Raw genomic sequence first — 72,089 nt, forward strand, 5'->3', positions numbered from 1 at the left:
TTTTAATAAATTTATTTGGCATTTTTGTTGTTGCATGACATACTTCTGTGTGTGTCTTTCTTTGTGTGTCCAGTTTTCATTTCAACTTCCTGTTGAGTGTTATGAGGGTCTGGTGTTTGAAACGGGAAGACCAATGTAACAAACATACATCTTGCTTTAGTTTTGTTTTTTTCTCTTTTGGATTTATTTTTCGTATAAATTGACTCTGACTGTGTAACAACCAACATGTTTTTAACTCTGTGTTGGTTGGCTTTTTGGTTTATGTAAAATATTTTGCTTCTTCTTGTTGTTGTCCTTGTTCTGTTGTTCTTTTAATACAATTTTGTGTTCTGTGTTCGTTTTTTTAAGACTATTACTGACATTTTCCCCCTTGTTTGCAAATAATTTATTATTTTCATGCTGACCCTGTTGGGGTAGGTTGTATAAGAGTTGTTACCTTAATCCATGTAGGGAGAGGGACAAGTTAGTTTTAACACAATTAATACATAAACATTATAAATTACATAAGTAAGTTGTTATACAAATCCAAATAATATTTCCTTAAAATAAAAAACATACCAATGTTGTTATACAAACATTTATTTTTAAAATTTCCTTTTATTAAATATAGTTTCATTTAATTTTCCTTATTTAAAGGATTAAGGTTATCATGTTGTTGTTGTTGCTTGGTATTTTGCTATGCTACTGACATTTGTTTTTTGTTTGTTTTGTAACTCTAAAACCTGTTAGAAGTTATATTCATTTTGTGCATGTTTTTCATTTATACTCTATTATTTTTTTAAAGTTTTTGTTACTATTTTTGTCCGCATTGTATTTCAAAATGTATTATTCTTACATTTGTATATTAGTGTGTACTGCAAGTGTTCTGAATTATACTAGAGAATTCTTAGAGTTTCGAAAAGCGACTGTAACAAATATATAGAAGTTCAACCTACTGAGAATCTGTGGGAAGTGGCAGCAGTTCATTAAATAAAACATTAGAAATTCGTTAAATACATTTTAGAAGTGGGTGACGTAGGCGGTTTAACAACCAAACTTATTTACTTCTCAGGCTCTTCCATTTGAACTAAGCACAGAACTCCTTCGGGAGCTGAATTTAATACCCGTAAGACACTTGGGTTGGGCGAGTAACCCACCCCCTACTAAAAAGAACGTACTATGGAAAAACAAACCCCTCTAATTTTGAGAGCCCCTGCAAACGTTTTTAGGGCTGCAATGTCCGGGCTCTTCATAGAGAAGGTGCAGTTTGCACATATGTGGATGCACTTGGTAAAGTGCGATGGAATCGGACAGACGTAAAGATCTCAAACGATTACGCACTGTATAATATGTAGCTGGCATGAACAATGAGCTCAGCGTTGGATTTATGGTAAATTGAAGTCTTAAGCTTAAAACCCTGGTCTCCAGATTCCCTTCGGTTTAGAAGAGCATTACCACAATCCGTATAAAAGCAAAGTTCTTTAACATCAATCTCATCTGCGCCTTTACTGGGAGCGCCTAGCGAGAACATATGACTACAGCCCTTGCCATGACACTGAGATTGTTCTAGAAGATTTTAATGTTAAAATTAATTTCGACAACGGATTGGATCTGATTGATCTAGCAGCGACAAAAAAAAACAGCTCCCAACCAGATCGTTAGACGGAGAGCACTCTTCCAGTGTGTTAGATGTCCGATCGATTCGAGTTGGGAACATTTATTCGGTATATTTCCTTGAAGGTACACGCTTGTCTTATTGTTGCGGCAAAAGTACAAATACAACAGAGGACATACACCTTCTACGCTGATCTTACCTACATGCTGGAAGACGGCACTCCTTGTCCCGATAATGTGGATTCGCAGTGGCAAAGAATAGTTCAGTCTTTACAAACTGCCGTAAAACACCACTTAATGGTGTAATGTAATGTAAGGCTACTGAAGAGAAGAACGCGGCATGCAAGACAACCCTGCAGTCAATAACGACAGTAAGCACCAAGGAAATATATCAGAAGAAAGAAGATAAAACAGGAAAAAGTGAACTTGAAAAATATTCTGGAGTCAGAATGTAGTTCGAAAATTTTAACATATATTCTCCTGCGAAGATGGTGAAGAGAACATGGAACTGATACAGACAGCTTAGTGGGATCTGGAGGGAGCATTTTAGCAAGTGCTGGATATCGAAAATGGACGAAGGTAAAGATATCCCAGAACCAATCGCAAACGGGGGCACTGATAGGCTGCCTGCCGAACTGTTTACGGCCGGTGACGACATACTTATAAGGAGTACACATCAGTTGATTAGTAAATTTATCTTAAGGAATGCATATTCAACAATTGGAACATCAGTCTGTTATGTCCTGTGCATAAGGATGTATTGTGTGAACGGCTAAAATCGATGTTTAATGGAATAATCGGGTCATAACGATGGGGTTTTAGGAATGCGAAATCTACAATAGACCAAATCTTGACGTTACGCCAAATCCTAGAAAAAAACCAATGACAGATTTTTTTCCAAAATTGTTACATCGTAATATTCATCGATAATATTCGGAGAGTGCAATATCAGTCAGTCCACACCTTTGGATACCTTCCCTCAAAGCTCAACACTTTACATCCTAAATCCATTTTTAGACCCTCTTTATATTCTAAACGTTTAGGCTAACCCGGATATAATACACGTTGAAAGGACAAAAAATGTATATCATCGAAATAATGGTTTTAGACCTCAAATATGTTTTGGCGAAATCTGTTTTAGACACTTTGGAGTCGATTTAGTCAAGTCCGTTCGACTGTCTGGCTGGCTGGAGCGCGCAATAACTCTCGAACGATGCAACCGATTGTGGACAAAATTTGACATTCGTAATATATTCTCCAAACTTAGTTTAAGTTCGAAGATGGAGTAGACCGATATCCACTCCATCGGATACCGATTTTGTCCATACTTTACCCATCGTAATATTTCAACTACATATAGATCAAGTTCGAATATGGACTATATAGGATACTTCCGACACAAAATTTCAGTTCAGTGCAGTTTAATGGCTCCTCTCGAATCGTTTTAATTTTTGTTGTAGTAATTTGTACTCACTGCCCCATTACGACGGTACAAGTTTTTGCAGGGGCAACTCCATACTTCCTGAGAAAATAGCCCGAAAGCTGTAAAGCTGGCTGGAGCGCATGATAACTCTCGAACGAATCTGCCGATTCGGTTTAAAATTTAGCCATCGTAGTTAAAGTTCGAAGATGGATCACATCGGTCCAATCCTTCAGGTACCTCCCCCACAAAGTTCAAAACTTTTCGCTGAAATGGTTGCACAATAACTCTCGAAGGCAGTAACCAATTTGGTTCATTCTAAGCACATCGTAATATTTGTACGAGACGTAGATCCAGTTGGAATATGGACTATATCGGTCCACTTCTTAGGGTACCTCCCTAATTTAATTTCAACATTTGTCCATTTAAGGACATTTTGCAATTTTTTTTTCTTTTTGGCAACTCCACGCTTCCTGATGGGCCAATAACTCTAAATTATACGGTAATAAACTGAAATGACCCTTGGTCGTGATATCTATCGAAAGGAATGACTCCCAAAATAATATTCACCTCCAAAATGGACAATGTTGGTCCATTATTTCAAATACCGCAACAGCTTTCTTTGAGCTGTACTCCAAATCCATATTTTTGTCGATAAGATCAAATGTTCAAAAATTCTGAAAATCCCCCAAGTAAATAATCTTTAGGGAAAAGAATTGAGGTTGTGTAAACGGTATTCGATCTGTCCATAGATGAAAGTTTCAATTCACTTAGGCTGAGGGTCGACTGTCGACAATACATACGACTGATACTTTCTTAGTTGTTCTTTGGATAGTCCACCACTGACCTTACTAAAATATCACGGAGAAGACGCAACGACGCATTTCATATTTCTTGACAATAAGGTTCCTTTCGATATACTATTACATCGAAGGTTTTCCCTCTCCAGGATTAACAACCTTAATGCAATACGGGGGCTCAAAGCCACAATTTCCTTTATTCAATATTCTGAAAAATGTTGAGTGGAAGAAAGTGTGGTCGACCAAAGCTTATCCAAGTAGTGATTTCCTACGAATTAGAGAACATTTAAGGCCGGGGTGTCAGGTCTGCACCTCAACGTAGTTAAGACTTGGTTGTCAAGCTTTTGAATGGTAAGGGAGGGCTATGCCCTTAAATCACAGCACATTATGCATTTGGAAAAATGTTTAAAAACAAAGACAAGTTCCAACAAACCCATTGATGGCAACACTCCAGCTATGCCAACTGAAAATGATATGACCACGACCGTAGAGGTCCCGTCTACAGCCGAAGGAAAAGTAGACCAAAGTACGGCGAACAGGGGATATTTAACCTATATTTGGTGAAGTAACGTAACGGAACGGAAAGAAGAAATCCCAAGTCTGGGTCAGAGTAGTGGTTTTGCTAAGCACCAAGCAATTTGATCTGAGGACGAACTTGAACTACACACTAGAGGTATCGCAGCGTATGTAGTTGGCGATAAATTGACCTCGGTCGCAGTATAAGGAAAAGAAGGACTTTCCATCCAAGATGTCGTTGAGTACGGAACCTCAACAAAGAAATTGGTAGAGGATATTCCCACCGTCCCATCTGGAGTCTCAATCGAACAGCTAAAAAGTTGGTTTACCGTAAGTCGATGTACTTATGAAGCTATTCTGCAGGAAAACATCGTCTATCACCGTGGGAGAATACAAATTGATATAAACTATTGTCAAGGGGAGCATGTTAAAAAAAACAGATATCGATAAACTTTCTCATTCCGATGTCCACAGAGGACATATTGAGTTCAACAAGCTTTGTGCGTGTGACCAAACCTTCTCCGCAAAAACAAAACGCAATGCCAAAGAGACCCACCCAGAGTCAGGGCCGCAAACCATCTACATCCTCCACTTGCTATCAAAGAACTGAGATCTGAAAAGAAACCACTGTCAAGGTAGCCTCACAAAATAATCAAATTTACACATTATCCTTCAGATCTCATACTGGTAGCAAAGCCGAAAAGAAGAAACATGCTCTCGAGCCACTACATATGGTGACATAGGGTTTTTTACACTTTTCGGGCTGTTTTCTCAAGAACTATCGATTTGCCACTGACAAAACTTTTACCGTCATAATGGAGGCAGCGAATGAAAGTTGCTTCACAAGAAAATCGAAGTGATTGATCATGTTGTGATAGATGGAAGACATTCATCGAGCGTGTTGGATGTACGATCGTTCCGAGGCGCAAACATTGATTCGGACCACTACCTTGTTGCAGCAAAGGTACGCGCCCGCTTAAACGTAGCAAACAAAGTACGAACAAACACAACACGAAAGTTAGACATCGGTAAGCTGCAATCACAACAGATAGCCACAGCATATTCCACTCAACTAGCCCAATTGCTTAATCAAACACTCCACATCCCGATAACATATCAGCGAATGGCAAAATCCATACTTGAATACCAGAAACCTCCACTAAGGAATCCATGATGTGATCAGGAGTGTCGTGCTGCCACCGAAGAGAAAAATGCGGCATATAGGGCTACTTTACAATCCGTAGCAACGTAGCGCACGAGAATGATACAGGGAGAAAAGGAGAGAGGAGAAACGTCTTTTCCACAGGAAAAGCGGGAGTGTGAAAAAATCGAGATGTACAGGAGCCAGAATGAAGTCTGAAAATTCCACCAAAGGCATCAAACTGATGGCTTTGGTACAGGCACCTCCTACTGTAGAGACCACCAAGGTAATTTGGTAACTTATACAGATAGTGTGCTCAGGATATGGAAAGAGCATTTTTCAAACCTGTTGGTATCCAGCGAAGACGGCGAAGATACCACAGATCCAATCCCAGAAAATGATATTGAATGTATACCGCCCAGCCAAGATGAGGTAAAGCCAGCAATAAACCGGCTGAAGAATAATAAGGCAGCAGGAGCCGATGACTTACCAGCCAAAAGAAGTTTCAGGCAATGAGACAGCCTCTCGTGTGATCTCTTCAACATCCTGCTGGAAAATGTTATTCGAGAGGCAAACGTCAAAAGAAGTGGCACAATCTACACCAATAGCCACCTGTTACTTGCTTATGCTTATGATGTAGACATCATGGGACGATCAGTAAAAGAAGTAACAGATACCTTTATGAAGGTCGAAGGAAAATCTGCTAAAGTGGGTCTGGCGGTAAACGGCGGGAAGACTAAGTTGATGGTGTCGACGCGCAATGCATCCATAGAGATCGGGCCAACTGTTGACGTTGGTTCCTATAATTTTGAGGTTGTAAAAGACTTCGTCTACCTCGGCACCGCCGTAAACACAACTAACGACATCAGTTGTGAAATAAAAAGAAGAATTGTATTGACTAACAGGTGCTACTTTGGTTTAAGTAAGCACTTTAAAAACAAAGCCATAACTCGTCAAACAAAAATAACGCTTTACAAAACACTGATACTACCCGTGCTGATGTATGGTTCCGAAGCCTGGGTACTTGCGCAAGCAGCTAAGGCAGTGCTTGGTGTGTTTGAGAGAAAAATTCTTCGGAAGATCTACGGACCAATCTGCGTTGACGGTGAATATCGACGTCGTTTGGGTAAAATATTACGAAAGCACGAACTTTCCCGAACTATTGGCTACGCACACAAAATCGTGTTTTCCGGAAGGCCATAGGCCAAGATTTGAAATTTCAACCCTAGATAGAACCAAAAACAGGGATTTTAGATTTCAACTCTTGGACAGATACAAAAACTCTCTGCGCATTTACAATATTCTTTGCCTTAGCACATATACAAAGAATCAGATACGCATAAAATTTTTCTCGAACTATTTTGGGTGTTATATCTACGATTTTGTAGAAAATTATGTTCGTTAGAACTAGCATTGGCTAGATCGGGAGAATAAATGCCTCCTCTAAAAAGCGGATGAATCTAAGGTAGCCAAAACATCGATGGAAAGGTCAAGTGAAAGAAGAGATGAAAAAGGGGGGAATTAAATTCTATACTCAGTTCGGTTTATGGGACAAATGTTCTGTTCGTAAGCAGAGCCATCTTATTTATATAAATGGATCTGTTTACAAGCACAACATTTGTCTTCTTCAAAAAACCAACAGTACACCCTAATATAACCAAACTAAAATTCTTCCTCTTTTTCTAAATACCTATCGGAATGTTTCATGTTGTTTTTGGTTGTTGTTGTTGTTGTTGTTCTTACTTATTTGTTGTTCTTTGTTGCTGTTGTAAAGCTTAACCTAAAATTTTCTTCATATAACTTACGGTTTCCGGTTTGGTTAGAGAGCGTCGGCGATTTGGTTTAAATGGCATTTCTGTGGTAACTTTTAAGAAATTTCGTGTAGTTTCGGTTGGCGATGATGTCGTTGTGGTGGGTGTTGGAGGAGATGAGGTTGATGTTGTGATGGTGGTGGTGGTAGTGGTAGAAAATGTTTCTGTGGTATCGGTGGAAGAAGGCAATGAAGATGAAAGTACTGGCGATGATGTTGTGCTACTGCTTGAAGTTTCAACTGGTGTTGTTGTTGTCGTTGTTGTTTGTGTTGTGCTTATTGTTGTTGGAGTATTATTGTTATTGTTACTGTTGCTGGTGTTAGTTTCATTCGTTTCAGTGGTGGGGTTTTGGGTTGTTGTTATTGCCGACTCCTTTCCTTCCGTTGCCTCCGTCACGATGGTGGTATCTTTGTGTTGCTCGTGTTGGTCCTTTGCTGCAATTAAACCGGATGTTGTTTGAATATCCGTTGTAAGGATTTTCTTTGTATCATCAGATTCTGATCCTGTTGCAGTTCCAACTGTAGTTGTTTGACTAACTTGTTCCGCATTGCTTGTTAGAGTTTTTTGTGTGCTGTCTTCATCACCTTTTTGCTTATTCAAATTCGTTGTTGTCGATGATTCTTGGAGATTGCTGCTGGTAGCCAAATGTGTTGTTGTAGGTGTTGGTTTTGCCACTTCTTGTTTTGCCAGCATGTCATCTCTGGCTACTGCTGCTGCCGGGGGGTTGGTTTTTGTGATTGGTGTTGCAGTTTCAGATGGCAAATCATGTTTTTCCTCTGGAGTTGATGTTGTTGTTGTAGTCGTTTTCATTGTTGTTGTTGTTGCGGCTACTGCTGCTGTTGTCTCCTCAACTAGTTTTGCGGTTTGTTCTGTCTCAGTGGTTTCTTCATCCATGTCTGTTTGGGTTTGTATTTCTTTCATTACAATTGCTTTTGTCACAGTGTCGGCAGCATCAGTAACATCAGCAATTTGTGTTTCCCTATGAACATCAGCTGGCATTTCGGTTTTATCTGCAATGTCATCACTGGTATTTGGAGTTTCGGTTTGTTCGACCAGTTTCATTGTGGTTGTCTGTAAAGTTTTATCTTCGTGGAGATTTAGGGTTGAGATGGTCTCAGCAGTAGCTTTGCTTTCCAATGGAGCAGCAGTGGTGGTTAGAGGTGTGAGTGTGGGTTCCTCTTTTGCATGATTCGTTGTTGCCACAACTTCCTCCTCCAATTTCATATTTTGGTTATGTTCACCGATTTGTTGCTCAGTTTCCGTTTCCTCTTCCTTTGTTAGCTGGGTCTGAGTAATTGGTATCATGTTGCCATTTTCTGTTGTTTCTTCTACCCGTTCCGGTATTTTCGTCTCTATCTGTCCATTTGAGTTGGTGGTAATTTTCTTTTCCACTTCCCCTTGCTCCTGTGTGACCTCCTCATGATTCTGATGATAGTGTTCGGTTGTTCTTTCAATGTCCTTGGATTTCAGTGTTGTGGTTGAGGACTCAAAATCTATCATTTTAGCCGTTGTCATCACCATGTCAGAGTGGCTCTTTGTTGTCGGCATTGCGAGATCTTCATTGTAGTGGGTGTTGCCATCCATGTGCTGGCCCGGAGCATGAGGTGCATGTGCTGGATGTTCATTGTGGCCATGTTTGTTGGCCTGGGGTACATAATGAGATTTCACCATCAACATGGGTGGTATGAAATGAGAGTTGTCGGCTGACTCCTTAACATGGCCATGTTGGGTTTCTTCGGTTATGACAGAGCTGCGTGGCTGCTGGGGGTGCATGGGATGGCCTATGGTGGCTGGTGGCGTTGTAGAAAAGGCCGATGCGGAGGCATGGCCCAATGTTGAAGATTCCACATCCCCGGTAGTAGAGGTTTCTTGATAATTATGATGTGTGCTACCACTTTCTGCATCTTTAGTGGTCGTAATGGTGGTCACTGGGTTGGAGGTCGTTGAGGGACTGACAAAAGCCTCAGAGCTGGTGCTAACAATGGTACTGATTGATTCTGGTCTCATTGTTGTGGTAGTGGGGACCATTGTTGTAGTTGGTGCTGTGACTGCTTCTGTGGTGCTGGCAAAGGCTACAGCTGCCGCCTTCTTCTTTTCCATTTCCTTGCTCCTTTGCATACTCTCCTTTATGGCAATGGCTTCCTTTTCCATTTTCTCCATGGCCTCCTTGTGTATGTTGGTCTTTTTGATGTGCGGCAAGGGTTCTAAAATCTCATTTGACACCTCTTCATTCAGTATTTGCTCGGGCATTTCAGGTTCACCCTGGGGTTGATCACCCATCATCATATCCTCCATTTCCAAGGGCATGCGGGAGTTTTTCTCCTTTTGCTGCAACTGCCCCGAGGCTGCTGTTTGCTTCTTAACACTCTCTTTCTTGGGATATTCTACCACTTTTTTGGCGGATTTCTTAACAGGTTTTGGTATGAGGCCGGGTATTTTATAGAATGAACTGACGGTTTCCATATTGGCGGGTTCATCAGCTTGCATCAACTCATCAACATTAAATTGTTCTATCAGCCGTTGAACGGTATTCTTCTCAGTTTGTAAATCTTCTTCGCCGGCATAGTGGACTCCGGGACCATAACTCACATCCATGGGCAACAGTTCAATGTCATTGTTCTCATTGTTATCGGAGGGTATGCTGTTGATGATTTGCAAAGATTTGAAATGGGAATTGGTAATGTCATTGATGCGCTGGGCCTCCAAGCGTTCTCGGGGGCAAATTAAGTCCTGCAAGGCTCGTTCACGATCCTGCAAGAGAATTTAGTTAGAGAGAAATATAAGTTTTTAATTAATTTAACTAACGTGACCTGAGGTTCAAGGAACTAAAGCCAAACAATCGTGTATTTTTTAAAGAATATTTTTTAAGGACCTAAAGCCAAATAATCGTGGATTTTTTAAAGAATATTTTTCAAGGACCTAAAGCCAAATAATCGTGGATTTTTTAAAGAATATTTTTCAAGGACCTAAAGCCAAATAATCGTGGATTTTTTAAAGAATATTTTTCAAGGACCTAAAACCAAATAATCGTGGATTTTTTAAAGAATATTTTTCAAGGACCTAAAGCCAAATAATCGTGGATTTTTTAAAGAATATTTTTCAAGGACCTAAAGCCAAATAATCGTGGATTTTTTAAAGAATATTTTTCAAGGACCTAAAGCCAAATAATCGTGGATTTTTTAAAGAATATTTTTCAAGGACCTAAAGCCAAATAATCGTGGATTTTTTAAAGAATATTTTTCAAGGACCTAAAGCCAAATAATCGTGGATTTTTTAAAGAATATTTTTCAAGGACCTAAAGCCAAATAATCGTGGATTTTTTAAAGAATATTTTTCAAGGACCTAAAGCCAAATAATCGTGGATTTTTTAAAGAATATTTTTCAAGGACCTAAAGCCAAATAATCGTGGATTTTATAAAGAATATTTTTCAAGGACCTAAAGCCAAATAATCGTGGATTTTTTAAAGAATATTTTTCAAGGACCTAAAGCCAAATAATCGTGGATTTTTTAAAGAATATTTTTCAAGGACCTAAAGCCAAATAATCGTGGATTTTTTAAAGAATATTTTTCAAGGACCTAAAGCCAAATAATCGTGGATTTTTTAAAGAATATTTTTCAAGGACCTAAAGCCAAATAATCGTGGATTTTTTAAAGAATATTTTTCAAGGACCTAAAGCCAAATAATCGTGGATTTTTTAAAGAATATTTTTCAAGGACCTAAAGCCAAATAATCGTGGATTTTTTAAAGAATATTTTTCAAGGACCTAAAGCCAAATAATCGTGGATTTTTTAAAGAATATTTTTCAAGGACCTAAAGCCAAATAATCGTGGATTTTTTAAAGAATATTTTTCAAGGACCTAAAGCCAAATAATCGTGGATTTTTTAAAGAATATTTTTCAAGGACCTAAAGCCAAATAATCGTGGATTTTTTAAAGAATATTTTTCAAGGACCTAAAGCCAAATAATCGTGGATTTTTTAAAGAATATTTTTCAAGGACCTAAAGCCAAATAATCGTGGATTTTTTAAAGAATATTTTTCAAGGACCTAAAGCCAAATAATCGTGGATTTTTTAAAGAATATTTTTCAAGGACCTAAAGCCAAATAATCGTGGATTTTTTAAAGAATATTTTTCAAGGACCTAAAGCCAAATAATCGTGGATTTTTTTAAGAATATTTTTCAAGGACCTAAAGCCAAATAATCGTGGATTTTTTAAAGAATATTTTTCAAGGACCTAAAGCCAAATAATCGTGGATTTTTTAAAGAATATTTTTCAAGGACCTAAAGCCAAATAATCGTGGATTTTTTAAAGAATATTTTTCAAGGACCTAAAGCCAAATAATCGTGGATTTTTTAAAGAATATTTTTCAAGGACCTAAAGCCAAATAATCGTGGATTTTTTAAAGAATATTTTTCAAGGACCTAAAGCCAAATAATCGTGGATTTTTTAAAGAATATTTTTCAAGGACCTAAAGCCAAATAATCGTGGATTTTTTAAAGAATATTTTTCATGGACCTAAAGCCAAATAATCGTGGATTTTTTAAAGAATATTTTTCAAGGACCTAAAGCCAAATAATCGTGGATTTTTTAAAGAATATTTTTCAAGGACCTAAAGCCAAATAATCGTGGATTTTTTAAAGAATATTTTTCAAGGACCTAAAGCCAAATAATCGTGGATTTTTTAAAGAATATTTTTCAAGGACCTAAAGCCAAATAATCGTGGATTTTTTAAAGAATATTTTTCAAGGACCTAAAGCCAAATAATCGTGGATTTTTTAAAGAATATTTTTCAAGGACCTAAAGCCAAATAATCGTGGATTTTTTAAAGAATATTTTTCAAGGACCTAAAGCCAAATAATCGTGGATTTTTTAAAGAATATTTTTCAAGGACCTAAAGCCAAATAATCGTGGATTTTTTAAAGAATATTTTTCAAGGACCTAAAGCCAAATAATCGTGGATTTTTTAAAGAATATTTTTCAAGGACCTAAAGCCAAATAATCGTGGATTTTTTAAAGAATATTTTTCAAGGACCTAAAGCCAAATAATCGTGGATTTTTTAAAGAATATTTTTCAAGGACCTAAAGCCAAATAATCGTGGATTTTTTAAAGAATATTTTTCAAGGACCTAAAGCCAAATAATCGTGGATTTTTTAAAGAATATTTTTCAAGGACCTAAAGCCAAATAATCGTGGATTTTTTAAAGAATATTTTTCAAGGACCTAAAGCCAAATAATCGTGGATTTTTTAAAGAATATTTTTCAAGGACCTAAAGCCAAATAATCGTGGATTTTTTAAAGAATATTTTTCAAGGACCTAAAGCCAAATAATCGTGGATTTTTTAAAGAATATTTTTCAAGGACCTAAAGCCAAATAATCGTGGATTTTTTAAAGAATATTTTTCAAGGACCTAAAGCCAAATAATCGTGGATTTTTTAAAGAATATTTTTCAAGGACCTAAAGCCAAATAATCGTTGATTTTTTAAAGAATATTTTTCAAGGACCTAAAGCCAAATAATCGTGGATTTTTTAAAGAATATTTTTCAAGGACCTAAAGCCAAATAATCGTGGATTTTTTAAAGAATATTTTTCAAGGACCTAAAGCCAAATAATCGTGGATTTTTTAAAGAATATTTTTCAAGGACCTAAAGCCAAATAATCGTGGATTTTTTAAAGAATATTTTTCAAGGACCTAAAGCCAAATAATCGTGGATTTTTTAAAGAATATTTTTCAAGGACCTAAAGCCAAATAATCGTGGATTTTTTAAAGAATATTTTTCAAGGACCTAAAGCCAAATAATCGTGGATTTTTTAAAGAATATTTTTCAAGGACCTAAAGCCAAATAATCGTGGATTTTTTAAAGAATATTTTTCAAGGACCTAAAGCCAAATAATCGTGGATTTTTTAAAGAATATTTTTCAAGGACCTAAAGCCAAATAATCGTGGATTTTTTAAAGAATATTTTTCAAGGACCTAAAGCCAAATAATCGTGGATTTTTTAAAGAATATTTTTCAAGGACCTAAAGCCAAATAATCGTGGATTTTTTAAAGAATATTTTTCAAGGACCTAAAGCCAAATAATCGTGGATTTTTTAAAGAATATTTTTCAAGGACCTAAAGCCAAATAATCGTGGATTTTTTAAAGAATATTTTTCAAGGACCTAAAGCCAAATAATCGTGGATTTTTTAAAGAATATTTTTCAAGGACCTAAAGCCAAATAATCGTGGATTTTTTAAAGAATATTTTTCAAGGACCTAAAGCCAAATAATCGTGGATTTTTTAAAGAATATTTTTCAAGGACCTAAAGCCAAATAATCGTGGATTTTTTAAAGAATATTTTTCAAGGACCTAAAGCCAAATAATCGTGGATTTTTTAAAGAATATTTTTCAAGGACCTAAAGCCAAATAATCGTGGATTTTTTAAAGAATATTTTTCAAGGACCTAAAGCCAAATAATCGTGGATTTTTTAAAGAATATTTTTCAAGGACCTAAAGCCAAATAATCGTGGATTTTTTAAAGAATATTTTTCAAGGACCTAAAGCCAAATAATCGTGGATTTTTTAAAGAATATTTTTCAAGGACCTAAAGCCAAATAATCGTGGATTTTTTAAAGAATATTTTTCAAGGACCTAAAGCCAAATAATCGTGGATTTTTTAAAGAATATTTTTCAAGGACCTAAAGCCAAATAATCGTGGATTTTTTAAAGAATATTTTTCAAGGACCTAAAGCCAAATAATCGTGGATTATTTAAAGAATATTTTTCAAGGACCTAAAGCCAAATAATCGTGGATTTTTTAAAGAATATTTTTCAAGGACCTAAAGCCAAATAATCGTGGATTTTTTAAAGAATATTTTTCAAGGACCTAAAGCCAAATAATCGTGGATTTTTTAAAGAATATTTTTCAAGGACCTAAAGCCAAATAATCGTGGATTTTTTAAAGAATATTTTTCAAGGACCTAAAGCCAAATAATCGTGGATTTTTTAAAGAATATTTTTCAAGGACCTAAAGCCAAATAATCGTGGATTTTTTAAAGAATATTTTTCAAGGACCTAAAGCCAAATAATCGTGGATTTTTTAAAGAATATTTTTCAAGGACCTAAAGCCAAATAATCGTGGATTTTTTAAAGAATATTTTTCAAGGACCTAAAGCCAAATAATCGTGGATTTTTTAAAGAATATTTTTCAAGGACCTAAAGCCAAATAATCGTGGATTTTTTAAAGAATATTTTTCAAGGACCTAAAGCCAAATAATCGTGGATTTTTTAAAGAATATTTTTCAAGGACCTAAAGCCAAATAATCGTGGATTTTTTAAAGAATATTTTTCAAGGACCTAAAGCCAAATAATCGTGGATTTTTTAAAGAATATTTTTCAAGGACCTAAAGCCAAATAATCGTGGATTTTTTAAAGAATATTTTTCAAGGACCTAAAGCCAAATAATCGTGGATTTTTTAAAGAATATTTTTCAAGGACCTAAAGCCAAATAATCGTGGATTTTTTAAAGAATATTTTTCAAGGACCTAAAGCCAAATAGTCGTGGATTTTTTAAAGAATATTTTTCAAGGACCTAAAGCCAAATAATCGTGGATTTTTTAAAGAATATTTTTCAAGGACCTAAAGCCAAATAATCGTGGATTTTTTAAAGAATATTTTTCAAGGACCTAAAGCCAAATAATCGTGGATTTTTTAAAGAATATTTTTCAAGGACCTAAAGCCAAACAATCGTGGATTTTTTAAAGAATATTTTTCAAGGACCTAAAGCCAAACAATCGTGGATTTTTTAAAGAATATTTTTCAAGGACCTAAAGCCAAACAATCGTGGATTTTTTAAAGAATATTTTTCAAGGACCTAAAGCCAAATAATCGTGGATTTTTTAAAGAATATTTTTCAAGGACCTAAAGCCAAATAATCGTGGATTTTTTAAAGAATATTTTTCAAGGACCTAAAGCCAAATAGTCGTGGATTTTTTAAAGAATATTTTTCAAGGACCTAAAGCCAAATAATCGTGGATTTTTTAAAGAATATTTTTCAAGGACCTAAAGCCAAATAATCGTGGATTTTTTAAAGAATATTTTTCAAGGACCTAAAGCCAAATAATCGTGGATTTTTTAAAGAATATTTTTCAAGGACCTAAAGCCAAACAATCGTGGATCTTTTAAAGAATATTTTTCAAGGACCTAAAGCCAAACAATCGTGGATTTTTTAAAGAATATTTTTCAAGGACCTAAAGCCAAACAATCGTGGATTTTTTAAAGAATATTTTTCAAGGGCCTAAAGCCAAACAATCGTGGATTTTTTAAAGAATATTTTTCAAGGACCTAAAGCCAAACAATCGTGGATTTTTTAAAGAATATTTTTCAAGGACCTAAAGCCAAACAATCGTGGATTTTTTAAAGAATATTTTTCAAGGACCTAAAGCCAAACAATCGTGGATTTTTTAAAGAATATTTTTCAAGGACCTAAAGCCAAACAATCGTGGATTTTTTAAAGAATATTTTTCAAGGACCTAAAGCCAAATAATCGTGGATTTTTTAAAGAATATTTTTCAAGGACCTAAAGCCAAATAATCGTGGATTTTTTAAAGAATATTTTTCAAGGACTTAAAGCCAAATAATCGTGGATTTTTTAAAGAATATTTTTCAAGGACCTAAACCCAAATAATCGTGGATTTTTCAAAGAATATTTTCCAAGGACCTAAAGCCAAATAATCATGGATTCTTAAACGAATATTTTTCAAGGACCTAAAGCCAAATAATCGTGGATTCTTAAACGAATATTTTTCAAGGACCTAAAGCCAAATAATCGTGGATTTTTTAAAGAATATTTTTCAAGGACCTAAAGCCAAATAATCGTGGATTTTTTTAAGAATATTTTTCAAGGACCTAAAGCCAAATAATCGTGGATTTTTTAAAGAATATTTTTCAAGGACCTAAACCCAAATAATCGTGGATTTTTTAAAGAATATTTTTCAAGGACCTAAAGCCAAATAATCGTGGATTTTTTTAAGAATATTTTTCAAGGACCTAAAGCCAAATAATCGTGGATTTTTTAAAGAATATTGTTCAAGGACCTAAAGCCAAATAATCGTGGATTTTTTAAAGAATATTTTTCAAGGACCTAAAGCCAAATAATCGTGGATTTTTTAAAGAATATTTTTCAAGGACCTAAAGCCAAATAATCGTGGATTTTTTAAAGAATATTTTTCAAGGACCTAAAGCCAAATAATCGTGGATTTTTTAAAGAATATTTTTCAAGGACCTAATGCCAAATAATCGTGGATTTTTTAAAGAATATTGTTCAAGGACCTAAAGCCAAATAATCGTGGATTTTTTAAAGAATATTTTTCAAGGACCTAAAGCCAAATAATCGTGGATTTTTTAAAGAATATTTTTCAAGGACCTAAAGCCAAATAATCGTGGATTTTTTAAAGAATATTGTTCAAGGACCTAAAGCCAAATAATCGTGGATTTTTTAAAGAATATTTTTCAAGGACCTAAAGCCAAATAATCGTGGATTTTTTAAAGAATATTGTTCAAGGACCTAAAGCCAAATAATCGTGGATTTTTTAAAGAATATTTTTCAAGGACCTAAAGCCAAATAATCGTGGATTTTTTAAAGAATATTTTTCAAGGACCTAAAGCCAAATAATCGTGGATTTTTTAAAGAATATTTTTCAAGGACCTAAAGCCAAATAATCGTGGATTTTTTAAAGAATATTTTTCAAGGACCTAAAGCCAAATAATCGTGGATTTTTTAAAGAATATTTTTCAAGGACCTAAAGCCAAATAATCGTGGATTTTTTAAAGAATATTTTTCAAAGACCTAAAGCCAAATAATCGTGGATTTTTTAAAGAATATTTTTCAAGGACCTAAAGCCAAATAATCGTGGATTTTTTAAAGAATATTTTTCAAGGACCTAAAGCCAAATAATCGTGGATTTTTTAAAGAATATTTTTCAAGGACCTAAAGCCAAATAATCGTGGATTTTTTAAAGAATATTTTTCAAGGACCTAAAGCCAAATAATCGTGGATTTTTTAAAGAATATTTTTCAAGGACCTAAAGCCAAATAATCGTGGATTTTTTAAAGAATATTTTTCAAGGACCTAAAGCCAAATAATCGTGGATTTTTTAAAGAATATTTTTCAAGGACCTAAAGCCAAATAATCGTGGATTTTTTAAAGAATATTTTTCAAGGACCTAAAGCCAAATAATCGTGGATTTTTTAAAGAATATTTTTCAAGGACCTAAAGCCAAATAATCGTGGATTTTTTAAAGAATATTTTTCAAGGACCTAAAGCCAAATAATCGTGGATTTTTTAAAGAATATTTTTCAAGGACCTAAAGCCAAATAATCGTGGATTTTTTAAAGAATATTTTTCAAGGACCTAAAGCCAAATAATCGTGGATTTTTTAAAGAATATTTTTCAAGGACCTAAAGCCAAATAATCGTGGATTTTTTAAAGAATATTTTTCAAGGACCTAAAGCCAAATAATCGTGGATTTTTTAAAGAATATTTTTCAAGGACCTAAAGCCAAATAATCGTGGATTTTTAAAGAATATTTTTCAAGGACCTAAAGCCAAATAATCGTGGATTTTTTTAAAGAATATTTTTCAAGGACCTAAACCCAAATAATCGTGGATTTTTTAAAGAATATTTTTCAAGGACCTAAACCCAAATAATCGTGGATTTTTTAAAGAATATTTTTCAAGGACCTAAACCCAAATAATCGTGGATTTTTTAAAGAATATTTTTCAAGGACCTAAACCCAAATAATCGTGGATTTTTTAAAGAATATTTTTCAAGGACCTAAACCCAAATAATCGTGGATTTTTTAAAGAATATTTTTCAAGGACCTAAACCCAAATAATCGTGGATTTTTTAAAGAATATTTTTCAAGGACCTAAAGCCGAATAATCGATCGTGGATTTATTAAAGAATATTTTTCATGGACCTAAAGCCAAATAATCGTGGATTTTTTAAAGAATATTTTTCAAGGACCTAAAGCCAAATAATCGTGGATTTTTCAAAGAATATTTTTCAAGGACCTAAAGCCAAATAATCGTGGTTTTTTTAAAGAATATTTTTCAAGGACCTAAAGCCAAATAATCGTGGATTTTTTAAAGAATATTTTTCAAGGACCTAAAGCCAAATAATCGTGGATTTTTTAAAGAATATTTTTCAAGGACCTGAAGCCAAATAATCGTGGATTTTTAAAGAACATTTTTCAAGGACCTAAAGCCAAAGAATCGTGGATTTTTTAAAGAACATTTTTCAAGGACCTAAAGCCAACGAATCGTGGATTTTTAAGAATATTTTTCAAGGACCTAAAGCCAAATAATCATGGATTTTTTAAAGAATATTTTTCAAGGACCTAAAGTCAAATAATCATGGATTCTTAAAGGAATATTTTTCAAGGTCCTAAAGCCAAATAATCATGGATTTTTTAAAGAATATTTTTCAAGGACTTTAAGCCAAATGATCGAGCATTTTTAAAGACCCAAAGGAAGTAAATTCTTATAAAGTCCCACACAGCCAACCAATATTCTACGGTCGCTTCGATAATGGTTGTTCAGCTCATCAGGCATATCGGGTGCCTTAGGTCAGGTTAGCTCAATTAATTCAATTAATTAATGATCTTCGTCCTAATAAAACAACTATAAATAAAAATGTAAGTTATTAAAGCTTTTTCATCACCCACTACCTCTCTATCGAACCTTCTATTCCTCTTATTTGCCAACCATTTATTGTTATTAATATTTCCCCCTATTTGCTTCACCTTGCGAAACTTACTTCTCTCTATAGAATGAACATAAACAATATTAATGGTTTTTAAAAAAGTTTTTAATTAAATAACTTTTCTTCGTCTTTGTTTCTTTCCCTTGCATTCGAAACAATTATTGGAAAATAATTCACTTCTACTTTGTATTCTTTATTGACTTCACATACACACTGCAACTGTACACACACATAGCCACACACACCCCAAACTCACCTGTTTTCCTTGACATGTTGTCCGCAATAGACCCTCTTCCTGGCAATTGCGTATAAGTTCAATGCTTGCTGTATCGGCCATATATTGCATTGTTAAATTTGGCATATCCTTGAGGATGCACACATCGGCCCATGATGGTACTGCAGAAAATGGAAATGACAAGAAAACATAAAAAATTAAGAACAATAAATTACCATGCATGAAAAACAGGAACAACAACAAAAAAATTAAATTTCATTGTATTGCCCTGCACAGCAGTGTCATTTAAAAGAGGAGAGACATTTTTTGCTCCTTCGTTGTCATTTTTTGGTTTAATTAAGTTTTATTCCATACACAGAGTTTCTTTCCTCTTTTGATAGTTTCCTTTGTGTTTTTTTTTCTCTTACCTGGCATTTCACACAAAAACGATGCTGTCTCCGGACCACCACAACGCAATGCATGCCAACGATAATCACGTATGGGATCAATAACAGCACACAGAGGTGCATCCATTAAGGGCAAAGATTCAGCCCAATAACCGGTGTCAGCCACCAAAGGTCGAGAGTTGCTACTTTAATTTTGTAAAAAAGATAAAGAAAAGAGAGGGGGATAAGGGATAAATGAGAAAAGACGTTCGATAAAATTCAATTATAAGCGACAGGCAAAAAGTTTTCAGAATTTATGAACGTAAATGTAATACTAAGGAATTTAAAAATTAATTTTGGAGAGATGTGGAATTATTAGTTGGTGAGGATATATGAGGATATATATATTTTTTTAAAGAAGGCAGAAGCGAATGTTTCGCATGAAATCGAAGTTTCTTCAGTTTAGTGTGGATTTTTAGGTGATTTTTAATTGAACCAATATCATCCGTTGTGGAAAGAATGAAGACCATCATGGATGTTCGAAAATCTAAATGAGTCGATCCAGGCATGACATACACCAAGGAATTATCTTTATCGCCCTAAAGAGGATAAAAACAAGGATTTAAATTTGTCCCGTAAAATGTGCCATGACAAAGATGTTCTCAATTATGGACGTAAGTGATTTTAAATTACATATTTTGGGTGAATCTGCCATTAATTTTCAGACCGATGGCACCCGGTTTAGCACTGGGTAGGCTTGAGGGAATCACTACTTTTACCCCGAAATGCCTGCTCCGAACTGGTTTGGTAAATTTTTTTGCATTGTGGCCCTCTGTCTTATAAACAAAGCAAGACAAAAATATATTCATAGGGAATTTCCAGAGCACTACTGTCAATGTCGTCAATAAGGTCGTGTGGTGGTTGAGCGTCAACGGTGCAACCGATACTTTAATACCCAACATTTATTTGCATCTTGCATCTAATCCAGGGACCTGTAATTTGTGATTTTCAGTATGAAGTTCACCAAATTTTTAAGAGGACATATACAAAGGACCATTTTTAGGGACCAAGGAAGAAGTGGCTTCGACCTTACATCACCACATGTCAACATTTGTGAGCACGTACGAAGCGGATCCGGTTTAGCCGTCTCCACGATTACTGCAAAAGGAATTATGTCGATGAGTGTCGCGCCAGGACTTTTCCAAGCGTGTTTCCAACTTCACCCGCCAATTCATCTTCATTATCTTAATCTGGGACACCCCCGCAGTGTTCCTCAGCTCCTCAAACTACACGTTGGTGTGCAGTGTACAGGAAATGCATAATTTCTGCAATTAAATGTCATCGGTCTCTACAAGAAATATTGCGAGATTGTAATAGTGAATGGCTATGAACAAAATAATCCGGAATCTCTACTTTTGTGATTCCAGCAACTATCTACCCCAAGACATTGGATGTAATGTTTGATAGCATGTTTAATCATCCGTGCAGGCCACTGCTATTGACAATAAAATCAGAAGTATCTGTTCCTATCTCAAATTGCTGGTCGGTAGCCAGTGAGGGATGCATATCATAGGCACTACGAATATTTAAACCTATCTGAATTGCATCTTGAAGACTGAAACATTTTCAGAGAGGAAGATTTTCCAATTCATAAGCACAACAAGATACTGTGGGTGGAGTACCTGCTTAGGTGGCCATTAGCACACCTCCAACAGTCGTACCCATTCGGAAGATTTCATGACCGGCTTTAACATGAAAAAGCCGAGGACTTATGTATCTTGGCCCTTGTTTGATACTCTTGATTAACTGATTATTAATTACTCGTTCAAATATCAAGTGCGCTGGCACAAGGTTGCAATCAACCGTAGCGCATACATTTCAATAAATAATTAAGGACCAAATCAGGGGTTAATAAAAAACAATATTTTACTGAAATCTAAATTTAACAGCAACCTTCTATGAAAAAAAAAGAAAATGGAACACAAACCTCTCTAAATTTGACGACCAGTAGTTGCAGTTTGGGTAGTGGGGGATTAAGTGGCAAGTACAAAGCTGATATTGTCGCCTTGCGGGATGTGCGATGGAAACACCTGTATTATTCCTGCCACGAAACGAAAGATAAGGTAGGTGTTGGATTTATGGTAAATCGAGGACTTATGACTCTGTTCTCCCGATTCACTGCGGTTGATAAGAAAATTGTCAAAATCGCCCGCAACTAATCAATTTCATATCCACTTTAAAATATTTTGTTGTTATTCAAACAATTGAATTACAAAAAAAAAATGGACTCAAGCTGAAATAAACACAAAGATGTAAAATTCTGCAGTCCAACAATAAAAAACGCCAACAACAATAATAGGCATCAGCACGGCCTTGTTGACCAATGCGTAATGCAAAAACAACTTTCTTGTTGTTTTTACCCCCGCTTATTGAAGCAACATTCATATGTTCGTATTCTTTGCGAAGCAAAGACGACATAAAAACAGTGGTGGATATGAAATTCTTTAGTTCGACTCAAATTGTAGGGTAAACTGCTTTAGGGCCATACAGCAAATTTCTCATTTTATTTAATTTGCTAGATGGCTTTATTGGCCTGTTTATCGATACAGAGTCGGCGAAAAAGGGGACTGATGAAGTTGTTTGGTGACAACTGAAACTATAGTATTCCCTACCCTTCGCCCGCAACTAATCAATTTCATATCCACTTTAAAATATTTTGTTGTTATTCAAACAATTGAATTACAACAAAATATGGACTCAAGCTGAAATAAACACAAAGATGTAATTGTCAAAATCCTTATAAAAGCAAAATTTTTCATCTTTGATAAGATGACATCCTACACCGGAATGAGACTGATCAATTTTGACGCGAGAAAAAACATGGCAGTGAGCAGCACCAGCTTCCAACAACTCAACACACACAATCAGATCGATCATGTTTTGATTCATGGAAGAACTCTCTGAAACTCGGCCAATCAGCTTTCCTATGACTGACGTGATGAAATCGGGTGGTCTGATAATGGAGACAATCATGGGGAGATGGTGTGATCGAAGGGAAATGACGGGTTGCCAGGTAACATCATTTGTCAGACCAGGTGACATGATGGTTACGTCTGGCGTATGTGACACTCTCTTATAATTCTGGTAAGGGCGTCCTCATTTGCAGTGCAAAACGTAGAGGTATCAATCTCCGATCAATCGGAGGGCCGAATGCCACATCTCATGATGCGCATTAAAGTCCCCCAGGACCAGACTTATGACCTTATGACCATTATGACCTTCCAAAAACGGGCTAATGTCAGGCTCGTAATCTGAGATACAGTTACTTCACTGCGTTCAGAATCTCTATATCGGCATTTCCACACCTGACTGCTCCCCCCATACACTCCATGTATGGGTCATTATAGACAGGCTAAAGCGAGATAGGTATGTATTGGACAGACTGATGCAATAGGAAAGCTAATCCCCCACTTCCATTTATGCTGCGATCTTTTCTTAATACGTTGTAACCATCACAACGTTGTAAGCTATAGTTGAGTTTGGTTTCTTGCTTCCGGTTCATGAAATCTGCTATTTCCTCGATCTTACCTTGGAATCCATTGCAATTAAATTGCAAAAATAATGCATTTTCTGGGATTGGGACAATAACGACTGGTCTTAAATGCTGCGTGTGCGGTTGCTGTCGACGGGACGACTCACTGAGGACTGTATTCACACAGCATGCAGCAACATAGTCCCTGTCGTAGCTCCTCACGTGGACAAGTCCAGGGCAACCCCTTAGATGCAACAACTCCTGACATCTATTGCATCTCACCGACGGTTGGATATGGATGAAGATGCAGATGTGACAAATTGAGCACAAATAAATTGGTCCTGGTTTTTCCTCCGTGCCGCCACGGACCAAAAGAATTCGGAGCAGGCATACCGGGATATGCTGCTCCCATCACAGCAAAACGAAACAAAACAAGTACACTGAGGTGGCCGGAACGCTGATGTTGTGTGGTTCCGGGTCAATCCGGTACGAAAGAACCCTCTCCAGTGGGATTGAAAATTTCAGTTAGATTTCTTATGTAGAAGTATTTTTGTCACACCTTCCCATGTAAGTGCCACCACTGTGGGCTGGTACTAGTTTTCTATATTAGAGATTAGATCGTAGCATTAGCACTAACATCACCGTAATCCGATCGCCTGCAACTCGAACACTGCGTTTGTGATCTTCTACACTAGAATCCGACTACCAAATAATCGATAATAAATCACCTACAACCGAACATCTACAACATCGGAACGTCGAGTTATTGAGTTCCTTATCACCTACGAATCATCTAGGTTCCGAACATCATGGGCGTTGCACAGTGTTGCCGCTTCCATACAAATGTGGGCAAAAATTGACCTAGGTTGGTGAATTTTTGCACAAGTACTTATGAGGGCACAGGAATGAAAAATATCAACTTTGGTCCATATCGGTTCAGATTTGGATATGGGCCCCATATATATCTTTCCCAGATTTTGCTATAACTCGGCCAAGTTTAATCGAATAGCCATCAAATTTAATATGTGATATTTTCTTAGGCTCCTGAGTAGTTTCACCGATTTTCGTAAGAATCCGTTTAGGTTTGGATATAGCTCCTATATATATCTTTCCCCGATTTTGCTATAAATCTATAAATTTTTGATAATAGTCTTCAAATTTAACATGGGAGGTTTCCCGACTTTGATATGTTTTCGCAAAATTCGGTACAGTTTTGGATATAGCCTCCATATATATCTTTCACCGATTTTGGTATAAATCGGTACATTTTTTAAAAATAACCTTTAAACTTAACATGGGATGTTTTCTTTTCTTTCACTTATTAAATTTGAAGGCTATCCGATTAAAATTGACCGAGTTATAGCAAAATCGGGAAAATATATATATAGGGGCTGTATAAGTTAGATACGTTGGACTTCAACTTCCCGAGCCTAGTCGATCACTAATGCTGATAGGCATCATCTGGCATCACCTCAGCAAGTTCCCTCTGCGGAGACCGTAGAGTGTTGATGCCAACGGGCGGCGGTTGTTGTTGTTTCGCTCACTTTGATACTCTTGCTCTCACTGGAAATTAATTGTAAATGTAGTAGAAAACGACAACGATCCTCTGCGATCACTGCAATCCTTGTTTGCAAGAACCTCTGCGTTCACTTGTCGTCTAGCATTGAAAGTAAAAGCACAAATGCCTCTGTCGCCACCCCAAATTACAAAGGTAATTTTGTTGTTGTAATAGAAAAGAAATTTGAACTCAATAAAGCCAATTATTATTTTATATCAAAGAATTGATACCGCTTTGTTTTTATTTATCTCTTTTCAATTTTCCCCACCAACGCCTCAAATAAACATTTGGTCGCATCGAGCCGGATTTGCTAAAATTGAGAAGTTACCCGGAATAATTGCTTTTTTCTTTTCTTCTACAAAGGGAAAAAATCACCAACAACACATCCCCCCTCACAACTTGCATCACAAATCATCTCCTCATACCATCATCATCAAATAACCAGGTACGTAAGTTCAGTGATTTGTTATTGTGAGCTTCAAAGTGCTATAGTTCGAAAAAAAAGTGAAAAAGTGTTGTTTTGTAGTTTGTTCCGCGGTACTGGTCCCCTTTGTTTCACCCTATTTCGCGGTATCGAATTAAATACAGTCCACTCCAATGAAATATTAGTGCTAAAATTGTCCATTTTGCTTAAACTTGAGTTACAACCGCATTGATTTCCATTTCGACTCGAAATAATCGATTTTCCTAATTAATAAATTTGGTATTATTTGCTTAATTGTTAGCATATAAAAATATCTTGTTTGGTTAAACTAACTTGCCGTCATAGAGTGCATTTATTTTTGTTTGCTTATTGCAATAAACTCCCCACACATTTGTTCTGTTGAGAGATCATATTTTCTAAAACTCCCAACAACAATAATATTCCCTTTATTATTGCAATTCCAAAATACCAACAATTCATATATCAGGAAAAATGCCTAAAATTGTCTTTTCCATTTCAAAAAAATCAAAAAAAAATTTTGATACTACATCAATGATTTTTGGTACATGGATTAAGAAAAAAATCAGCATTCCAAATCTGTTTTCGTTACTAACTTTGATCGTTGCGCGCAAAAGATATGACCGTTTTAATTATGATAATAAGAAAAAATTCTAAAAAAATCGCGGCTTAATATAGTTAGCTGTTATATCCTATTATCGTCAACTGAATTCGTACCCTGTGCGATGACGCAAAAAATAATCGCAAAGTCTCAATAGATTCGCGAAAAATCTAATTTGTTAAAAAATTTCACGTATTTACAAACATATTTTTAAAAAAATAGCGCTCATAGTTACGAAAAATATATAAAAAAAATTATAACAGCATCCAGACATTTAGAGGAATAAAATGAAACCTAAGTTGTGAAAGTTGGAGCTATAGTATTCATATTATTTGCAAAAATACGAAGAAAATATTACGAAAAAATTAAAATCATATTATTCTAATTTTATTTTTTTTATGGTTTTATAGGAAAAGTTGGAGAAAAAAATTTTTGAGTTCTTCGGCATTTTCGTAAAAATTTCACGCAATAATGATGATATTCCGTTGTAACAAATTTTTCACTTATAGTTTTCCTATTGGATAATATTATTAGAACCTTATATTAAATCACAAGGAATTCCAATTGTGGCATAACGTTAAAATAATGTTATATTGAATATTACAACATTTGAGACGCATATAAACCGCGTAATTATGAAAATGACATGATGCGCATCCGATTTTCCAACACAGCGAATCAATCCATCTTTTTTGATGTACAGTTTGTCAAATTCTATTTGGCGGCCACGATGTAGCATCTGCTGCATTTAAGGGTGCAAAATACAGTAAAATGATCATAATTTCCGCGAAGTTCATTTACATTTTATGCGCATCCGATTTCAATAATCACCATTAAAAAATACATCCTTCTATACCGTTTTAATGCGATCCATCAAGAACCGTGGATGTAGCATCGCACTTAATTTTTAGAAAAAAGCTATTATATCTCTGGATCAGCGATAGTTTTGAAATATCTGTTTTCGCGCAGTTTAAACACGCGTATCGATCTATTTATTTAAGTAGAACTGACACACCCAAAACGCGTTTTAATATGCGATATTTTCAAAATAATTTTTTGCAAATTTTCGAAATTTGAGGGGTATCATATCCGCCGATCTAGTGGGTGGATTTTTACGCGTCGTGGCTTGTTAGATTCAGAACGTAAAAAAACTAAATTTACGCGGGTTTCCACGGAAATCCAATGACGTTTGTAAATTTTAAACCAAAAAAATAGGTTTTTGAGAAAAATTTACGCACAAAAATTTCGTGTTTAGGCTCAGATTACTGTGATCCTGTGAGGGCTACACCCTCATGTTATACATTAAAAAATGCGAAATCGCGAGTACTACAACACAATAATAAGCTTTTAGGGAAAACCTGCTGCGCGTCCCGATTAGAGCAAAAATTCAAAAAACCCCATTTTTCAGGTTTCAAAATGTCAGCATCCGTTTGAGGTAGATACAGTGGATATATTAAAAAATCATACATTAGAAACTTCAACTCTGAAGTGTGCTCTTTAACTTCTCCTTTGAGCATTAAGCTGTACATTGTGTTGTAAAACCACTAATTGGAAAATAACATGATGAAACTCGTTTATTTCAACGATTTTTTCCGATTTTTTTACATTAGTACGACCACAGCTTCCGCTCAAATTATTATTTTAAGAAAACCCTCGGTGAATCGGGCTAAAACAGTTTATTTTACCGAAATGCGGTCAAAAGTTATGGTATATTAAAACTGATCGCGAGTTACAATACCCCATACCTCAGTTTCAACATAAGTTAATTTTCTACAAAAAGCTTGATATCTCCCCCAGCTCTCATTGTTGGGTAAGTTCTGTTGTCTAGTTGCCGTGTAATACAACAACAAGAATACGCGCCTTTTTTGATAGCGTCAGCCTATGCCCTAATAAACATACCAACAATATTTGCCTCTCCAACTCTCACTGCTTGCTTGGTCGTTGTCGTTGGTCTGTTCGTAGCGAGGTATTTACATACACACACACCCCCGCTACTTGTGTGTTTCTCTCTACCTTTTGTGTGGTATTCGTTATTCACCACAGCACAGTTGGCACAATAAAAATTTGAATTTTTTAAATTAAAATTTTTTAAATATTTTTTTTGTGGAAAAGTTTTTGGAAAAATTTGTGAAAATAAAACCTTTTTGGATTTGTAAATTAAATGCACCCTACACTCGGCATATTATCCTCACTATTTATTGCGTTCTTTTGTGAGAAAATATCGGTGTTTTAGTCGTGTTTCTTAAAGTTTGGACTCAGTTTTTGAAGAAAACGACCAGTAAGCGTATACATACAACATATTTGCATTAATAAATATTATTGTCGATTGAAAATTCGTGCACCCTACACCCGGTACATACCAACATTTTTGTATTTTTTGATTTTGTTCGCTGTTTTTGAATATTATTGATCGAATTTCAACTATTTCACCATTTTATTACATTATTTGTATATTTTATTGAAAATTCGCTAGCAATATTCGCTCCTTTAGATAAAACCACCGCTTCGGTTGCTATTTTCTCGGGTTTTGTGAGTTTTTCCTGAGTTTTAGGAAAAAAAATTGTGCTTTCTTCTTTCCACGTTATTAATTTATTTTGAAATTTCATAATTTCCTTTGATTTGCTAAAGTTTGTTTTGGGTTTTTCTAATACAACTTTGATTATTCCATCGCTTGTTTCTGCTTTATTTAATTTTGATAATAGCTTTTGAACACTAGTTTAGAAAATGTCGGTCACTCCTCTCACCCAATTCATTCGTGCTTCCGACAAGGTGGTAAAATTTACTACTGCCTTTAGTGCTAAGAAAGCGGAAGATCACTCTGTGTTCAATCTCGAAGTTCGAAAGACGGAACTCCAGACTTTGTGGAGTAAGGCTTCGGATACTTATGACAAGTATATTGATCATTTGATCACCGAAGTGGGTGCTTCTGCAGAAGAAATTGCTTCTGCTGATGGGAAATTTGAGAGTACTCGTGAAAAATATTTCATTTGTTTGTCTGACATTAACGAAAAAATGCTAAATTTGAAATCGGTGAAATCTTCTCCAACCACTCCAACCGCTAATCATGTTAGCACCCCTCACAATACCCCAGCTCAAACCGGTCATAATCGGGAGACTCGTATTTCCGACGGATCCAATATGCTGCCCGGTATTTCTAGTTCAGGAAATATTGTAAATAACAGTTTGAATCTGCCTGCTCGTTCAAATACTGACCCTGATATTCAGAAGGTTGCAGACATTTCGATCTCCAATTGGAGTTTGCCGCCATGCGCTTCTAGCACTATGCATAATCTCAATTTGCCTCCGTGTGATATTGAGGATTTTCATGGGGATTTCTTGTCGTGGCCCACATTCCGTGATCTTTTTTCAGCCATTTTTATTAATAACTCTCGGCTAAGCGACATCGAGAGGTTGTGTCACTTAGTACAGAAAACCAAAGGTGAGGCTAGGGAAATCGTGTCTAAGTTTCCGCTCACTCACAATAGTTTTAGTCTTGCTTGGAAAGCACTTACGGATACTTATGAAAATAAGAGAATCCTTGTTAACAGTCACTTAAAGGTTTTATTCGAACTTCCTTACTTAACAAATGAAACGAGTTCAGGTTTAAAAACTTTGCAGCGGGGCATAAACGGTTGTTTGTCTGCCATGTCAGTCTATGACATAGTTACGGATCATTGGGATCCAATTTTAGTTTTTATTTGTATTCAGCGTCTGCCAATGCTTACCGTGACACTCTGGGAACAGAGTCTCACAGATAGGTCGTCCTTATCGTCATGGTCTCAGCTCGATTCTTTCCTCACGGACAGAATTCAGACGCTCGCCTGTTTGCGTGACCTTAAAGGTATAGATTCCTCGAATTCTCCACATAAACGCAACGTTAAGGCACAGTTGGTGAAAACTTCCGCTGTTGCATTAAAATCAAATGGAAAACATCGTTGTGCTGTCTGCTCCGCTGAAAATCATGCCCTCTACTATTGTCCTCGTTTCAAAAAGTTGACTTTCGAACAAAGACTTTCTGTTGTGAAAAGGCAAGACTTGTGTTTCAATTGTCTGTCTAGAGGTCATTCGGTTAGTCAGTGTCCCAGCACACATAATTGTAATGTATGTCATGGTAGGCACCACACTCTCATGCATAAACACAATAGATCGCCCTCCACCAGTAGTACCAATTCAAATGTGACACCCCCTCAGATAATGTTGCTTCTACCTCCACTGGTGCTAATCCGACTGTAATGAACCGCCAAGTACATTACACGTCTCACAATTCTAACGTCCTGCTCGGTACTGCAATTGTAACTATTGTTCATGAAGGAACCTCTTATCCTGTTCGTGCCCTCATTGACCCTGCGTCTGAGTCTACTTTTATAACTGAGAACCTCCAAAAAAGATTAAAATTGTCGACTCGATCCACACTCGCGAACATTTCTGGTGTAAATGGTTCATCCTCAACTATCTTGAGGAAAAGCTGTCGTATTTATATAAGTTCTCGGCTCAGCTCTTCTGTCTTATTGAAAACCGGTGCCTTTGTTCTCCCCAAGATCTCTGGGAACCTTCCCTCCATTGCCATTGACCCTGCTTTTGCTCGTGCTTTGCCTAATCTCCGTTTGGCTGATCCAAACATTTTTGATTGTCGTCCTGTGGATATGTTGTTAGGAGCGGATGTATATCCGCAAATATTGTTGCCCGGGGTACAACAAAACGTCTTAGGTTCTCTCTTGGCGCAAAATACTGTCTTCGGTTGGATACTTTCTGGTCCACTCCCCTGCTCCCCTTTGCAGGTATTTACAACGGATTTGCATTTTAGTAGCGAAGACAGTCTCAATAAAACCATTCCGCAGACTAGGAAACGCAAAGCACTCTCGCCATTAGGCAAGTTCAGCAAGGAGAAATATAGGTCCACGACTATGAGGAATCCACATGGTCGCTACGTTGACACACGTCGCACTGCTGAATTTTCTCCAACTATACAAATTGGTGGTCCGCGGCAGAATGTCTGTCTTGCGCCAATTTGTTAATAAAAATGCTCTCATACGCAAACCCTTTTCCCTGTTGACTTCCGTCACATGTTCTGTTTCCCCTCACAAGCGCCACAAGTATGTTTCCTACCCCGTCACCCTGTTGTTGTATTTCCAAACTATTCGAAACGGGAGGTTCCTTCGTACATTGTAGGTTGTTTGGTCCCCACTATTGTCGTTCCTAAAATAATGATGCAATACTATTGGTCGAGTGGATTCACTTATTGCTGCCACAATAAACACTCCTGTAGTGCGATTCTCTAACTCTTTTTTTGAGTTATCGACAATTTTCGGTAAAATTAAAATGCTTATAATTTCGGTAATTACCGATGTTTTTCGGTAAGTTAGCGACGAAAAAAAGCAGTCGAAAAGTTCTACCGATTACAAGAGTGTTGTCAACTTTTATTTGAAATTTTCATTCATAATTTTGCGTTTTAATGTTACCGATTTTTGTCGGTAACTCAAAAAATGTGTTAGAGAATCGCACTACTGGTCTCTTTCTCATAGGTGCACATCTCCTCCTGAATCCTTTATTGAAAAATAACCGTTGAGTTTAGTCAACCGGTTTAGAAAATTGAAAGCTATGACACATCAATTCCATTAGGTGGAAATAAGAATATTTAGTTTGTGGAAATATCCCTAGAAAGTTGTTGTTAGTTGTATTTCGCATTAAAAGTTGCCTTCTACGTCTTGGAAGTTAGGTCGTGTCGCTAAAAAGGACACTTCCTATGTTGGCACCCCCTTCACTACGATAATAATTCATGGGTTTCGATCCCTAACTTGGGTCGTACGGGACCAATTGCCATGGTCTTCGGTCTAGGAATACATTCGAAAATAATTTCATCTCTCTTAATTGCTCAAGCAGAACTCCCAACTGTGTAAAAACAACCTTTGTTTTGTAAATTGTAACTTTTTGGAAACAAATGAAACAGAATTTAATTAAATGCTCACAAAAAAAACTGAACTTGCGTCCCTGTTTGTATTTTAATTTATTATAAGATTTACATTATTTCCATATTATATTTATTATAAATTTGTTTGTTGATACATCTAAATGTATCAAGGTGGGCGGCAATGTATAAGTTAGATACGTTGGAATTCAACTTCCCGAGCCTAGTCGATCACTAATGCTGATAGGCATCATCTGGCATCACCTCAGCAAGTTCCCTCTGCGGAGACCGTAGAGTGTTGATGCCAACGGGCGGCGGTTGTTGTTGTTTCGCTCACTTTGATACTCTTGCTCTCACTGGAAATTAATTGTAAATGTAGTAGAAAACGACAACGATCCTCTGCGATCACTGCAATCCTTGTTTGCAAGAACCTCTGCGTTCACTTGTCGTCTAGCATTGAAAGTAAAAGCACAAAGGCCTCTGTCGCCACCCCAAATTACAAAGGTAATTTTGTTGTTGTAATAGAAAAGAAATTTGAACTCAATAAAGCCAATTATTATTTTATATCAAAGAATTGATACCGCTTTGTTTTTATTTATCTCTTTTCAATTTTCCCCACCAACGCCTCAAATAAACAGGGGCTATATCTAAAACTGAGGGGGGCCACCGTGCTGCAATGGTTAGCACGTCCGCCTTGCACTTAGAAAGTTTGCGGTTCGAATCCCAGGCCAAGCAACATCAAAATTCTCAACGGTGGCAAAATTCCCCCTCAGTAATGCTGGCGAGATTTCCTGCTCTACTAAATATTAAGAATTTTGAATTTTTATCAAATTTAAATTTTGATTTCTTGATAAAGGTACATTGCCCATGTGCAGTTAATGCCAGTTTTTTGTACTAAAATGTTATATTTATAGCCCACTCATCAAATCACCATTCAAAACTTTTAGTAACGAATTTTTCAGAAAATGTTATTTTAAATGTCGTCTAATTTTCAATGATTATCGTCTTAGATTACCTGGGAAATATTTTTCATATTTAAAGAGCTATAACTTCATTATGGATGCACATACCACAAAATTCTTTCAGATTCATTGTATCGGATGTGTTTACTGTAAGAAAAAAACATAAGCATATGTAAAAGTTAACATCACATTTTTTTATTTTTGTCCACGCGGCAACACTGTACGTTGCTTTTTTGATAATCCGTTCAAAAATCTACTGGTAAATTGGCGTTGACGGTTAATATAGAGGTTGAATGAAACATGAGCTGTAGCGGCTAAACAACGAAATCGGCATAGTTAAACGTTTTGAGTTACAAAGATTGCGTTGCAGTGGTCATGTCTTGCGAATGATAAATTTTACTCGAAATAAAAATACATTCATACGCCTCATGATGGTACATGTAGAATAGGAAGGCCAAAACGTCGATGGTCTAGCAGAAGATATCGAAGTTAGTTCCACTTAGGGGGGAAATGTTTTGTATCGGGCCACTTAAATAAGTATGTACTTTATTTCAGGTCGTGTAAACATTCTTTGTTTATTACTTTTTTTGTAGGAAAGAAAAGCGACTGGATATTCGAACCATGGTGTTCGTACTATCCACAAACTCGGGGCATTAAACTTCAGAAAATTTCTTGTATTAGAAAACTTCTAAAAAATTTTTACTTATCCTGAAAAAAATTTCGACCAAATGGTCAATATCATCTGTTTGAGCTCAAAAATGTATTTTAAGTTGTTGACCAAATAAAACCAAGTCTCTGATTCCAAAAAATAACTGCTAAAATTCCACATTCAAGGTGCTCTTGAACAAACATTAAATGAAAGGAGCTTACGCCTGGGAAGTTTTTGCGGATTCTGAAACTACACTGTTAATAGGGGAGAAAAATCAAAAAAGAAAAAAATCGCCGGAGCGCTTTTTAAATAAATCGCGTTCAAAGTTGACATTTTTAGGGTTTTTTTAGGTTTTCACGATTTTGCTTAGAAACCGCAAGCCCCACAAAACGGAACTAAAGAAAATGTTGTAGATTTTGACAGTTTTGAGATATATAAGTTCACATTGGAACAATTTACTGAGTGCATCTCCTCCTTATAAAACAATGTCATGCAAGGTGCACCTTAACTAACTTTAAATGAAAACCGCTTACACTTGGGAAGTTTTACGGATTCGGAAACAGCAATGTTCACAGATGAGAAATATTCAAAAACTAGAAAAAATTACTAAAGGGATTTATAAATAAATCGCGGTCAAAGTTCACATTTTTAGATTAATTTTAGGTTTTCGCGATTTTGCTTGTAAACCGCAAGTCCTATCGAAATGGGGCCAATGGAAATGTTATAGCTGTGAAAATTCATTAGAGGATTGACCGTTATGATTTTTTGTTCCTAGGTTTTACCATTTCTGGAGATTTAGAAGTTCAGGTTACATTTTTATTTTTCCATACCCTCAGCATTTATGCTAACGAGGGTATACACACTTTCGGGCAAAATGTGCCTCATCGAAATAATGGTTTTAGACCCCAAGTATGTTTGGACGAAATGTGTTTCAGACTATTTAGAGTTAATTTTGCCATGTCCGTCTGTCTGTCTGCCTGGAGCGCACAATAACTCTCGAACGGATTAACCGATTCGCTCCTAAATTTGTAATATTTTGTCCAAACTTAGTTTAAGTTCGAAGATAGGTTATATCGGTCCACTCCTTCCGGTACCTCCCCCACAGAAGTCCAAAAATGTTCGGAAAATTTCTGCGCACGATAACTCTTGAAGGGAGTATCCGATGGATATGGATCCAACTTTGCACATGTTGAAATTTCTACTAGATTTAGATGAGGTTCCAATATGGACTCAATCGGTCCACTCCTGCGGGTACCTCCCACACAAAATTTCGGAAATGTTCAGTTTAGGAGCTGATCGCGAATCGCTTTCTTTTTTGTTGTAGCATCTTGTATTCACTACCCCCTATACGACGGTACAAGTTTTATCAGGGGCAAATTCATACTTCCCGAGAAAATAGTCTGAAAGTTGTAAAAAAACTGTATGACACCGTGTGTAGTGGTTGGAGCCCAAGATTACTCTGGAACGGATCTGACGAATCGATCCAAAATTTGGCTTTCGTAATATTTTGTCCAAACTTAGTTTAAGTTCGAAGATACACCATATCGGTCCACTCTTTCAGGTACCTCCCCCAGAAACGCTCAAAAATGTTCGGAAAATTTGTGCGCACGATAACTCTTGAAGGTAGTGACCGATTTGTTCCATACTTTACACATCCTAATATATCTTCCAGATATATGTAGATCAGGTTCGAATATGGACAATATTTTTCCACTCCTTCGAGTACCTGACACACAAAATTTTGGATAAATTCACTTTAAAACCTGCTCACTTTGATTTTTGTTGTAGCAACTTGTATTCGCTGCCTCAATTACGACAGTAAAAGTTTTTCAGGGACAAATCCGTACTTCTTGAGAAAACAGGCACCATATGTAGTGGCTGGAGAGCTGGAACCGAATACTGCGTTCGTCCAAACTTTATATATTATATTTCTTCGAATATTAGATGAAATTCGAAGGTGGTGCTTATAGGTCCACTACTTCCGGTACCTCCCCCACAAAATTTTAAAATATTCGCTAAAATGGTACGCGCGATATCTCATAGACGTATCAACCGATTTGGCCAAACTTTGGATCTCTAAATATTGTCGAAACTTAGTGTATGTTAAAATTTGGGCCCTATCTAACCAATCCTTGTGGTACCACCAACACAAATGTTGAACATTTTTGTGTGGTTAAGGGTATGTTTGAGGATCCTTTGGACATGTTTACCGAATGTTTTCCTAGTGGCCCTATTTACAGCGATATTATGTTTTTCGTTGGCTCATATGGTTAAAAAGGCTTATCTATCGATAAACCCGCAATTTTTTCTGCTTTAATGGTATCCACATTTCTGTCGTTTCATATACCCAAAATTTTGAATTTTACATAAATAGTTTTTTTTTTTTTTTTTGAAAAAAAGTGTTACATTCCACGCAGGTTTAAGGCCTCGACACATAAGAAGCATGGCATTCTTGTTGAAGTTATATCTGGTAAATGACTAAAGACCAAGTTGGACCTAATTCAAATGTGATTCTGAAATTATTTTATTAGGTCGAACTTGGTCTTTAGTCTTTTATCAGATATATTCAGCCAGAATGCCATGCTTATTATGTGTCGAGCGGTTAAGGCCTCGACTGATACTTTTTTACTTGTTTTGTTAGGTTTTCAGGATTTTCTTAAAAACGGCGAGTCTTATCGGAGTGGCACTAGAGAAAATCTTATAACTGTGAAAATTATCTACAAGGTTGGCTTTCGTAATATGTTCCTAGGTTGTACCAATTTTAAGATAGATAAGTTTATGTTGGGAAATTGCAGTCATGACATTGTTTTATAAGAAGACTATACAGTCAGTGAATTGTCCCAATTTAAACTTCTATATCTCAAAAATGGTAAAACCTACGAAAATATGATAAAAGACAATCATGTGGAAATGTTCACTGCTACAACATTTTCTACAGTTCCATTTTGATAGGGCTCGCGGTTTCCCAGCAAAATCGTGAAAACCTAAAAAACCCTAAAAATGTGAACTTTGACCGCGATTTATTTAAAAAGCGCTCCGGCGATTTTTTTGTTTGTTTAATTTTTCTCATCTATGAACATTGTAGTTTCAGAACCCGCAAACATTTAAAGTTATTTCAAGAGCACCGTGCATTGTGTTTTAGAGCATAAAAAACATAAAAATTTATAACTGCAGCAAACCAAAAAAACTCGTGAAAAAACTTAAAAAGTATCTCCCTCGAATACAATTTAAATACTTACGACCACATAAAACGATCCGAGCTTTGCGGTCTCATAAGACCAATCCAAACGATGTCGTTAACATCTAATTCTCGTAAAAGGTCTCTGGTTGCATCAAATTGAAAACTGTTGTCGACTGAAAAGAAATAAGAAAATAACAACAACAAAAATGTAAAACATGAACAGATTATACAAGTAAAAATAACAAAAACAACACCAGCAATTGAAAAGATGCATATGGATGTGTTCGTTCCCCTTTTATGTGAAAAAAGGACACAAATCATTTGCATAATGTATGAATGTGTTTTAAGTGTCAAAATGAAAGAGAATATAAATGGGGACATTTACAAAAGGAGATAAATAAAACATACAAGGGATGTGAGTTAGATATAACGGATGTGGAGAGTGGTCAGGAATATTTAGTGTAAGATGTTTAAATTTAGATTAAAAAGGCCGTCTTAACATATGTATGTATGTATATCGCGAAAAGACACAAAGGAAAAATGAGTTGCTTATAATATGATATACAATTTTTAAGGGTAGGAAATGTGGACCATGGGGGTGACATAGGGGATGAAAGATAACAAGGAACGGTCCTGACCGCACACAGAGAAGATATATTGTTGGAACAACTCTGAAAATATGTATTGTTGTTTCAACCATATATTTTTAATTAGGAAACATGATGACACAAAATATGATATACATGTTGGGCCAATAATACATATTTTAAGAATTTTAAAATACACTATTTTGTTCATAGAATATGTTTGTTCCAACAATATTTTTTCTCTGCGTGCGGCTTTAACATGGCAAAGTCCAGGATCTATCTTGGTCCCTCTTTCAAGTGGACACTGACTTCCCCGTGGTGTCACCTGGGGTAGCTGTTAAAGGTAGTTAAAGGCAGTGAGCTAAAATGTTCCTCGCGTTCACCCATAAGAACGTTAAAAGCGTGGGTTTGGGCGCAGGGTTAGTAACCCTCCCCTAGAAAAAGCAGCCTACTATGAAAAAACAAAAGAAAAGAAAAATAAATCCCTCAAAAGTTGACGACCCCCGCAAACGTTTTAAGGACCATGATCTGCAAATCTGCACCTGGAATGTTCGCACTTTTTATAGAGAAGGTGCAGTTTACGCATTGGCAGATGTACTTGAAAAGTACAAGGCATACATTACTGCCCTACAGGAAATACGATGGAACGGGAAAGGCGTCCCAACAACACCTAAGGGTGACGCACTGTATTATAGCTGTCATGACACAAAGCATGAGTTTGGTTGCGTATTTGTAGTTGGTCGGAGGTTAAAGCACCTGGTCTCCAGTTTGACACCAGCGAATGAACGACTTGCTACAATTCGAATAAAAGCAAAATTCTTCAACATCAGCCTTATTTGCGCTCATGCTCCCACTGAAGACAAGGACGAACTGACCAAAAGTATATTTTATGAGCGCTTAGAAGAAGCATATGACCATTGTCCTTCCCATGACATTAAAAATATTCTAGGCGATTTTAATTCCAAAATTAGAAAGGAAAATATCTTTGGCCCAACAGTCGGAAAATTCAGTCTCAACAGTGAAACATCTGACAATGGTATGAGGCTGATAGCCTTCGCAGCTGCAAAAAAACATGGTAGTTAGCAGCACCAGATTTCAGCATCTCGACATCCATATGGGCACCTGGCTGGCTCCAGATGAGAAAACAAGAAATCAAATTAATCACGTTGTGATAGATGGAAGACATTCATCGAGCGTGTTGGATGTGCGTTCGTTAAGAGGAGCAAACATAGACTCGGACCATTACCTAGTTGCAGTAAAGGTACGCACCCAGTTAAACGTAGCAGACAAAGTACGAACAGACACAACACGAAAGTTAGACATCGGTAAGCTGCAATCACAACAGATAGCCACAGCATATTCCACTCAACTAGCCCAATTGCTTAATCAAAGCACTCCTCATCCCGATTACATATCAGCGCAATGGCAAAGTATTGTGCACTCCATGCAAACAGCCGAAAAATCCATACTTGGATACCAGAGACCTCCACCAAGGAATCCATGGTATGATCAGGAGTGTCGTACTGCTACCGAAGAGCAAAAAGCGGCATATAGGGCCACTTTACAATCCGTAGCAACGCGTAACGCATGAGAGAGATACAGGGAGAAAAGGAGAGAGGAGAAACGTATTTTCCGCAGGAAAAAGAGGGAGATGGAAAAGCGGGAGTGTGAAAAATCGAGATTTACAGGAATCAGAATGAAGTCCGAAAATTCTACCAAAGAGTCAAGCACCAAACTGATGGCTTTGGTACATGCACATCCTCCTGTAGAGACCAGCAAGGTAATTTGGTGACTGATATAGATAGTGTGCTCAGGATATGGAAAGAACATTTTTCAAAACTGTTGGTATCCAATAGCAGCGAAGAAGACGAAGATACCACAGACCCAATCCCAGAAGATGGTATTGAATGTATACCGCCCAGCCAAGATGTGGTAAAACAGCAATAAATCGCCTGAAGAATAATAAGGCAGCAGGAGCCGATGGCTTACCAGCCGAGCTGTTCAAAACCGGAGGCGACACGCTGATAAGGTGTATTCATCAGCTAGTTATCACCATCTGGCAGGAAGAACGAGTACCCGACGATTGGAACCTGAGTATCGTGTGCCCCATTCACAAGAAGGGAGATAAGACTGTATGCTCTAACTATAGGGGCATAAGTCTACTCCCTATTGCCTACAAGATCGTGTCAGGGATATTGTGCTAACGACTAAAGCCTATGGTCAACGAGATAATTGGACCATACCAATGCGGCTTTATACTGGCAAGTCCACCATTGATCAGATATTTACCCTGCGGCAAATCCTGGAGAAGACCCAAGATATGCAGATCGACACCTACCATATCGATTATAAAGCAGCCTTCGACAGCCCGCTGCGTTCAAAAGTATTCCAAGCCATGTCTGAATTTGGTATCCCCGCAAAGCTCATCCGGCTTTGTAAAATGACGTTAACCTACACGATATCCTCAGTTAAAATAGGAAAGAACCTCTCCGAAGCGTTTGATACCAAAAGAGGTTTCAGACAAGAAGAGAGCCTTTCGTGTGACCTCTTCAACATCCTGCTGGAAAAGGTTATACGAGAGGCAAACGTCAAAAGAAGTGGCACAATCTACACCAATAGTCACATGTTACTTGCTTATGCTGATGATATAGCCATCATAAGACGATCAGTAAAAGAAGTAACTGATACATTTATGAAGATCGAAGGAGAATCTGCTAAAGTGGGTCTGGCGGTAAACGGTGAGAAGACCAAGTCGATGGTGTCGACGCGCAATGCGTCCATTTAGCTAGGAGCAACTGTGGAAATTGGTTCCTATAATTTTGAGGTAGTAAAAGACTTCGTCTACCTCGGCACCTCCGTAAACACAACAAACGACATCAGTTGTGAAATAAAAAGAAGAATTTTATTTTCCAACAGATGCTACTTTGGTTTAAGTAAGCAGTTTAAAAACAAAGCCACATCTCGTCAAACAAACATAACGCTCTACAAAACACTGATACTACCCGTGCTGATGTATGGCTCCGAAGCCTGGGTACTTGCGCAAGCAGACATGGAGTGTTTGCTGTGTTCGAGAGAAAAATTCTTCGAAAGATCTACGGACCAATCTGCGTTGACGGTGAATATCGACGTCGCATGAACCACGAGCCTTATCTGCTATACAACGACATCAATATAGTTAAACGTATCGAGATGCAGCGATTGCGTTGCCTAGGCCATATCATAAGAATGGACGAAGATGAACCCGATAAAAAGGCGTATAAATACGAACCGCTTGGCGGTGCACGCAAAATTGGCAGGCCAAGGAATAGATGGCGCAAAAAAGTGGATGAAGAGATGAAAAGGCGCGGTATTCCAGAGCGTGAAGCAACAAATAGAGAGAATTGGAGATCTTCTCTTAGTTCGGACTATTGAACAAACGTTCTGTAGTGGGCCAGCTAAGTAAGTAAGTAAGTAATGTGACCCATGGAAATAATGATTTCAAATCCCACATCTGTTAAATCCAAATCCTTTCAGAAAAATTTGAGTGGATTTGGATGGATGCTTAACACGAAAACCCTCGATGAGAGTTGCGCAAACTTTGTCCATAATAATATTTCTTCCAAACGTTTTTGTTATTTTAAAATGTATTTATATTAAACATTCATCCATTTAATAACATTTTAAATGTTGTGTAACATTAAATTTTCATTTGAAATAAATACCAAAATGAAAATATTTGGCAAACTCTATTAACGATAACAAGTTTCTATCTGCCTTCATACATATGGATGTTTTTGTTTGGCAAATATCCTTAACTTCTTGAAATCCTAAGGCATTCTGTTGAACAAACAAAAATACATATCTGTGTACATACATTTATTTGTGCTGATATGTATTATATAGAACACATTTTAAACATGACAACTAAGAACAACAACAACAATCCGGTATTCAGGCTGCTGGTGCAGCATTGATGTTAAAAATGGTATCACTTAAAATGTCAACATGTTTTTATTCTTCTTCGTTTAACAAAAAAACATATTCCAAAATTCTAACAAAAATACCTGGTTTTACTTAGACACATAGACGAATGTTCATACACCTGTGATTGTGTGGGTTTGCCTCTATAGATATTTGCCAAGTCTATGAACTCTGCTAAACCAAAATATTTTTAACGACAAATACTCCCACAGCAAAGCTTTTTTTCTTCTTCTAACTCTGTCAACTGATGCCTTTCCTTGAAGTTTTCGTTTGAGTGGAGTACTGAGTGCTAGAGATTAGATAAGACATGGCTACAAAAGGAGTAGTAGCAACCAAAGAAAAAATACGTACTTCAACTGATTTTTAACATCTTGTAGCGCCACAAGGTGTCACAGATGCATTGACAAGACAAAAAAACTGTCACCAACATTATTGACAACGCCAATGCTTGTCAGCCAAAGAGGTTGCTGGAACAATCCAGGTAGTTGTTTGGAACTTCTTCTTCTTCTTCTTGTTATGATAAGAGGTTGTTAGACATTCTAAAAGTTTGCTTTGTCAATAAAGGAAGCAAAATTGTCAATTTAAATTGAAATGTGTTATTGTTCATATGTACATAAACATACAACACATGTACATTTATTTAAATTACTTTCAAATGTTAGAAGAAGATTGTTTTAAGATACATTTACAAACACATACATGAATACATGGTATATTAAAGTTATTAAAATAACGACTGTTAGGAAACAAAATAAAACCCATTTGAAAACCTTAGAGTTGTTAAAAAAGATATCATACAAATGTTTCTTTCAAAACTGCCAGAACGTGACTTAATGAAATTGATTGCCTCCGGAATGTTGTAGTTAAATAAAATGGAAATAAAACAAGCAGGGAGTAAGAAAAAGGAGTTACGTTTGGTTGGAGAGAATTGTGTATATCCTTTACCATTACCAGGGAAGTGTATATTCTACAGATTGCAGCAAAATTAATAAAAAAAAGTTTGTAGCGATGTTAACGTTTTAGGTTAAAATTTTATAGCTTTCGGGTTCTAGTTTTATTCACGACTAGCTGAACCCGGTGCGCTTTGCTGCCCCGACTACCATAAAATATAATGGAATGCCATAATTATATTAACGTTTTTTAATATTTATGTTGTATTATAGTTGACCTTTGGACTTATTATTCTTGGAGTTTTGGTTTGGCTTGAGGTCATGCAAAACATAAAAACAACCATTTGTAGTTGGTTTTAATGTATCACTTTATTTTACCGATATTTCGATCGTCCTCGACGATCATCATCAGGGTTTGGAAATGCTCCACATCATTAATGTACCATCAAAATATCGCATTAATTACAAGACAGATACTGAGAATTGTGCTCAAATCTACCGAAGCACTATTGAGAAACACAGAAATTCTTCAGTTGGAAAATACCTTAGAACATGAGTGGAAGTAGAATTTTCGCCAATTTATTAACGTAAAACAACAAAATGTAATTATTGCTAAATTTATATTTTTGTTATTTAAAAATTTTTTATGTAACAATATGTTATTGTTTTTTCTATTTAAAGTCAAAAACCGTGATGATGATCGTCGAGGACGATCGAAATATCGGTAAAATAAAGTGATACATTAAAACCAACTACAAATGGTTGTTTTTATGTTTTGCATGACCTCAAGCCAAACCAAAACTCCAAGAATAGTTTTTTAATATTTTAAAGAATAATATGAAGACGTTATATATCTATTCAGGGTCGTTATGGAGCTACTATGGTATTTTGTATGTTTCAGGAGGTAACTCTCCTCCGAAAGCCTTTCCGCCTATAAGTATTCCTAATGATTTAGATATATCATAATAAAACATAAATCTTAAGAAGTCTCTCAAAGATATGATACTTGATAGCTGTAGCCTTGGTCAATACCTTCCTAAATATAAGTGCTTTTGTAAATAATGATGACTTCTACTGACTGCCAAGTCTTTAAAATTTCTTTGAAATTGAACATACGTAACAAACACATGAAATCGACCGCAAATATATATGGGAGCTATATTCCTATATGAACCGATCTCGATATAATTTGTCAAAATTATTTTTAACCAAATCCCGTCTCACATTTCAAATTTCATTGAAATTGAACATAATAGCGTGTTTTGTGCATAAAATAAGAAAATCAGCCGATTTCGATATAATTTGTCCTATTTATTGCTAGAACGAATTCCGTCACGTTTTCCAAATTTCAGTGAAATTGGACATACATAGTGTGACCAAATCTGAACCGGTCTCGATATAATTTGGCACATTTATTTTTGGAACGAATTCCGTCAGACATAGGACGAAAATATATAGGAGCAATATCCAAATCTGAACCGATTTCGATATAATACATTCCAAATATATAGCGAGTTTGGTGCATAAAATACAGGAAATCGTCCGAAAATATATATGGGAGCTATATTTAAATCTAAACCGATTTCGATATAATTTGGCACATTTGTTTCTTGACCAAATTCTCACACATACCAAATTTCATTGAAATTGGACATACATAGTGTGCTTGGTGCATAAAATACAGGAAATCGGCCGAATATATATATGGAAGCTATATCCAAATCTGAACCGATTTCTGTTCAGCGGTTTTCGAGTCTATAAGGTACAAACAACCAAACAAACCAACAAACGTACAAACAAATTTAAATTTTATATATATAGATATAATTTTTGACCGATTTCAGTATAATTTGGGACATTTATTTGTAGGCAGAATTCCATCACACATTCTAAATTTCATTAAAATGGACTGATATAGCTTGTTTGGTGCATTAAATACCCAAATCGGCTAAAAAAGTGATCTATATCCAAATCATAACTGATTTGGCTCATTTATTTCTGGGCCAAATTCCGGTACAAGTTCCAAATTTCATTAATCGGGCGAAAATATATATGTGAGCCAGTGACGCACGAAATGGGATTTTTTGAATTTTTGCTCTAAACGGGGCGCGCAGCTGGATTTATCTAAAAACATATTATTTGATTGTAGTACTCGAGATTTCGCTCTTTTTAATGTAAAACATGAGCGTGTAGCCCTTATAGGATCACAGTAATCTGCGCCCAAACCAGAAATTTTTGTGCGTAAATTTTTCAAAAAAAAAAAACAGTTTTTTGGTTTAAAATTTACAAACGTCATTCGATTTCAGTGGAAACCCGCGTAAATTTAGTTTTTTTTACGTTCCGAATCTAACAAGCCACGGCGCTCCTAAATCCATCTACTATATTGGCGGATATAATACCCCTCAAATTTCGAAAATCTGCAACAAATGTTTTTGAAAATATCGCGTACTTAAAAGCGTTTTGGATGTGTCATTTCTACTCAACTAAATAGAGCGATACGCCTGCTTAAAATGTGCAAAAATAGATATTTAAAAACTACAGCGAATCCGGAAATACAATTAATTTTTTCTTTAAATTAGGTGCGATGCTACATCCACGGCTCTTCATGGATCGCAATGAAACGACATCAAATTAAGTATTTTTTAAAAGTTATAATCGAAATCGGATGCGCATAAAATGTAAATGAACTTCGTGGAAATTGTGACCATTTTACTGTATTTTGCGCCCTAATATGCAACAGATGCTACATCGTGGCCGCCAAATAGAATTCCACAAACTGTACATCAAATGAAAGGGATTGATTCGCTGTGTTGGAAAATCGGATGCGCATCATGTCATGTTCACTATTACGCGGTTTATATGCGTTTTAAATGTTGTAATATTCAGTATAACATTATTTTAATGTTATGCCACAATTGGTATTCCTTGTGATTTAATATAATGTTCTAAAAATATTCGCCAATAGGAAAACTATAAGCAAACAATTTGTTGCAACGGAATATCTTCATTATTGCGTGAAATTTTGACGAAGATGACGAAGAACTCAAACATTTTTTCTTCAACTTTTGCTATAAAACCTTAAAAAATAAAATTATTATAATATGATTTTAATTTTTTTTTTCGTCATATTTTCTTCGTATTTTTGCATATAACATGAATGATATAGCTCCAACCTTCACGACTTAGGTTTTATTTTATTCCTCACAATGTCTGGATGCTGTTATAATTATACCATACAACACTATGTGGGGAGGGTATTATAAGTTGGTTTTGCCCAAAAAGTTTGTAACGCATCGGAAAAATGGTCGTAGACCCATACTTATACATATGTATTTACCAAAATGATTGTCTCGACAAGCTGAGTCGATCTGGCTATGTGTGTCCTTCCGTCCGTCTGTCCATCTAAACCTTGTAATCACGCTACAGGTCGCGTGATCGGATCGTCACCAAATTTGGGGATTTATGAGGGTCCCGGAGGGAAAGAAGCCTATTGATTTTGGTGATGGTCGGATAATATTTAGGGTTCGGATTGGGCAAAAAATATTTGGAGATAAAGTCAACGTTTTTTTCCAAAGCAAATTTCTCAGCTTCTATATGGGGTATACCAAAAGCAAAACATGCTAATAAAAGCAAAAGGTATCACCTTTCTAACTATGTAAAGGAGGTTGTCGTAGGTGGTCAAACAACGAAGACATCGCCTTAGCCGCAAATTAAATCCAACTTTTAATTTTTGCGATTTAAGTTATAATGACGAATATCACAGCGTTGGTTGGCGACTTTCCAAAAGCAAAGTCTGTCGTAGGTGGCCAAATAACTGAGATATCGCATTAGTCGGTAATTCACCCTATTTGTCCATTTTTTTGTAATCACGCTATGGGTCGCAATTTTGATCGGATCGTCAAGAAATTTTGGAAGTTATTGGGGGTCCTACAGAGGAAGAAGCTATAATTTGGTGATGGTCGGATAATATTCAAGGGTCTGACTGTGCAAAAAACTTATTTGGAGAAAAAGTCATTATTTCAAAGCGAATATCTCCGCTTCTATATGGGGTATATTAAAATTGCTAATGGAAGTAGAAAATATCACCCTTGCAACGATGTAACGTAGGTTGTCGAAGGTGGTCAAACAACGAAAATATCGCAATAGCCGCTAATAGAACCCAACATTTCATTTTTGCACTTTTAATAATAATGACGAATATAACAGCTTTGGTCGGGGACCTCCCAAAAGCAAAGTCTGACTATGATAGAAGAAAATCACATCTTTAGAATGATGTAAAGCAGGTTGGCGTAGGTGGCCAAATAACAGAGATGTCGCATGCATCCTTTTTTCCATTTTTCGTGTAATCACACTACAGGTCAAAATTTGATCGGATCCTTACGAAATTTTGGGGGTCGATGGGGTCTCACAGAGAAAGAAACCTATTGATGGTAGGCGTACATCCCACTTTTCCATTTTTTATTTAAGTTGTAAAGACGATGTACTTAAATGAGTTTCAACAAAATTGACCTGTATTAATGAAGACATTCAGAGCAAAGGCGCTAAGATATCTCAATTTTAAAATTTTGAATTTTAAAGCTTAGCTTATGCCCAGAGGTAGTGGTGTAGGGTATCACATAGTCGGCCCCGACCCGACTGTAGCTTTGGCTCCCTTGTTTTTTATATATTTTGTTGTAAGTATAAGCGCTACTGTTTCAAAAATATGTTTGTAAACACGTGAAATTATTTAACAAATTTGATTTTTCGCGAATCCATTAAGACTTTTCGATTTTTTTTTTGCATCCTCGCAAAGGGTATGAATTCAGTTAACAATAATAGGATACCACAGGTTGCTATATTAAGCCGCGATTTTTTAGATTTTTTTCTGATTATCATGATTAAAACCGTCATATCTTTTGCGCGCAACAGGTGGCAATTTTGATAGGTTCGTCCCGAAATTTTTGATGAAGATGAGAGTCCCAGAGAGGAAAAAGACTATTGATTTTTGAGAGATGATCGTATCACATTCAGGCCACCGAATGAGCAAATAAATCTGTAGAGAAATAGTCAATATATTACTCTAATCCGAATATCTCCGCTTCTATTAGGGGTATTCCAAAAGGAGACGTTCTTCTTTTCTCATTACTTGGGATACGTTTGAATGTATAGTCGCCAAAAAAAAATATAGTAAATATCTACATCTTTTATGCTTTTTCAGCCGCAATGTAAATATCTGGTAAATAATGTATTTGCCTTGTATAAGGTTGCACTTGACCATAGGTTTTAGTAGTTCACATAGTATGCTGGATACGATACGATACTTGTCTCCTTTCATGGACATAGGGTGCTCATGTTGCAATAATCAGGAATCCGTTCCTCCTGCCAGATGGTGCTAACTAGCTGATGCAAACAGCTTATCAGCGTATCGCCTCCGATCATGTATAACTCAGCTGGTAAACCATCAGCTTCTGGGGCCTTATTATTATTCAGTCGAGGTTTTGTGGTTGTTATCCCACGATATACGTTGAATACCATTTTCTGTGATTGGTTTTGCGATGTAGTGAGATGATACTTATTTAGTTGCCTTCCACTTTTACTTTGACAGGAAAATCGTGGTATAATCACAAATCGAGAGAAAACAAAAAAAATACACGTTGGCTTCAACCCATTTTTACCTATTTTATAGCATAAATATAGCCACAGCTTCCACGCAAGTTAACTTATAAGGTCAATATGTTTTGCCAAGTCTAAAAACATTTCATTTTATCCAAAAACATTTAATTTATAAAATATACAACCACAATTCGCGAGTTATAAAAGGGTAAACCTTGGCTTCAACTATGTTATAATTTCAAAAATATTTCCCATATACACTTTCATATGGACAAAATGTGCCTCATCGAAATAGTGGTTTTAGACGAAATCCGTTTCAGACAATTAGGAGACTATTTAGCAATGTCCGTCCGTCTGTCTGTCTGGCTGGTGCGCACGATAACTCTCGAACGGATGAACCGATTTGGTCCAAAATTTGGCCTTCGTAATATTTTGTCCAAACTTAGTTTAAGTTCGAAGATGGACCATATCGGTCGACTCCTTAAAGTACCTCCCCCACAAAAGTTGAAAAATGTTCGGAAAAATTGTGCGAACGATAACTCTTAAAGGTAGTAACCGATTTGGTCCATACTTTACACATCGTGAAATTTCTACCAGACATAGATGAGATAGATGATGATGACTTTTGTTGTAACAACTTGTATTTGCTGCCCTCATTACGACGGTACAAGTTTTATGAGGGGCAAATCCATACTTCCTGAGAAAATAGACCGAAAACTGTAAAAACCTATATGGCTGATCCGTACATCCTTCCATACGGTCGGCTGATCCGTTCGCGAGTTATCGGTCCAAAATTTCGCCTTCGTAATATTTTGTCTAAACTTATTTTGAAGATGAGCACTATCGGTGCGCACCTTCGGGTAACCCCCCTAAAAAAGTGAACGGAGCAATCGTCCAACTTTGGTTCTCCCAATATTTGTCTGAATGTAATTTTTATTCAGAAATGGTCCATATCGGTATTCTCTTTATGGTACCTCCCCCACAAAAGTTCAACATTTTTTTAAGAGAAGTTTAGGATCTATTCCATCTATTGAAAATTTATACCGATGCTGCTCCTTGCCGTCTTGTTAAAGCGATATTACGTTTTTCGGGGGCAAGACCACGCTTCCTGACATAGTGGTCCAAAACATTTAAGTTATAAGATGATCAACTGAAATGATTGGTGGGCACAATATCTATCGAAAGTAATGACTCCTAAAATAAGATCCACTTCCAAAATGGACTATGTCGGTCCACTGCATCAAGTACATCCTCCGCAACACTTTTGAGCTTCAAACCCAGTATATTTTTTGTCCGCAAGTTCATTCTTCCAAAAAGGCCCACAAAATCTGCGTAGCCAGTATTAGATTCATATTGGATCTGTCAATATCTCTGTCGGCAAGCCTGACTGATACTTTTTTATTTGTTGAGATATAGAAGTTTAGATCAATCATTCAGATTTTTTTCTCATGTCTTCTGGATTTTGCTTGAAAATCGCAAGTCCTATCGCAATGGGATTAAAGAAAACGCTGTAGCTGTGAAAATTCTCTACAAGAATGGCTTCGTATCTTTTCCCTAGGTTGTACCATTTTTGAGATATATACGTTTAAGTTGGGAAATTGCAGTCATGGCACTGTTTTATAAGGAGACGGTACAGTCAGTCCACTGTCTCAATTTGAACTTCTATATTTCAAAAACGTTAAACCTACAAAAAGACCATAAAGGTAAATCTTGTAAAGAATTTTCATAGCGACAACAGTTTTCTTTGTACCATTTCGATACGTCTTGTGGTATCCAAGCAAAATCGTGAAAACCTAAAAAACCCTTAAAAATGCCGACTTGAATCGCGATTGATTTAAAAAGCGCTCCTGCGATTTTTTGCTGTTTTATTGATTTTTCTCATCTATGAACATTGTAGTTTCAGAATCCGCAAAAACTTCCCAGGTGTAAGCACCTTCCATTTAACGTTGCTTCAAGAGCACCGTGAGAGAACTCGAAATTTTAAATTTCCTAAACTAAGTTTGGAAGAAAATTTTAAAAAACTTTGAGAATTTCTGGCACACTAGCCATTTAAGTATGTGGAAATATGGATTTATTCCGCAAAAATGTGCCGATTTACGGGAAGCCGCTACTGAAAAATATATATAACTGGAAGGAATAATACGATGTGCAAAGTTTGGACCAATCAGAAACTCCCTGCGAGAATTATATTACCGATTTGCCATTCTAGTTGGTGCCGTCAGGGTTTCTTGGATGTTTTAGGCCAATATCTCAGGAAGTATGAACTTGCGCAAGAAAAAAATTGTACTGTCGTAAAGAAAGGACGGGAGGTACCCGAAGGAGTGAACCTATATGGCCCATCTTCCATCTTAATCTATTTTTGGGTAAAGTATTACGAAGTGCAAAATTTAGTTCCAATCGGTCGTTTCGTTCGAGAGTTATCGTACGCACAAGCCAACCAGACGGACGGACATGGCTAAATCGACTCAAAATTGTCTGAAACAGATTTCGTCCTAACATACTTGGGATCTAAAACCATTATTTTGATGAGGCAAATTTTTGTATCGTATAAAAATTTATATACCCTCTATAACGCAAAGGCTGGGGGTATAAAAACAAAATTGTGCAAAGGAACAAAAGGTATTTTCGTTTTCCATGGACCTCAATGAGACAGAATTTTTACAATGTATTTTGTCCAAACTTAGTTTCAGTTCGAAGATGGCAATACCGGTCCACAACTTCCGGTACTTCCCCAAAATATTTTAAAATGTCACTAAAATGGTATGCGCGATTTCCTTTGAAAGGCGCAACCAATTTGGTCCAAACTTTGGATCTCCTGATATTTTGTCCAAATTTAGATTAACTTCTAAAATGGTCCATATCAGTCCTATCCATAGCATACCCACAAAAGTTCAGTTTAGGGTCTGTTCGATCCCTTGGAAATGTATACCGATGTTGTAGGATGACCCACTGAATTGACTAGTAGGAGCGATATCTATCGAAAATATATGACTCCTTAATAGGATCCACTTCCATAATGGACTATGGCGGTCCATTCCTTCAAGTATCTTCTCCGCAACACTTTTGAACTTTAATCCTAATCCACATTTTTGTCGGCAAGTTCAAATGCCCAAAAGGCAACCCCTAATACATTCAATATGTCCGTAGATGAAAGTTTCAATTCACATAGGCTGTGGGTATATCTGTGTCGACAAAGCCGACTGATACTTTTTTACTTGCTATACCCCATCTACATATTTGCGGACGGTGTTATAATTTGGTTTCAGCTCAACAGTTGAAACTACCTTCCTCCACTTTTGTGTGAAGGAAAGTTTTCATAATAATTTCTTCTTAAATTGTGTTTTAAAAGTTAAAAAATCCTAATTGGCTGAATTATACTTTAGTAACATATCCTTGTTCGGACGACTGGTCACATTTATTTGCCTTGCAAATACATTTTACCCTACACGAGTACTCTCCTTCTGTCTGTTATTTGGACATCATTTGTAAAAGAACAATAGGTGCCATTGGATGAAGTTATATGACCCTTACAATTACAACAATGTAGGGCTATTTGCTTTTGCTAATGGTTGTTTATTCTTTGCAATTTTTATTCCTCTTTAGTTTGTCATTTGACAATTCTCTTTATGTCAGTTGTTTGCTTTTCTATTATACGTATGTATGTGTTTGTGTATTTTGTCATTTTCTCTGCCAAATGTGAAGAGTGTTATAAGTCAAATAGTGAAATGTTTAGTTTCAAGTTTCGGTGGGGGTTTAATGGTGTGTCTAGCATAGTGGGTGAAATTGGATGGGTTTCTTGAGTTCAAATTTGAGAAATTTCAAATGTGTTGGTGTTGAACTTGGAGCTGCCATGACAATCTTCAGTTAGTTGACTTGATACATTTAATAACAATCCGAATTTTGTCAGTCAGACATAGTCCGAAGTTTATCCATCTACATCGATTCATTCACATTCATGTGATGCTTATTATAAAAAGATGGCCTGAGCTTATTATTGGCCAAAGCAAGTCTTCAATGCCCTAGTAGTCACTTAAATTAAATGGTGTTGAATGCTTGACATGCCAAGCAAAGTTCTCAAAGTAAGCAACAGCAATTCATTTTGTTTCTTAATTTATTATCCTCAGGCTATTTTCATGCCATACTAGCATTTATGGTCTCGGTCAGTGTCTCATGAAGAGAGTGTGCTAGTGACATTTGTAAACAGCACATTTTAGCCTCAAGGTCTAAAAATATTCTTTCATGTTTAATTTGTCTCTTGGTTGTGTTTCGTTTCGTTTCTTTACATTCACCTTTCAACTACAAAGACACGGCAGATGTATTAGAAGTTCTAACATTTTATACACATCTATTGACATTATCAAAGAAAAGAAAAATGAGTAAGGGGCAAGCAGGACGACTAGGAAGAAGAAACGAAAAACGGAAATGTCTTAGATTGTAAATGGCCATATTTACCTGTCACCAGATTGGCATGATGAAATTGACAAACAGCATCTGCTTCGAACCATGATATCCGATCTCGAAAGAAACGATAAAAGACATTAAGACCCTCCTGTGGCATTGTCCAAGTGTTGCTGACATTTACCTGTAAGAAAAGTTGATAGAACAAAAAGACAGAGAAAATGGAAGAGAAAAAACAAAATACCATTTAGTAAAGTTGAAAGGTCGTTTTATAAAAATAAATATGTAAATGTGTGTGAGTAGCAATGAGGCTTTAATGCATTAGGAGTTATTTAAATTCAACCTAAAGGCATTAAAGACATTAAAGACACGCTTAGCAGCAAAATTTAAAATTATGGATTTAAAGTATTGCGAAAGAAATGTTGGACCATAAAGAGAAAATATGTTTATATACCAACAGATTATTAAATATAATAATAAACCAAAATTAAATGTTGATTTTTAAACAATAATTTTTGTTCCCCCAAACGGATGATTAAAGGTGGATTTTAAAACAATATTTTTTCATCCCCAGCGGATCATTAACCGTGGATTTTTTAAACTATATTTTTCCCATCCACGGCAGTTTATTGAGCGTGAATTTTAAACTATATTTTCCCATCCACGACACTTCATTAAGCGTGGATATTTAAATAATATTTTTTTTCCATCTTCCAAAGTCAAATACCCAAAATGTATCCATGAATATTTAGCCAAGGGACATATTCATCTTATTCTCGTTGTTTTCTTCCTCCTTCCACTTGAAACTATGCATCCATCCATCCCTGACTTAAGATTGACATTCAAATATCGCCACACATTTATCTTAGAGGCTAACATGCAAATTGTGCAACGTTTCTTCATTCGCTGCATTTGTTGTTTTTTTGTCTTCAGTGCCCATTCGTCGGCTTGCAGCAAACACAGAAATTTGCCTTAGCCTGAATGATAAATATGCGGTAATAAAAGTTGAAGAATTTATGCTCTTAAAAGCATTATGCAAAGAACATCAGCAGCAGCAAAAATAACGCATTGCACAAGAAATGTGAATAATTTAAGACAACAGAAGAAAGATAGGTAAGATAGGAAATCCGTTTAAATTCCATTTAAAAACTATGCAGCTCTCGTCGGTAAGCAGTATCTTGAAGTTATAATAATGGAATTTATGTTTTATTAACGTAATTAAAAATTAAATAAGTCTCTGCTTGGGATTTGCTTCAACTACTCCCCGTTGGTTTATTGTTTTAATTTTAACTGCATAATTTGTTTCTTTCATTGTTTTCTCTTGCAATTCGCCGTTTGTAGATGGAAGTAAATAAAAAAGAAATGAAAAGAAAATAAATCAAATGAAAATAATAGAGTTGAGGACACTCAGCAATTTTATTTAAGACTTATGTTATTATAGTTTGCAGCAATTCGTCCTTCAGGAATGTCACAACCCTCAACTGTCAAAATTAATTGTGGGTAATATTACGGCTTTATGTGCGGGCCGCGGCTTTATCGTTTTTTTATTTAAAAAAAACACGATTGTGAAAAAATATTTTTTAAAAAATACACAATTATGAAAAATATATTTTTTAAAAAATCCACGATTGTGAAAAAATATTTTTTAAAAAATACACAATTATGAAAAACATATTTTTTAAAAAATCCACGATTATGAAAAAATATTTTTTGAAAACTACACGATTATGAAAAAATAATTTTTAAAAAATACACAATTATGAAAAAAATATTTTTTAAAAAATCCACGATCATGAAAAAATATTTTTTGAAAAATACATGATAATGAAAAAATATAAAAAAAATCCACGATAGTGAACAAATATTTTTTTAAAAATATACGGTTATGAAAAATATTTTTTAAACAAAACCGACGATTATGAAATTTCCTTTTTTCAATTCACTAGCTTGCTTTTTTTTAAATTCCAGAAGCATTTTTAGTTTTTGTTTTAAATACACGAGCTTGAAAATTTTTTTTAAAAAATCCACGAGTTTGATTTTTTTTTTAAATCCACGAGCTTGATATTTTTTTTTTAAATCCACGAGCTTGAATTTTTTTTTTTTAATCCACGAGCTTGATATTTTTTTTTTTAAAAAATCCACGAGTTTGAATTTTTTTAAAAATCCACGAGCTTGAAAAATATTTTTTTTAAAAACCCACGAGCTTGAAATTTTTTTTTTTAAATCCACAAACTTAATTTGTTTAAATCCAAGATTATTGAAAGAATATTTTTTAAAACACAAATTTTGGTAAATTTTTTTTTTTTAAATCCACGATTATTGGAAAAATATTTTTTGAAATACCACGATTGTTAAAAAATATTTTTTTTTTAAACCCGTTTATTTAAGAAATATTTTTTAAAAAATACATGAACATACAAAAATATTCTTTTTAAAAATCCATGAATATTTTTATGAAAAAATATTTTTTAAAAAATACACAAATAAAAAAACGACGATTATGGAATATTATTTTTTCAAATTCAAGAGCTTGATTTTTTTTTTTTAAATTCCAGAAGCTTTTCGGTTTTTTTTTTAATTACAGGAGCTTGAAATTTTTTTTTTAAAAAATTCACGAGCACAATTTTTTAAGCCCACGATTATTGCAAAAATTGTTTTTAAACTACAACTATTGTTGAAACAATACTTTTAAATACCACCATCGTTTAATTTTTTTTTTAAATCCACGAGTAATAAAAAATATTTTTTTTAAAATCCTATTATTAAAAAAATATTTTTAAAAATCCACAAACATAAAATAATATTTTTGTTTAAATTCACGATTATTGAAAAAATATTTCTTTTTAAGAATCCGAATATTAAAAAAAAATATTTTAAAAAATCCATGTACATATTTTTTTTTAATTCATGAACATAAAAAATGTGTTTGAAAAATCCACGAACATAAAAGAAATATATTTTAAAATAACACGATTGTTGAAAAATATTTTTTTAAAAAATCCACGAGCTTAATTTTTTAAATCCACGATTATTGAAAAAAATATTTTTTAAAATACCACGATTGTTCAAAAAATATTTTTTTAAAAAATCCACGAGCTTAATTTTTTAAATCCACGATTATTAAAAAAATATTTTTTAAAATACCAAGATTGTTCAAAAAATATTATTTTTTAACAAATCCGATTATTAAAAAAAATATTTTTTAAAAAATACACGAACATTAAAAAAATTTCTTTTTAAAAATCCATGAATCCATGAATAATGTAAAAACCGCGATTATTGAAAAATATATTTGTTTGATTATGAAATGTTCATTTTTCAAATTCACGAGCTTGATTTTTTTTAAATTCCAGAAGCTTTTTAGTTTTCTTAATAACACGAACTTGAAAAAAAAATTAAAAAAATCCACGAACACAATTTTCACAATGTCCACGATTATTGAAAAAATAGTTTTTAAAATACAACTATTGTTGAAAAAATATTTTTTTAAATACCACGATCGCTAAAATTGTTTTTTTTTTTTAAATCCACGATTAACAAAAAATATATTTTTTTAAATCACATATTTTTAAAAAATACACGAACATAAAAAATATTTTTTTAAAAATCCATGAATACAAATTTTTTTTTAAAAAACATAAAAAATGCAAAAAATCCACGATTATTGAAAAATATTATTAAAAATCCGAATATTAAAAAAATATTTTTTAAAAAATCCACGTACATATTTTTTTTTTTTAATTTATGAACAAAAAAAAACATTTTTAAAGAATCCACGAACATAAAAAAATATTTTTTTTTTAAATCCAAGAACATAGAAAATATTTTTTTTTTAATCCACGAACATAAAAAAATATTTTTTAAAAAATCCAGAAAAATATTTTTTTAAATCCACGAACTAACGAAATATTTTTTAAAAAACCCAAGAACATTACTTACTTACTTACATACTTAGTTGGCCCATTACAGAACATTTGTTCCATAGACCGAACTAAGAAAAGATCTCCATTCCTCTCTGTTTTTCGCTTGACTTTTTGGAATACCGCGCCTTTCCATTTCTTCATCCACTTGTTTGCTCCATCGAAGCTTAGGCCTGCCGATTCTGCGTGCACCGCCATGGGGCATATATTCATACGCCTTTATAGCGGGTTCATCATCGCTCATTCTCATGATATGGCCTAGCCAACGCAATCGTTGCATCTCGATACGTTTAACTATATTCACGTCTTTGTATAGCTTATATAGCTCGTGGTTCATACGACGTCGATATTCACCGTCAACGCAAATCGGCCCGTAGGTCTTTCGAAGAATTTTGCTCTCAAACACACCAAGCACTGCCTTATCTGCTTGCGCAAGTACCCATGCTTCGGAGCCATACATTAGCACGGGTAGTATCAGCGTTTTGTATAGTGTTATTTTTGTTTGACGAGATGTGGCTTTGTTTTTAAATTGCTTACTTCGACCATAGTAGCATCTGTTGGCCAATACAATTCTTCTTCTCATTTCACAACTGATGTTGTTTGTTGTGTTTATGGCAGTGCCGAGGTAGACGAAGTCTTTAACTACCTCAAAATTGTAGGTACCAACTTCCACAGTTGGTCCGAGCTCTATGGACGCTTTGCGCGTCGACACCATCAATTTGGTCTTTTCGCCGTTTACCGCCAGACCCACTTTCGCAGATTCTGCTTCGACCTTCCTAAAGGTATCCGTTACTTCCTTTACTGATCGTCCCATGATGTCTATGTCATCAGCATAGGCAAGTAACATGTAGCTATTGGTGTAAATTGTGCCATTTCTTTTGACATTTGCATCTCGTATTACCTTTTCCAGCAAAATGTTGAATAGGTCACACGAAAGGCTGTCTCCTTGTCTGAAACATATTTTGGTACAAAATTCTTCGGAGAGGTTCTTTCCAATTTTAACTGAGGACCTAGTATCAGTTAAAGTCATCTTACAAAGCCGGATGAGCTTTGCTGGGATACCAAATTCAGACATTGCGTGGGATAACTTTGATCGGAGGGGACTGTCGAATGCTGCTTTATAATCGACAAAAGGTGAAATATGTCGATCTGCATCTCTTAAGTCTTCTCTAGGATTTGCCGTAGGGTAAATATCTGGTTAATGGTGGACTTGCCAGGTCTAAAGCCACATTGGTATGGTCCAATTATTTCGTTGACCATTGGCTTTAGTCGTTCGCACAATATCCCTGACACTATCTTATAGGCAATAGGGAGAAGACTTATGCCCCTATAGTTTGAGCATACAGTCTTATCTCCTTTCTTGTGGACGGGACATAGGATGCTCAGGTTCCAATCGTCGGGTACGCGTTCTTCCTGCCAGATGGTGCTAACTAGCTGATGCATACACCTTATCAGCGCGTCGCCTCCGGTTTTAAACAGCTCGGCTGGTAAGCCATCCGCTCCTGCTGCTTTATTATTCTTCAGCCGGTTGATTGCTGTTTTTACCTCATCTTGGCCGGGCGGTATACATTCTATACCATCTTCTGGGATTGGATCTGTGGTATCATCGTCTTCGCTACTATTGGATACGAGCAGATTGGAGAAATGTTCCTTCCATATCTTGAGCACGCTATCTGTATCTGTTACCAGATTACCTTGCTGGTCTCTACAGGAGGATGTGCCTGTACCAAAGCCATCTGTTTGATGTTTCACTCTTTGGTAGAATTTTCGGACTTCATTCTGGCTCCTGTACATCTCGATTTTTTCACACTCCCGCTTTTCCATTTCTCTCTTTTTCTTGCGGAAAAGACGTTTCTCTTCTCTCCTTTTCTCCCGATATCTCTCTCGCGCGCTACGCGTTACTACTGATTGCAAAGTAGCTCTATATGCCGCATTTTTCTCTTCGGTAGCAGCGCGACACTCCTGGTCATACCATGAATTCCTTTGTGGAGGTCTCTGGAATCCAAGTATGGATTTTGCGGCTGTTTGCATGGAGTGGGCAATATGTTGCCATTGTGTTGTTATGTTATCGGGACAAGGAGTGCTCGCGTTAAGCAATTGGGCTAGTTGAGTGGAATATGCTGTGGCTATCTGTTGTGTTTGCAGCCTATCGATGTCCAACTTCCGCGTTGAGTCTGTTCGTGCTTTATTTGCAACGTTTAGACGGGTACGTACCTTTGCTGCAACAAGGTAGTGGTCCGAATCAATGTTTGCGCCTCGGAACGATCGTACATCCAACACGCTGGATGAATGTCTTCCATCTATTACAACATGATCAATTTGATTACTTGTCCTTTGATCTGGAGACAGCCAGGTGCCCTTATGAATATCGAGATTATTAAATCTGGTACTGCTAACTACCATGTTTTTTGTAGCTGCAAAGTCTATCAGCCTCATACCATTGTCAGATGTTTCACTGTGGAGACTGAATTTCCCGACTGTTGGGCCAAAGATATTCTCCTTTCTAATTTTGGCATTAAAATCGCCTAGAATTATTTTAATGTCATGGGCAGGGCAACGGTCATATGTTTCTTCTAAGCGCTCGTAAAATATATCTTTGGTCTGTTCGTCCTTTTCTTCAGTGGGAGCATGAGCGCAAATAAAGCTGATGTTGAAGAATTTAGCTTTTATTCGAATTGCAGCAAGTCTTTCATTCACTTGGGTGAAACTGGATATCAGATGTTTTAGTCTCCGACTAACTACGAATCCGAAACCAAACTCATGCTTTACGTCATGGCAGCTATAATACAGTGCGTCACCTTTAGGTGTTGTTGTGACGCCTTTCCGCCTTTGCGGGGTTCGTCAACTTTAGAGGGGGTTGTTTTTCTTTTCTTTCGTTTTTTCATAGTAGGATGTTTTTTCTAGGGGAGGGTTACTAACCCGACGCCCAAACCCAAGTTTTTAACGTTCTTATGGGTGAACTGTTGGCTGTTAAAGGCAGTTCCCCAGGTGACACCACGGGGAGGTCAGTGTCCACTTGAGATGAAAGAGGGACCAAGATAAATCCTGGGCTTTGCCATGTTAAAGCCGGTCAAGACCGTTGCTTGGTATCATTCATCCCCTACGCCACCCAAGAACATTAAAAAATATTTTTTATCCACATATTCTTTCTTTAAAAATTCACGATTATAAAAAAATATTTTTTAACAAATTCAAGATTATTGAAAAGGTATTTTTTTAAATCCACGACAATAAAATAATGTTTTTTAAAACATCCCTGATTATGAAAAATTTTGTTTTGATATTTTCAGCGACGAGAAAAAAATATTTTTATGTTATTTTGTTTAACTCATGGCCATACAAATATTTGTAAAAAATAGAAATTATTTTTTGAGATACAATGAAGAAATATTTGTTAAAATTCCACATCACGAAAAAATATTATTTGAAAAATATACAGACGATCAGAAAAAAGTAGACAATAAATATAAATTTTTTTTTAAAATCCAAGGCAATCAAAAAATATTTCTGAAACTATCCAAGATAATAAGAAAATATTTTTCAAGAATGCTCGCCTTTAGAAAATATATTTAAAAAAAATCTACAACCACGAAATTTTTTTTAATAAAATTCACGACCTTGTGAAGTTATTTTTAATAAAATTCACGACCTTGCAAAAAAATTGTAATAAAATCCAATGAAAAAAATTTCCTTAAAAATCGGCGACGATGAAAAAATATTTTTACATATATTTTTTTTAAATTCACGGGAAAAAGTAATGTTTAAAAATCCGAAACTATGAAAAAATATTTAAAAAAAAAATCTGATATAATGAAAATATAATTTTTAGAAAATCCGATTTCCATTAATTTTTTTAATCCCACAAAATGTACTTTTTCATTTTGTGTTGAAAATCCACGAACGTAATTTTTTTTAATCCTTTACCAAAAAAAATTCAAAAATAAAAAAATATTTTTTAAAAAGACAATGAAAAGATAATTTTAAGAAAATATACGAGCATAAAAAAATTCTTTTTTTTAATCCATGACCATGAAAAGTTCTTTTAAAAGAAATCCAGGACCAAGACAAAATATTGTTTAGAAAATCCACGATCATGAAAAATATATTAAAAAAAATATTATGAAAATCCACGTCCATGAAAATAGTATTTTATAAAAAAACATGCGTCCATGAAAGAGTATTTTTAAAAAATTCACGTCTATTGAAAAGTTGTTGCCGGGACGTATACGCCAATCATAGGTTATCGCGCCTATCAGTGATGTTAATTTCGCACCGGCAAAGTTTTTAGAGCTTTTGGGCCAGTGTCTCAAGAACAAAGTACATTACACAAAAAATACATTATTGTAATCAGGATCGAAATCCCGATATAGTCAACTTCCGAACCTTATATAAGATTGCAACAAAAGTATGTGAAGTTTAAAACCATTATTTCAAAGAGATACATATCTGATCCTTATAAAGTATATATGCCTTCTGCATAAGACTGAAGATGTAATTCACATCTAAATCTAAAATTATCTCTTTATTTAAGATACATACAAATAGTTAGTTTCGTCCTTGTAATGTCCTTGTTATTATGCAATTTACTTTATTTCTGATGTATTTTTTACAAAAAGCATTATATTTCCCCTTTCCTTTTCATTGTGGCTAGTTATTCATTCCTCCATTTGCCAATTACATTTCACTGGTCACCCAATAGAAAGATAAATAGTGGGGGTTTGCTGGGACGTTGCTGATGTATTACCCTGCATTTTACTTCATTCTGGTTTTATTTGTTTTTATCTGTGTGAAAACATCATGCAAAGTGGTGCAGCAACGATTTATGGTAGTTGTGCTAACGCTGCTTCTGCTGTTGTCGTGCTTCTAGAGCTGCTGGCAAAATGTTGATGATGAAACCCTTAAGTGATAATCATTTTGTGTTGTACAGTTGTCTATCTTCGCTGGTGTTTTTATTTATCTTTTTTTTGTACAATATATACATCTGCCAAAAGGGAATCCATAGAATCTAGGTGATGAGGGTATCCTTAATTTTCTCCTTTTCTCTTTGTTTTATTATTTTATTTGTTTTTCGGTGGATATTTATAAATAGTTTATAGTTTTCTTTTCATTTGTATGGAAATATTGTATATTTCAATGCGGGTCATTATCCTTTCTTTTCAGTATTCCGAATTAGTTACTCTGCTCGTTCTGTTTTTCGTTTTTATTTTTATTGAAGATTATTGCTATGTTGTTTTTTTTTCACTTTTTGGTTTTATTTCTGTTCATTCTTTTTCATAACAAACGAACCATTAATTTACGCCATGATTTTCAATTAAGGATAATGGGCTAGCTTGTCCTTGTTAAATCTTAAAGCATGCAAAAAGGGAAATTAAATCACTAAGGGGTGAAGATTTTTCACTTAGACTAAAGGCTACATATGGAATCTTCAGGGTCTACAGATTTATGTTTAAATCCACAATCATGAAAAATATTTTTTAAATAACTTTATTGGTTTTTAAACAATCCACGACTGTGACATGTTTTTTAAATTCACAACTATGAAAAAAGTTTATTTTTATAAAAAGTCCAGGACCATAAAAAGTATTTTCCATGACCATGAAAAAATATTTAAAACAAATTCATGTCAACTTTTTTAAATCCACTTCTATGAAAAAATATATTTTAAAAAATCCACGGATATGAAAAAATATTTTTTTTAATCCACGGATATGGAAAGATATTTAAAAAAAAAATCCAAGACCATGAAATAACATTAAAAAACAAACAAACATATTTTAAACCACAACCATTAGAAACATTTTTATTGAACAGACGACCATTAAATACATTTTTATTGAAACGACCACGAAAATGTATTCTAAAAAACATAACCATGTGACAGTATTTTTAAAAAATCCACGACCAAGAAAAGATATTTGAAAAAAAAAAAAACACAACAATAATTTTTTTTTTAATATAAAAAAATTTTAAAATATTTTTTTAATATATAATTATACAAAAAATTATTTTTTAAAAAATCCACGACCATGAACAAATATTTTCTAAAAAAACCATGGCCATGAAAAAATATTTTCTAAAAATCCGCGGCCACGAAAACTTATTGTTTTAAAAAATCCACGGCCATGAAAAAATATTTTTTTAAAAAATCCAGGGCTACGAAAAATTGTTTTTTTTAAAACCACGGGCATGAAAAAATATTTTTTTTAAAAATTCAGTCCATGCAAAAATATTTAAAAAAATCCAATATGAAAAATATTTGTTAAAAAATCCACGGTCCTGAAAAATTAAAAAAAAATATTTCTAAAATAATCCAATGTAAAAAAATATTTTTTAAAAAATCCACTGCCATGAAAAAAATATTTTTATAAAAAATTCACGTCCGTAAACAAAAATTATTCCATGGATATGAAAAATTATTTTCAAAAAAATCCAAGGATATGAAAAATTATTGTTTAAAAAATCTACGACCAGAGAATTTTTATTTTAAAAAATCTACGACCAGAACATTTTTGTTTTAAAATACCACTACAAGAAAAAATATTTTTTAAAACATCCACAACTATAAAAATATTCTTTTAAAAAAATCATGACCAAGAAAAAATTTTTTGTAAAAAATCCAATATAAAAAATAATTTTTAAAAATTTCAAGAAAAATTATTTATTAAAAAAATCGCGACCATGAAAAAATTATTTTTAGAAAACAAACAAACATATTTTAAACCACAACCATTAGAAAAATTTTTACTGAACAGACGACCATTAGATACATTTTTATTGAAACGACCACGAAAATGTATTTTAAAAAAACATAACCATGAGACAGTATTTTTGAAAAATCCACGACCAAGAAAAGATTTTTGAAAAAAAAACACAACAATAATTTTTTTTAAATATAAAAAAATTTTAAAATATTTTTTAAATATATAATTATACAAAAAAATTATTTTTTAAAAAATCCACGACCATGAACAAATATTTTCTAAGAAAACCACGGCCATGAAAAAATATTTTCTAAAAATCCGCGGCCACGAAAACTTATATTTTTAAAAAATCCAAGGCCATGAAAAAATATTTTTTTAAAAAATCCAGGGCTATGAAAAAATGTTTTTTTTAAATCCACGGACATGAAAAAATATTTTTTAAAAATTCAGATCATGCAAAAATATGTTGTAAAAAAATCCAATATGAAAAATATTTGTTAAAAAATCCACGGTCCTGAAAAATTAAAAAAAAAAAAGTTGTTGGCATTTTTTATTGTTGGACAAAGATGAAAAAAAAAATATTTGTAAAATAATCCAATGTAAAAAAATATTTTTTAAAAAATCCAATGCCATGAAAAAAATATTTTTATAAAAAATTCACTTCCGTAAACAAAATCCATGAAAAAATATTTTTTAAAAATTTCACGGCCATAAAAAAATATTTTTAAAAATTCCATTGCGGAAAAATTTTTTTTTAAAAAATCCAGGACCATGAAAAGTTATTTTTTAAAAATTCCACCACCATGTAAAAATATTTTTTAAAAAACCAATGCCAGGAAAAAATATTTAAAAAAAATCCAGTGCCATGAAAAAATAATTATTAAAAATTCACGTCCATGAACAAATATTATTAAAAAATCTATGGATATGAAAAATTAATTTTGAAAAATCCAGAAATATGAGAAGTTATTGTTTAAAAATCTACGACCTGATTTATTTAAAAAATCTAAGACCAGAACAGTTATATTTAAAAAATCTACGACCAGAACATTTTTATTTTAAAATCCCACGACGATAGAAAATATTTTTAAAAAAAATCATGACCATGAAAAATTTTTTAAAGAATCCACAACCATGAAAAAATATTTTTTAAAAATCCAGACGATGAAAAATATTTTGTAAAAAAATTCAAAAATTCAAATATTTTTTAAAAATTTAATGAAAAACTATTTTTTAAAAAAATTTCGACCAGGAAAATATATTTTTTAAAGAATCCATGACAATAAACAAATATTTCTAAAAATTCAGACCATGAAAAAATATTTTGTAACAAAATCCAATATGAAAAAAATTATTTTCTAAAAAATCCATGAAAAAATATTTTCTAAAAAATCAATGAAAATATTTTTTAAAAATTCCACGGCCATGAAAAAATATTTTTTAAAAATCCAAGGTCATGAAAAAATATTTTTAAAAAATCTACGGCCATGAAAAGATATATTTTTTAAAAAAAAATATTTTTTTAAAAATTCCACGATTAAAAAATTTTTTTTTAAAAATTCCACGATTAAAAAAATATTTTTTTAAAAAATCCACGACCAGAACAAATAAAAAAGTGTCAGTCGGCTTTGCCGACAGATATATACCCTCAGCCAACGTGAAGCGAACTTTCACCTCCGGACAGATCGAATGTATCTAAGGTCTCTTCAGAATTTTTGGACATTTGATCTTGCCGACAAAAATGTGGATTAGGAATTAACTGCACTAAGACACAAATGTTGAACTTTCGTAGGGCAGGTACCCTTATGGACGGCCGATATGGGCCATTTTAGAAGTTAAACTAAATTTTGATAAACTATTAGCAGATCCAAAGTTTGGACCAAATTGGTTGCCCCATTCAAGTGATATCGTCCTAGCATTTTAGTGACTTTTTTTAGATATTGGGGAGAAGTACCGAAAGTTGTGGACCGGTATTGCCAATGAAACTAGTTTGGATATAATATAACGAAGACCAAATGTTGGCCCAAATCGGTTGAACAGTTCGAGAATTATCGTGCTCTCCGACCGCCACATATGGTGACATACATAGGGGTTTTTACACATTTCGGGCTGTTTTCCCAAGAAAAGTGGACTTGCCCCTGACTTTTACCGTCGTAATGAAGGTAGCGAACGCAAATCGCTTCAAAGTGATTCGAGAGCAGGCCTTAAAGTGAACTTATCCGAAATTTTGTGTGAGAGGTACCCGAAGGAGTAGACAAATATAGTCCATATTCGAACCTGATCAATATCTGGTAGATATATTAGGAGGTGCAAAGTATGGATTACATCGGTCACTCACTTCAAGAGTTATCGTGCGCAAATTTTTGAAGTTTTGTGAGGCAGGTACCTGAAGGAGTGGACCGATATAGCCCATCTTCGAATTGTTGGAATGTTGGACCGAATCGACTGATCCGTTCGAGAGTTATCTTGAGCTCCAACCACTACACAAGGTGTCATAGGGGCTTTTTGCACCTTCCCGGCCATTTTCTCAGGAAATTTGTACCCTGATGAAATTTGTACCGTCATATGGGGGGGAAGTGAATACAAGTTGTTGCAGCAAAAATCAAAGCGATTCCAGAGCAGGTCCTAAACTGAACTTATCCGAAATTTTGTGTGGGATGTACCCGAAGGAGTGGGCCGATTGAGTCCATATTGGAACCTCATCTAAGTCTGGTAGAAATTTCACGATGTGCAAAGTATGGACCAAATCTGCTACTCCCTTCCAGAGTTATCGTGCCCACAAATTTTCCGAACATTGGTTTGATTCATCTCCTTATTACAAAGAAGTTATTTCTAATGAATAATTTTCCCTAGCCAACAAAACATACACGGTGCTCTTGAATCAAATTTAAATGGAAGGTGCTTACACCTGGGAAGTTTTTACGGATTCTGAAACTACAATGTTCATAGATGAGAAAAATCAAAAAACAAAAAAATCGCCGGAGCGCTTTTTAAATAAATCGCGATTCAAGTTGATATTTTTAGGGGTTGTTTAAGTTTTTGCGATTTTGCTTGGAAACCGCAAGTCCTGTCAAAATGGAAATAAATAAAATGTTGTAGCTATCAAAATTCTCTACAAGATTGACCTTAATGATATTTTCGTAGGTTTTACAACTTTTGAGATATAGATGTTGATATTGGGACAATTCAAATTCAATTCAATTCTGTATCGTCTCCTTATAAAACAATGTCATGACTGCAATTTCCCAACTTAAACTTATATATCTAAAAAAATGGTACAACCTAGGAAAAATTACATAAGCCAGTCTTGTAGAGAATTTTCACAGCTATAAGATTTTCTCAGGTCCCATGCCGATAAGACTTGCCGTATTCAAGCCAAATCGCGAAACCCTAACAAAAAAACCTAAAAATGTAAACTGAGCTTCATTATCTCAAAAATGGTACAGCCTGAGAACAAATCATAAACGTTAATCCTGTAGAGAATTTTCACAGCTACAACATTTTCTTTAGCTCCATTTCGATTGGACTTGCGGTTTCCAAGCAAAATCGTGAAATCCTAAAAAAACACCTAAAAATGTGAATTCTGACCGCGATTTATTTAAAAATCCCTACAGTGATTTTTTCTTGTTTTTGGATTTTTCTCATCTGTGAACATTGCTGTTTCAGAATTCACAAAAACTTCCCCATGTGTAAGCGGTTTTCATTAAAAGTTAGTTAAGGCGCACCCTTCATGACATTGTTTTATAAGGGGGCGATACAGTCAGTACATTGTCCCAATTTGAACTTCAATATCTCAAAAATGGTAAAACCTACGAAAATACAGTGAAGGTGAATCTTGCAGAGAACTTTCATAGCTACAACATTTTCTTCAGTCTCATTTTGATAGGACATCCGGTTTCTAAGCAAAATCGTGAAAACATAAACAACCCCTAAAAATTTCAATTTAAATCGCGATTTATTTAAAAAGCGCTGCGTCGATTTTTTTTGTTTTTCGATTTTTCTCATCTATGAACATTGTAGTTTCAGAATCCGCAAAAACTTCCCAGGTGTAAGCACCTTCCATTTAAATTTGATTCAAGAGCACCGTGCATATTCTTTTCATGGTGGTGCTGTAGTATAACAATGTAGCGTAAATACAATGTCACACAGTGCCAACAAGAATATTTAATAAATGAAAGAATATTTTCATAACAAACCACCAACGACGAATTATGCTCACGCTGCACTTTATTCCATATGAACGCCAAGCCATTCATAATGTAAGCGTGCTGTTGTTGTTGTTATTCTCGGGCTATTGCACTGTTTTGGTTTTCGATTGTTGTGACACATATTTCTCCCCTCTTTTCGTTTCTCTCTTAGTTTGTAAGACTTAGCATGTAAGAAGTTTTCTACATGTCAAATAGAGTAAGAGTAAATGTCAACCATATGTTTAAGCGGGAATTCCTCGATCTTGCTGACTATGAAGAAATTGTGTATAAAATCGATGGAATTCCCAATATTCAATCAATTATTGAACAACCAACAATAAAAGAATAACGGGCTCTAGTTAGCCCTGAATAGAAATTCAAAAGTTGTTTTATTGTGTTTATAGTGCTGTGGGATTCATAGTTTAACAAAGATTACTTTTTGTATTTTTTGTTAAATGCGAAAATGTTAGTTCTTTTTATATAATGCTATAGAAGTCATAATTAAGGTCCCTTGTAAAAAGAACATTCACCAATTTTCCCCCCAAAAAAAGCTGTTCATTTTCTTTTATTAATATTTCAACATTTTTCATTGAAGATTAACTGATGAAATTCCTTTGAAACGTCTTTGAGCTTTCAACATCAATTTTATTTTTAATTCAACTCCTTGTTAAGGAAACATTTTGTCTAATGTATAATTCGGTTCGTAACGAATGAACGCAAAAGAAACAGGACATTACAAGTCATTAGATCCACATTGCTACCCAGAAGTATTTTCCTTTGATGGTGGCTACTTGATTTTCCAGTTAAAATCATGTTGTAAATTCTTGTAGCTATTTAGGCAAAAGCTAATTTGTGTTTTCTTTTTCTTTTTCCTCGTTATTGCATTCAATTTACTGCTTGTATTTTTTTTCGTAACTTCACGGGAAATGTTTCTTAAATAAAAAATCCTTTATTTTTTGAACATAGTTCTAAGGAAGTGTATCGCAACTTTGCCAAATAGAAATTTGTACAGTTTACTTAAGACTTTGTAAAATATTTGTTAACAGTCCTTAGATAAATGGAAATTGTTTCTCATCCTTTTTGTTGTTTGCTGTTCCTTGTTCTTGTTGTCCATGTTGTTGGGTAGAAACCATTAACCCTTTAAACCTTAATTTGCAAGTTTATCAAGTAAAGAAATACAAAATTATAAAATCGTTTTGCTATCATATCACATACAAAATTTCTGATGTGGCTCATTAATACATATTACCATTTATCCTAATGCCCATCACAGAATCGTATATTTCATCTTGTTATTCAGATTTGTAGTCATCATCCACGAAAACTTTCTTATGTCTAATATAACTCGGTATATATTTTTTCTGATCTTAGAATTCAAAATTTGTAGCAATGCCCCTATTTGCTGGAATGGGTTAATGTAATCTTGTTAAGCATGATAAATTATTTAGAATATAATTAAGCCAACGATTAACGATGTTGCTGTTTGTATGTACTTTTTGCCATAGCCCATTTGTTTAGCAGGAAATATTTTTTTGTCATTTCTCCTAACTTGCTTACTTTTCAAGAAGAGTTTTTAGCGGTGATGGTTTTTAGTTCGGTTAATTTAACTTTTTTCTTGTTCTATCAGTACTGAGTGGCAGAAAGGTAGTCAGAAAAGCATTTCTACACCTTTTCGGGGGTGCCCAATGGATATATTTAAAGTTTTGTGAGTAAAATATACAAAAAATGTCTAAAAATTTACCATTTCTGGGGAGCCCGGACGTAAGGACCATTGAAAGGGGAGAAAAGGAGCGACATAAAGAAGTAGTATGAATTATAATGGGGATAAGAAAGCCCAGGATTTATCTTGGTCCCTCTTTCATCTCAAATGGACACTGACATTCCCGTGATGTCACCGAGGGAACTGCCTTTAACACCCGTTAAAGGTAGTAAGCTAACATGTGCCGCGCGTTCACCCATAAGAACGTTAAAAACTTGGGTTTGGGCGTCTGTTTAGTAACCCTCCCCTAGAAAAACAGCCTACTATGAAAAAAAAAAAACGGAAGAAAAGAAAAACAAACCCCTCTAAAGTTGACGAACCTCGCAAACGTTTTAAAGACCATGATGTGCGAATCTGCACCTGGAATGTTCGCACTCTGTATAGACAAGGTGCAGTTTACGCATTGGCAGATGTACTAGAAAAGTACAAGGCCGACAGTACCGCCATACAAGAATATGATGGATCATATTCATCGTCACAACAACACCTAAATGTGACGCACTATATTATAGCTGCCATGACACAAAGCATGAGTTTGGTTGCGGATTTGTAGTTGGATGGAGGTATAAACATCTGGTCTCCAGCTTCACCCCAGTGAATGAAATACTTGCTGCAATTCGATTAAAAGCTAAATTCTTCAACTTTATTTGCGCTCATGCTCCCACTGAAGACAAGGACAAACAGACCAAAGATATATTTTCGAGCGCCTAGAAGAAACTTATGACCGTTGCCCTGCCCATGACATTAAAATTATTCTAGGCGATTTTAATGCCAAAATTGGAAAGGAAAATATCTTTGGCCCAACAGTCGGAAAATTCAGTCTCCACATCTGACAATGGCATGAGGCTGATCGACTTCGCAGCGGCAAAAAACATGGTAGTTAGCAGTACCAGATTTAAGCATCTCGACATCCATATGGGCACCTGGCTGTCGCCAGATCAAAAAAACAAGAAATCAAATTGATCACGTTGTGATAGATGGAAGACATTCATCGAGCGGATGTGCGCTGGTTCCGAGGTGCAAACATAGACTCGGACCACTACCTTAGTGCAGCAAAGGTACGTATCAAATCAAACCTAGCAAACAAAGTGCGAACAGACATAACACCGAAGTTGGACATCGGTAAGCTGCAATCACAACAGATAGCCACAGCATATTACAATCAACTGGCCCAACTGCTTAATCAAAGCACTCCCTGTCCCGATAACATATCAGGACAATGGCAAAACATTGCCCACTCCATGCAAACAGCCGCAAAATCAGTACTTGGATACCAGAGACCTCCACCAAGAAATCCATGGTATGACCAGGAGTGTCGTGCTGCTACCGAAGAGCAAAAAGCGGCATATAGGGCTACTTTACAATCAGTAGCAACGCGTAGCGCACGAGAGAGTTATCGGGAGAAAAGGAGAGAGGAGAAGCGTCTTTTCTGCAGGAAAAAGAGGGAGAAGGGAAAGTGGGAGTGTGAAAAAATCGAGATGTACAGGAATCAGAATGAAGTCCGAAAATTCTACCAAAAGTCAAGCATCAAACTGATGGCTTTGGTACAGGCACATCATCCTGTAGAGACCAGCAAGGTAATTTGGTAACTGATACAGATAGTGTGCTAAGGATTGGAAAGAGCATTTTTCCAAACTGTTGGTATCCATTAGTAGCGAAATCGACGAAGATACCACAGATCCAATCCCAGAAGATGGTATTGAATGTATACCACCCGGCCAAGATGAGGTAAAGACAGCAATAAACCGGCTGAAGAATAATAAGGCAGCGGTTGCTGATGGCCTACCAGCCGAGCTGTTTAAAACCGGAGGCGACACGCTGATAAGGTGTATGCATCAGCTAGTTAGCTCCATCTGGCAGGATGAACGCGTACCCAACGATTGGAACCTGAGCATCTTGTGTCCCGTCCATAAGAAAGGAGATACGACTTTATGCTCCAACTATAGGGGCATAAGTCTTCTCCCTATCGCCTACAAGATAGTGTCAGGGATAGTGCGCGAGCGACTAAAGCTTTAGACCTGGCAAGTCCACCATTGACCAGATATTTACCCTGCACTGTGGTTCCGCCCGTGGACAAAAATCGAAAAATTTATGTCGACAAATTAGATTGTGATTGAAATAAATATTCTCTAAACACATTAAATTTTTATTATCCAGTATTATTTTTGCCAATTTACAGCGGTAATATGCCAAGTTAAGTCAAAGAAGTTGAGATTTATATGTGGTACCTTAAAAACGAAAAAAAAAATCCGCAAAGCATTCGTTGCTTATGAGTGAAATTATAAAAAAAAACAAGTAAAAAAGTATCAGTCGGCCTTGCCGACAGAGAGCCTGTGTTTATTGGAACAATTTTTTCCCAAAAAAACGCATGTATTTAGGGAGTTTTACAAATTTTGGGCGTTTGAACTGACAAAAATTTTGATTAGGATTAAAGATCAAAAGTTTTGCGGAGGAGATACTAAAAAGAATGGATCTCCAGTCATTACATATGGTACCATAGGGGTTTTTTACAACTTCAGGGATGTTTGCTCAAGAAGTATGGACTTGCCCCTGAAACAACTTTTACCATCGCAATTGAGGCAGCGAATGCAAGTTGCTTCAACAAAAATCAAAATCGAAAACAGGTCTAAAAGTGAACATGTATCCGAAATTTTGTGTGGGAGGTACCGGATGGAGTGGACAAATATAGTCCATATTTGAACCTGATCTATACCTGGTAGATATATTAGGATGTGTAAAGTATGGTCCAATTCGGAAACTCTCTTCAAGAGTTATCGTACGCACAATTTTTCCGAACATTTTTGAACTTTTGTGGGGGAGGTACCTGAAGGAGTGGACCGATATGGCTTATCTTCGAACTTAAACTATGTTTGGACAAAATATTACTAAGGCCAAACTTTGGACCGAATCGGCAGACCTGTTCGAGAGTTATTTTGCCCTCCAACCTCCTCACACGGTGTCATAGGGGTTTTTTGCAACTTTCAGGCTATTTTCTCAGGAAGTATGGACTTGCCCCTGATGAAACTTATACCGTCGTATGGAGGGCAGTGAATACAAGTTCCTAAAGCAAAAATCAAACCGATTCGCGAGATGGTCCTAAACTGAACCTTTCCAAATTTTTGTGTGGGAGGTACCCGACGGAGTGGACCGATTGAGTCCATATTAAAACCTGATCTAAGTCTGGTACACTCTCCACGATGGGCAAAGTATGGACCAAATCGGTTACTCCCTTCAAGAGTTATCGCGCGCACAAATTTTCCGAACATTTTCGAACTTTTGTGGGGGAGGTACCGGAAGGAGTGGACCGATATAGCTCATCTTCGAACTTAAACTAAGTGTGGGCAAAATATTACGAAAGCCAAAATTTGAACCGAATCGGTTCATCCGTTCGAGAGTTATCGTGCGCTCCAGCCAGCCAGACAGACAGACAGACGGACGGACATTGCTCAATCGACTCCAAATTGTCTGTAACACATTTCGTCCAAACATGCTTGGGGTCTAAAACCATTATTTCGATGAGGCACATTTTGCCCGTATGAAAGTGTATATACCCTCGTTAGCATAAATGCTGAGGGTATAATTAAGAGGTAAATGTACAATTTCCAAAATGAAACTTATAGTGGATGGCATTGATAATAT

General features: G+C 35.2%; 1 protein-coding gene across 2 annotated transcripts; it reads right to left on the minus strand.

Moving 5' to 3' along the window:
• Positions 1–7,147: 7,147 nt before the first annotated feature.
• On the minus strand, positions 7,148–53,189 carry LOC141399219 (uncharacterized). 2 transcript variants are annotated; one of them, XM_073977550.1, is made up of 5 exons: positions 51,938–53,189; positions 36,515–36,629; positions 19,669–19,829; positions 19,283–19,422; positions 7,148–10,032 (listed from the first exon to the last, which is right to left on the minus strand). In XM_073977550.1, exons 1-5 carry the CDS (start codon positions 52,128–52,130, stop codon positions 7,246–7,248), a joined length of 3,396 nt encoding a protein of 1,131 aa, XP_073833651.1. In that variant the 5' UTR covers positions 52,131–53,189; the 3' UTR covers positions 7,148–7,245. The 2 variants fall into 2 exon arrangements, with proteins under 2 accessions (XP_073833651.1, XP_073833650.1); XM_073977549.1 differs by having other exon boundaries at positions 19,669–19,832.
• Positions 53,190–72,089: the final 18,900 nt, after the last annotated feature.

This window comes from Musca autumnalis, unplaced genomic scaffold, assembly GCF_047663935.1.
Source record: "Musca autumnalis isolate F117 unplaced genomic scaffold, ASM4766393v1 scaffold_3, whole genome shotgun sequence".
NCBI lineage: Eukaryota > Metazoa > Arthropoda > Insecta > Diptera > Muscidae > Musca > Musca autumnalis.

Bases quoted from the DNA above. Each gene is read 5' to 3' on its own strand.
- LOC141399219 (XM_073977549.1), bottom strand. From the start codon at position 52,130: ATGGTATTTTGTTTTTTCTCTTCCATTTTCTCTGTCTTTTTGTTCTAT. The intron at 36,630-51,937 runs GTAAATATGGCC...ATTTCTTTTCAG, and splicing joins TCATGCCAATCTGGTGACAG to TCGACAACAGTTTTCAATTT. The intron at 10,033-19,282 runs GTGAGTTTGGGG...ATTCTCTTGCAG, and splicing joins CAACATGTCAAGGAAAACAG to GATCGTGAACGAGCCTTGCA.